Raw genomic sequence first — 72,089 nt, 5'->3', positions numbered from 1 at the left:
GGCTAGCTTCTAGGGTTTAGCCTCCTTGATCTCGTGGTAGATCTACTCTTGTACTACCCATATCATCAATATTAATCAAGCAGGACGTAGGGTTTTACCTCCATCAAGAGGGCCCGAACCTAGGTAAAACATTGTGTCCCCTGCCTCCTGTTACCATCCGCCTAGACGCACAGTTCGGGACCCCCTACCCGAGATCCGTCGGTTTTGACACCGACATTGGTGCTTTCATTGGGAGTTCCTCTGTGCCGTCGCCATCAGGAAGGATGCCTCATCCCATCTTTAAAGATGGCACTGTTGCTAAGGGAGCTTTGGCTGTCGGCCGGACTCTCAGGCTAGGTGGTTTCCTTATGACCGCCCGTTCGGCTGCTGCGCCGACAATGACCTCTCGCGTCATCGAAAGCAATCTTCACGTCAGCTCGGAATTCGCCGAGCAGCTAGATCCAATGGAGCTCTCTTCCCTAAACAAGCTCTTGGATCGCTTCGCCGCCCTGGGAGTCGCTACGGATTACGACCAGATTGGGCCTAAACCCGATCTGAGAGAGATTAACTCTCCCCAGGTCACCCATCACATTGTCGTGGTAGAGGGACAGTGCGGCAACCCTTCATCTATCTTAAGGACTAGCTATGTCCGGATTCCCGATCCCTCCAAGCCGAATACCCGCGGAGGGGAGGACATCACTCAAGACCTGAACTTAAATCAGGCGACGGGCTAGATTCATTGGACAACATCCAAGAATCCAAACTTCCGAGTTCGGAAACTCCTTGGCCCCTGGGTCTCAGATTGGGTGAGGTTTCGGATTTGATTCCACCCACCCACCCGTACATAAGCGATCTATCCCAAATTAGGCTAGAGCGCGAAGAAACAATACATCATTACTGGGCCAGATTCCTCCTGGTTATGAACAGGATAAAGGACTGCCGCGAGGAAGACGCAATTTCATTCTTCTGCAATAATTGCACGGACAAGGGAATCCTCAACGCCATAAGTCGCCATGATATTACACGCTTCGCTGACTTGGCGTCCATAGTACGAAAGTACTGTGCGATGGAAAGCGCCTGGAAAACCGAAATAAAATTTTGGGACAATCCGGCCTTGAATACAAACCCAGTCCGAAATAAAAGGGTGCATCATCGCCACACACCCGGGTTCAATACCAAAAAGCAAAAGCCCTCTACAGGGCACGGAACCGTGCTGGAAGGATGGCTTAACAGACCCTGTAAAATTCACAACGCAGAGGGCGCCACACCAACTCATAGCCTTAGAGCATGTTGGATACTCCGGCAGGTGGAAAAATTGGCGAAGATCTTCTAATTCCAGAAGCCACAGAAAGCCACCCCAGAGACACCAGTACGGTATTAACAGTCTTTGAGACTTTCGCATCAAATAATATGCGAAAAAGAACACTCCGCAGCCTTGCCGAAGTCTAGCAAGTAGCAACAATAAACCCATGGAGTGACACGGCTATTACTTTTAACGCCAGTGATGAACCTAAATTCCGAACAGCCCGAGCACCAGCCGCATTGGTCCTCAGTCCAATAGTGGACGGCTTTCATCTTACCAAGGTACTCATGGATGGCGGCAGCGGATTGAACCTCATTTATGAGGAAACCCTTCAAAAAATGGAAATAGACTTGTCCTGTAAAATTTATGAGAAAACCGTGCTGGAAGGATGGCTTAACAGACCCTGTGAAATTCACAACGCAAAGGGCGCCACACCGGAAGCACAATCGCAGTAGTTCTCCCTTTACTACCCTAGCCGATAGAGCGGAACGTAGGATAGCAATCATATGAGCCGGGGAACCCAACTATTGACCCAAGACATGATTCAGAGCTGATGCATATAAGGCCGAACTCGCGACGCCGAAGTACGCTATAGAGCTGCCCCGACTTGTCAGCAATTCGTTTGTTCCCATACCGAGCCCCTCGCAAGTTATGCCTAGGTGTATGTTTGAAACAACCGTAGGGGCAAAACTTGGTTCTTTAGAAAAGAATCAATTATTTTTACTGGGATCTAAGTGATGTGCCAATCATGTATATAGATAACAAAGCCGCAACCCCTGCTATTTGATATGCCAGGGGTCGAAGGCGGAGGAAAAAGGCACTTTACAGGCTCGAAATAGAGAGTGCGGTCTGCGCCGCCTGTCCTCGGTGAAGGGGCTCCTTGACGGAAATAACCCTTGGGTGAGTGTACGAACCCAAACTCTGATAGAGTCCGAGGCCAGCCATTGAGCCACCTGTGGAGGGAAACAAGAAGAAGGAAGAAGAAGAAATAGTTAAAAAAGGAAGGTTATGGGAGTACTTTCAGGTCCGTCCGTATTGTGCTTCCGCCGGTGCCCGGGGTATTTTACGTGCGTAGTTATGTATGCGCGGTACAGATTTTCTAGGTATATGCGGCGAACGGCGGAAGCCGAACTGCTAGTCATGTATGGGATTTGAACGGTCATGTTGAATGGAGACCGGTGGCCTAATGGCCGAAGAGGTATGCAGTGTAATGCCCCCGTTGTGTAGTTCGGCTGAGATAGCCGTCGTGTGATCTTCTGCATGGAGAGAGCGCTCCATGCGTTCCCCTATAGAGGCCGGTGCCATGTGCACCATGTTCACTATCTTTACTTCGGGGGAAACTGCTTCTGATCCCCGGTGTTTGGTTGGCGAGTTTCATCGTCGTCGCCATCGCTGGGCGGCTTCTCCCCCTTGTATTCGGCGTTTAACTTGCTGGCCTGTTTGAAGACCCAATAGCTTTTGTTGGTGTGCTTAGCTGGTTTATTGGGGTGGCCATGAATCTGGCAGGGCCTATCCAATATCTTATCCAAATTGGATAGTCTGTCTCTGTTTGCCTTGAATGGCTTCTTTCGTTGACCGGGTTTGGGGCCACTGAATCTGGCGTTGGCCGCTGTGTCGTGCGCTCCCTCATTACTATTTCCACGTTTGTGCTTATTGCGTGGTGGTTTCCCGTTGCCGTCTCGAACTCCGGAAGTGCCCGGCTCGCTGGCACTGTTTCTTCTACGAGCGAGCCAGCTGTCTTCTCCCGTGCAAAAGCGGGTCATCAGAGCGGTAAGGGCTGACATGGATTTTTGTTTTTCCTGACCGAGGTGGCGGGCGAGCCACTCGTCCCAGACACTGTGTGTAAAGGCCGCTAGGGCTTCCGCGTCCGGATAGTCTACGATTTGGTTCTTTTTAACTAAGAACCTAGTCCAGAGCTTTCTGGCTAACCCTCCGGGCTGTTGGATGATGTGACTTAAGTCATCGGCGTCTGGTGGCCGGACATATGTACCTTGGAAGTCGTCGCGGAAAGCGTCTTCCAGATCCTCCCAGCTGCCGATAGAGTTTTCAGGCAGACTATTTAACTAGTACCTTGCTGGTCCTCTGAGTTCTAGTGGGAGGTATTTGATGGCATGAAGGTCGTCTCCGCGAGCCATGTGAATATGGAGAAGAAAATCCTCGATCCATACCACGGGATCGGTTGTTCCATCATATGATTCGATATTCACGGGTCTAAACCCCTCTGGGAATTCATGCTTCATTACTTCGTCAGTGAAGTAGAGTGGGTGTGCGGTGCCTCTATATTGGGCCACATCGCGACGTAGCTTAGATGGAGTCTGTCTGCAGTTTTCGGCCCGGACATAACTAGACTTGTCCCGTACGAATAGGTAGCCGACGTTGCGTGTCGAGGAACGTCCTCGCGATCCGTAGATCGACCTGTTGTGTCGTGCTCTACTGTCCAGGTTCTGCCGAGGGTCGTATGTATGACCCCAAGCTGTTTTGTCTCTATTTTTTCTTTGGGGTGAGGCGGGCTGCTGTTCGGCTTGAGCTGCCGCTTTATCCCGACTGCATAGTGGTCGGTTAGCCGCATTGTCCTAACCGCATGCTACAAGTGCCGGCGCCTCCTCATCGAACTGAGGTAGCAATCTGTGCTTTGGGTAACCCTTGGTTGTCTGCTTGGGGCCGTATTCTTCGGCCACTAGGATGTTTATCCATCTATCCTTGAGCAGGTCTTGGTCAGCTTGAAGCTGCTGCTATTTCTTTTTCAGGCTCCTTGTTGTAGCTAATAGCCGACGTTTAAAGCGCTCCTGCTCAAGAGGTTCCTCAGTCATGATGAAATCCTCATCGCCGAGGCTCTCCTCATCCTCAGAGAGCGGACGATAATTACTGTCCTCCGAGTCTTTGTGGATGGACTGTTCATGCGGGCTATTGTGCCCGTCTTCCAGTTCGTCCTATTCGGATGTTGCCCCAACAGGGGCTTCATTGTTGTCGGCATTGTCCGGGGTGTTGTTTTCTCCCGTGCCAATATTACTGTCTTTTGCGCGATGTGACTTAGAGTGGCACCGCTGACGCCGGCATCTGGGCTGTGTCTCAGGAGGTTTATCCTCAACTGGATCTTCTTTGTCATCGTCGTTAGTTTCTTTAGGTGTATCCACCATGTATACATTGTATGAAGAAGTGACCGTCCCGCGTCCGGTGAGTGGCGGGTTTTGGCCCTGCTCTTCTTCAGCATCGTCGTCTATACCGTCGAAGTCTTCGGAGTCGTAATCGAGCATGTCGGTTAAGTCCTCAGCAGTGGCTATCGAGTGGGTGGCAGGTGGTAAGCAAGATTCTCCATCATCAGCCCCTAGTTCGAACCGAACATAGTTCGACTATGAGTCCCCCGCCAAGGACAGGTTATTCAATGAGTTTCGCATATCACCCAAAGGCGAGTGCTGGAAGATGCCTGCGGCGCTGAATTCCAAGATCGATAAACGATCAAGTTCGGCATCCGCGGGCTCACATGGTTCAGAACTTACGACCAGAGACGAGTCCGGAGTTCCGGTGGCACAGGTATCGTGTGAGATCAAGTCTATGTGCGGCTCCAACGCCGGGGAATCCATGGTCTCTGTGGCGGGGTTGAGCTTCCCGTCCTTGGATGGCGCAGTCTGCTCCGGATCTAAGGCCAGAGCGGTTATGGGACCTGTCTCCTGGATGCAGTCCAATGACAGATTTAGGTCACGTCCCTCGGGGTGGCCAAGAGTAACAGCCGCGGCCTCGAATCCGGCAAAGATCAAGTCCCAACAGATGTCCGCAACGTAGTTCAAGCTCCCAAATCTGACCTGATGGCCAGGGGCGTAGCTTTCGATCTGCTCCAGATGGCCAAGCGAGTGGGCCCGCAGAGCGAAGCCGCCGAACACGAAGATCTGTCCGGGGAGGAAAATTCCCCATTGGGTAGCATCATTGTAGATGGTTGAAGGATCCATCGAACCTCTTGATGATAGCATAGTGTAACTCTCAATGAAAGCACCAATGTCGATGTCAAAACCGGCAGATCTCGGGTAGGGTGTCCCGAACTGTGCATCTAAGGTTGATGGTAACAGGAGACAGGGGACACAATGTTTTACCCAGGTTAGGGCCCTCTCTATGGAGGTAATACCCTATGTCATGCTTGATTGATCTTGATAAATATGAGTATTACAAGAGTGGATCTACCACGAGATCGTAATGGCTAAACCCTAGAGGTCTAGCTTGTATGGCTATGATAATGAGTATCCCTCCGGACTAAGTCCTCCAGTTTATATAGACACCGGGAGGATCTAGGGTTACACCAGGTCGGTTACAAAGAAACGAATCCACATATTTGGTCACCAAGCCTGCCTTCCACGCCAAGGAGAGTCCTATCCGGATATGGGTGCAGTCTTCGGTCTTTGTACCTTCACGGTCCATCAGTCCGGCCCATGGCTAATAGGCCAGACGCCTGAGGACCCCTTAGTCCACGACTCCCTCAATAGGCTCTCCTGGGACCCAGGCTGGGGCCGTGTGTGATCAAGAAAGGCATGGAAATCCAATCATTTCTGTAGGTATGTACATCCCACACGGTGAAGCCCAAAAATCATTTCCATAGGTATGTACATCCCACACGGTGAATCCCAGAAATCATTTCCGTAGGTATGTACATCCCACATGGTGAATCCCAGAAAATCATTTCCATAGGTATGTACATCCCACACAGTTCTTTGTGTGGAAACATTTGTGCAAGGTGGCCTAACGCAAACAGTTCACTGCCAGAAGCCCTGTGTGATTGTTAGTTGATCGAACATGCCTACTTTCTAGAAACCGTCCGGGTTGTTTGAGTTCATCACCCACGGTGCTGTCTGAGTAACCATTTGCAATAGAAAACCCCAATAAGCAGTATAATTAGCCTATTATTGATAATCCATGTACTAATCACACTGATATTTCTTATAAAACATGCCAGATATTTCATATCCATATAAAAGCAACCAGGAATTCATAATCGAATTACATGAGACAGCTTCAGCAATCACTTACGCCATTACACAAGAGCACCAAGTTTCACATGCAGCATCAAAAACCTTTGGAAAGTAACATCATACATGGTAAATAGACAGATGAATCTCATCTGGGAAACCTTTGGAAAGAAGCCTTCAATGATGTTGAATGTCCTTGCAACTTTAGGCTAGTGGCTATGGATAATTGCCCGCCCAACCTTTGTCCTGTTCAACAAGACTTCAATATTGTACCGTGGATGTTGAATGAATACCTTCCTTGCCTCTTGACCATGCAGGTGGTTTGAGAGGTAATCATCGGTGAACTGCTTTGAAAAGTACTGAAAACAAAGCTATGCATAAATCGTTGTTGTAAATTTTGAAATGGCGCAAGGGGTAAAAACAAGGTAAAAGAGTTGGTACCATCCTATAGTAGACTAATGTCTTCTTCATTGTGCAAACAAAGATCTTGTTGTTATTCGTCGCAAGTTCCTTCATCCTAACAATCTTTCCGAGTTTCTTGACTTGACTGATATTCATGGACATCTCATTTCCCCATATGCAAAATGGGTCGAACAGTGGGTCTAAACCTCTGACAGCAAGACCTACATGTTTAAGAAACCTAAATGTAAGAATGATTCATGCAACTACACAATAATGTGCTATTAGCCAAAGGACCCTGCTTGAACAAACCCTGATGGCAAATCACAGTGTCTCCCATTGTTTCCCTACAACACACATAAGGAAGATCTTGATCAGGTTAACTGAGAGTTGCCATACTATCAGTAGAATATGTATTGAGTACAACCAAATTCGATTGGTGTCACATGCATAACAATACAAAATTGTACCCACAGCAAATGAAAATCAAATTGCAGAACTGAACCAAACAGTTAAATGGACAGCAGACCAAATGAACCAAAATTGTTAACTCAGCACGACATTGCAGAATAGAAACATGTACTAGAAGATAAGACAGTTAACAAAACAAAAAATGCTTGAGAATAGTACTATGAAATATAGCAATTGTTGGACCAAAGTGTTAACTGAACATTACATTTCAGAGGATCAAACTGTTAACTGAACATGAAATTGCATATTAACATTACAGAGGACAAATCACTAGAAGGCACTGGCGGTGGCCTCGAGAAAACATCACGAATTGTATTTTAAAGTAGAAAACCGCGCGGTGGTGTTGACGGTGGCCTTGAAGACGAGGTGATCCTCCAAGATCTGGCGGTCGACACGCATGGCAGCCATAGCGACCTCGTTCGCGTGTGTGGCCGCATGCTACTCAGCTCCACATTATACTGCGTGTAAAATGGCTGTGGGTGATACATCCCCAACGTATCTATAATTTTTGATTGCTCCATGCTACTATATTATCTGTTTTGGATGTTTATGGGCTTTATTTTACAATTTTATATTATTTTTGGGACTAACCTATTAACCGGAGGCCCATCCCAAATTGCTGTCTTCCTGCCTATTTCAGTGTTTCGAAGAAAAGAAATATCAAACGGAGTCCAAATGGAATGAAACCTTCAAGAGAGTTATTTTTGGAACAGAAGCAATCCAGAAGACTTGGAGTGGACGTCAGGGAAGCTTCGAGGTGGCCACGAGGCAGGGAGGCGCGCCCCCACCCTCGTGGGCCCCTCATGGCTCCCCTGACCGACTTTTGCTTATATATATCCATATACCCTAAAATCATCGGGGAGCAGAAGAGATCGGGAGTTCCGCCGCCAGAAGCCTCCATAGCCACCGAAAACAAATCTAGACCCGTTCCGGCACCCTGCCGGAGCGGGGGAATCCCTCTCCGGTGGCCATCTTCATCGTCCCGGTGCTCCCCATGACGAGGAGGGAGTAGTTCACCCTCGGGCTGAGGGTATGTAGCAGTGGCTATGCGTTTGATCTCTCTCTCTCATGTTCTTGAGGTGGTACGATCTTGATGTACCGCGAACTTTGCTATTATAGTTGGATCTTATGATGTTCTCCCCCTCTAATCTCTTGTGATGGATTGAGTTTTCCCTTTGAAGTTATCTTATCGAATTGAGTCTTTAAGGATTTGAGAACACTTGATGTATGTCTTTCACGTGCTTATCTATGGTGACAATGGGATATCATGTGATCCACTTGATGTATATTTTGGTGATCAACTTGCGAGTTTCGTGACCTCGTGAACTTATGCATAGGGGTTGGCACACGTTTTCGTCTTGACTCTCCGGTACAAACTTTCGGGCACTCTTTGAAGTTCTTTGTGTTGGTTGAATAGATGAATCTGAGATTGTGTGATGCATATCATATAATCATACCCACAGATACTTGAGGTGACATTGGAGTATCTAGGTGACATTAGGGTTTTGGTTGATTTGTGTCTTAAGGTGTTATTCTAGTATGAACTCTATGATAGATTGAACAGAAAGAATAGCTTCGTGTTATTTTACTACAGACTCTTGAATAGATCGATCAGAAAGGATAACTTTGAGGTGGTTTCGTACCCTACCATAATCTCTTCGTTTGTTCTCCACTATTAGTGACTTTGGAGTGACTCTTTATTGAATGTTGAGGGATAGTTATATGATCCAATTATGTTACTATTGTTGAGAGAACTTGCACTAGTGAAAGTATGAACCCTAGGCCTTGTTTCAACACATTGCAATACCGTTTGTGCTCACTTTTATCATTAGTTACCTTGCTGTTTTTATATTTTCAGATTACAAAAGCCTATATCTTCTATCCATATTGCACTTGTATCACCATCTCTTCGCCGAACTAGTGCACCTGTACAATTTACCGTTGTATTGGTTGTGTTGGGGACACAAGAGACTCTTTGTTATTTGGTTGCAGGGTTGCTTGAGAGAGACCATCTTCATCCTACGCCTCCCACGGATTGATAAACCTTAGGTCATCGACTTGAGGGAAATTTCTACTTTCCTACAAACCTCTGCACTTTGAGGCCCAACAATGTCTGCAAGAAGAAGGTTGTGTAGTAGACATCAAGCTCTTTTCTGGCGCCGTTGCCAGGGAGGTTAGCGCTTGAAGGTATATCTTTAGATCTTGCAATCGAATCTTTTTGTTTCTTGTTTTAGCACTAGTTTAGTTTATAAAAGAAAACTACAAAAAATGGAATTGAGTTTGCCTCATACCCTTCATTTTAAATATCTTTCATGAGAATGATGGAAAGGAAAATTGTGCTCAAATGCTAGAAGAAGAAGTCTCTAAAATGTTTGGCACTAAATCTTTGAATGATGAGCATGATTGCAATGTTGTTAGTATGAACTCCTTGAAAATCCATAGTACTAATGATGATTGCACTAGTCATGATGAAAATGTCTCTTATAAGCATGTCAACTTTTGTGGAGTGCATAGAGTTTGCAAGTACACACCGATTAGGGAAAATAGATTTTGCAAGAGGCACAAGTATTTGGAAACTAAGTGGTTGCAAGAGAGGCTAGATGTTTGTGCTAAAAATTTAATATTTCTTCACCATACTTGTGAACTTTACAATGAACATGGTCATTTAATTCTCCGATGCAAATTGTTCCATGACCATATCGTGTCCAAAAATTGTGATGATTTGATTTCCCTTCCACATCATAATGAACTTAGTTTGCTTTTGGGTTATTAAGAAATGAAACGTATAACTAAGCATATTCCAGAATATAACCTTGAGAAATTCCTCGATATTGATCTAGAAGAAATTTTTATGTATTGTGCGGTGAATTGCATTGAAAATCCTTATATTGCCAATTACATAAACAAAAGAAAACAAATAGAGGATGAAGAGAATACTAATGAAAGGGAATAGGCTTCCCAATATCCTCCTATTAGTTCTTATGATGAATCAGGTAACAAGGAGGAGCCTTCTATTCAACCAATCTCATCAATAAGGAGCTCCAAAAATAGGATTGAACCCACACATGATGTGAAGAAGAAAAAGAAAAGACGGAGAAGCACAGGTAAAAATGTATCCCTCCCAAATGATGTTGCTCCTATTACTCATTGTGATGATAAATTGTTATACTATTGGTGATATCCATATTATTAATGATGAGAATGATTATGCTTATGATATGAAAAGGCCCAATCTTGGGGATGCTATGTTTCATGATAATGACATGTTTGAGAATATATTTGCTGCAGTTAATGTTTTCCCAAGGCTGGGGATGCTATGTTTAATTAAGATGTTATTTCTAGCCTCCCAAGTTTTGATAAGCAAATTTGTTATGATGATAGCATGCCCCCTACTTATGATGACTATATTGATGAAAGTGGGTTTGGAAGAGTGTCAACTTTAGGAAGTAATGATCCCACTATTTTGGAGGGTGTTGGATCTTATTATGATAATTATGAAAGTGGATTTGGAGAGGTCATGACTTTATTTAGTAATGATTCCACTATCTTGGAAGAGGTTTCAATCGATTATGATGAGAAGAAAGTTGCTACTTATGATGATTATTGTGATGAAACTTATGCTATAAAAAGTAGTGATGATTATATTTATAAAACTTGTCATGATTATGATTACCCTTTTTCTGAACATTATTCTTTCAATGTGGAAACAATTTATAGTATTCGAGTTTCTTATGATACTCCCACTATTCTAATAAGAAGAATTTTGCTTATGTGGAGAGTAGTAAATTTTCTATGCTTGTAGATCATGAAAAGAATGCTTTATGCGATGGTTATGTTGTTGAATTCATTCATGATGCTACTGAAAATTATTATGAGGGAGGAACATATTCTTGTAGGAACTGCAATAATATCAAGTTTCCTCTCTATGTGCTTAAAATCCGGAAGTTATGCTTGTTTTACCTTCCTATGCAAGTTGATTCTTGTTCCCATAAGTTGTTTGCTCACAAAATCCCTATGCATAGGAAGTGTGTTAGACTTAAATGTGCTAGTCATATTCTTCATGATGCTCTCTTTATGTCACAATTCTTATCTTTTATGTGAGCATCATTGAAATCATCATGCCTAGCTAGTGGCGTTAAACGATAGCGCTTGTTGGGAGGCAACCCAACTTTATTTTTATTCCTTGCTTTTTGCTCCTGTTTAGTAATAAATATTTATCTATCCTATGTTATGATAGAGTTTTTATGTTTTAATTAGTGTTTGTGCCAAGTACAACCGTTGGGAAGACTTGGGGAAAGTCTTGTTGATCTTGCTGTAAAAAACAGAAACTTTAGCGCTCATGATAATTGCTGCCATTTTTTATTGGAGAGTGCTATTTAGTTAATTCTTTTTGCAGATGATTAATAGATAAATTCCTCACGTCCAGAAATTTATTTTATAATTTTGGGGGTTCCATAAGTTTGCTTTAGTTACATATTACTACAGACTGTTCTGTTTTTCACAGATTTGGTTTTTCATGTGTCGTATACTTATTTTGATGAATCTATGGCCAGTAAAAGAGTTTATAAACCATAGAGAAGTTGGAATACAGTAGGTTTAACACCAATATAAATAAATAATGAGTTCATTACAGTACCTTGAAGTGGTGATTTATTTTCTTATACTAACGGAGCTTACGAGTTTTCTTTTAAGTTTGTGTTGTGAAGTTTTCAAGTTCTGGGTAAAGATTCGATGGACTATGGAATAAGGAGTCGCAAGAGTCTAAGCTTGGGGATTACCAAGGCACCCCAAGGTAATATTCAAGGACAACCAAGAGCCTAAGCCTGGGGCATCCCCTCTTTCGTCTTCGTTCATCGGTAACTTTACATGGAGCTATATTTTTATTCACCACAAGATATGTGTTTTGCTTGGAGCATCATTATATTTTATTTAGTTTTGCTTTATGTTTTAATAAAATAACAATATCTTAAATTCTTAAATGTTAGAGAGTCTTCACATGGTTGCATAATTCGACTACTCATTGATCTTCACTTATATCTTTCGGAGTAGTTTGTCATTTGCTCTAGTGCTTCACTTGTATCTTTTTAGAGCACGGTGGTGGTTTTATTTTATAAAAATAATTGATCTCTCATGCTTCACTTGTATTATTTTGAGAGTCCTTTAGAACAACATGGCAATTTGCTTTTAGGCGTAATAATTTTTTTGCATATAAGTGCATTGAATACTATGAGAAGTTTGATACTTGATGATTGTTTTGAGATATGAAGATGGTGATATTAGAATCATGCTAGTTGTGTAGTTGTGAATTTGAGAGATACTTGTGTTAAAGTTTGTGATTCCCGTAGCATGCACGTATGGTGAACCGTTATGTGATTAAGTCGGAGCATCATTTATTTATTGATTGTCTTCCTTATAAGTGGTGGTCGGGGACGAGTGATGGTCTTTTCCTACCAATCTATCCCCCCAGGAGCATGCTCGTAGTACTTTGTTTCGATAACTAATAGATTTTTGCAATAAGTATGTGAGTTCTTTATGACTAATGTTGAGTCCATGGATTATACGCACTCTCACCCTTCCACCATTGCTAGCCTCTAGTACCGCACAACTTTCGCCGGTACCATAAACCCACCATTTACCTTCCTCAAAACAGCCACCATACCTACCTATTATGGCATTTCCATAGCCATTCCGAGATATATTGCCATGCAATGTTCCACCGTTCCGTTTATTATGACACGCTCCATCATTGTCATATTGCTTTGCATGATCATGTAGTTGACATCGTATTTGTGGCAAAGCCACCGTTCATAATTTTTTTCATACATGTCACTCATGAGTCATTGCACATCATGGTACACCGCCGGAGGCATTCATATAGAGTCATATTTTGTTCTAAGTATCGAGTTGTAATTCTTGAGTTGTAAGTAAATAGAAGTGTGATGATCATCATTATTAGAGCATTGTCCCATGTGAGGAAAGGATGATGGAGACTATGATTCCCCCACAAGTCGGGATGAGCCTCCGGACAAAAAAGAAAAAAAGAAAAGAAAAAAAGAGGCCATAAAAAAAGAGAAGGCCCAAACAAAAAAAACAAAAAATGAGAGAAAAAGAGAAAAGGGGCAATGCTACTATCCTTTTACCACACTTGTGCTTCAAAGTAGCACCATGATCTTCATGATAGAGAGTCTCCTATGTTGTCACTTTCATATACTAGTGGGAATCTTTCATTATAGAACTTGGCTTGTATATTCCAATGACGGGCTTCCTCAAAATGCCCTAGGTCTTCATGAGCACGAGGCAGGAAGGCGCGCCCTACCCCCTGGGCGTGCCCCCTACCCTTGTGGGACCCTCGTGGCTCCCCTGACCGACTGCTTTCGCCTATATATATCCATATACCCTAAAGACATCGGGGAGCAGAAGAGATCAGGAGTTCCGCCGCCAGAAGCCTTTGTAGCCACCGAAAACCAATCTAGACCCGTTCCGGCACCCTGCCGGAGGGGGAAATCCCTCTCCGGTGGCCATCTTCATCATCCTGGTGCTCCCGATGACGAGGAGGGAGTAGTTCACCCTCGGGGCTGAGGGTATGCACCAGTAGCTATGTGTTTGATCTCTATCTCTCGTGTTCTTAAGGTGGTACGATCTTGATGTATCGCGAGCTTTGCTATTATAGTTGGATCTTATGATGTTTCTCCCCCTCTACTCTCTTGTGATGGATTGAGTTTTCCCTTTGAAGTTATCTTATCGGATTGAGTCTTTAAGGATTCGAGAACACTTGATGTATGTCTTGCACATGCTTATCTATGGTGACAATGGGATATCATGTGATCCACTTGATGTATGTTTTGGTGATCAACTTGCGAGTTCCGTGACCTCGTGAACTTATGCATAGGGGTTGGCACACGTTTTTGTCTTGACTCTCCGGTATAAACTTTGGGCACTCTTTGAAGTTCTTTGTTTTGGTTGAATAGTTGAATCCGAGATTGTGTGATGCATATCGTATAATCATACCCACAGATACTTGAGGTGACATTGGAGTATCTAGGTGACATTAGGGTTTTGGTTGATTTGTGTCTTAAGGTGTTATTCTAGTATGAACTCTATGATAGATTGAACGGAAAGAGTAGCTTCATGTTATTTTACTACGGACTCTTGAATATATCTATTAGAAAGGATAACTTTGAGGTGGTTTCATACCCTACCATAATCTCTTTGTTTGTTCTCCGCTATTAGTTACTTTGGAGTGACTCTTTGTTGCATGTTGAGGGATAGTTATATGATCCAATTATGTTATTATTGTTGAGAGAACTTGCACTAGTGAAAGTATGAACCCTAGGCCTTGTTTCAACACATTGCAATATCGTTTGTGCTCACTTTTATCATTAGTTACCTTGCTGTTTTTATATTTTCAGATTACAAAAACCTATATCTACTATCCATATTACACTTGTATCACCATCTCTTCGCCGAACTAGTGCACCTATACAATTTACCGTTGTATTGGGTGTATTGGGGACACACGAGACTCTTTGTTATTTGGTTGCAGGGTTGCTTGAGAGAGACCATCTTCATCCTACGCCTCCCACGGATTGATAAACCTTAGGTCATCGACTTGAGGGAAATTTCTACTATCCTACAAACCTCTGCGCTTTGAGGTCCAACAATGTCTACAAGAAGAAGGTTGTGTAGTAGACATCAGTGGGCGGCGCTTAATTGGAGGAGGGGGGCCGTGATTTTGGTGGAAGGTGTCGCTCCGTCAGTCGGGGCATGTGGGACGGGAAAGGAGGAGGATGGTGTGGGTGGGGTGTGGATTACCTTACCATATCGATGAGGCCGCGCAGCAAGAAGAAGGGTCGCCGGCGAGGAGGCGGTGCTGCAAGAAGAAGGGTCGCCGGCGAGGAGGCGACGCTGCAAGAAGGAGGTTCACCGGCGAGGAGGCGGCGCTTCAAGAAGAAAGGTAGCTGGCAAGGAGGCGGTGCTGTAAGAAGAAGTGTCACCGGCGAGGAGGCTGAGCTGCCAGTAAGCAGCAGTGAAGGTTTGAACGTGGAAAGTAAGGAGGAACAATGGAAGTGTGGCTTTTGGTAGGAGGGAGGGGGCGGGGAGATAGATATTTCCATGGTGGCAAAAACATTTCGCTCGATGCCGCGAGAAACTGGTGCACAACTGTGGTTCAAGCGGGGGCGGTGGACTGTAGAGTCAAAGCTTCCTGCATAAGCCGGACAAGACGGCACGCCAAGATATTCTATATTACATCCCACACGATTCTTTCTAGTAAACTATTTGAGGTATACCTGATTTTTTTCATTTTGTTTTAAAAGACAAAATGGTGTTACGGAGGGAAAGGATGGTGTTTGAATTGCTAGAACATTTACGTACAGTGAACGTGCAACTAGTACATGAGTGACGTGTTTAAATTTGGAATTATTCCGGGTTCGTTTGGCATTTTTATGCATTAATTGAGTTTCTGGGCATTTAATGTGCATAATTAAAATTTGAACTACAAGCACATGCTCCAATGCACCAAAGTTTGCTGAAAAATCACAGGTGTGTCTTTGGTGAATTTATAGGTCTCATGCAAGAAGTGGGAATAAAATTCAAACATCTGGGTGTCGTGGCTCGGCCGGAATGATTGAGAAACTTGGTTTTTTAATTCCTGTAAATCCTCAACATGTATGAAAATCATGAAACTTGTTATGGTGTCATGACATGGCACCAACATGTTGCAGTAAATTTTTTGGCCGAATTGGGACAAGCTTTGGTGTAAGATTCTTTCAAACCGGAGCTTCCCTCAAGAAGGCTCCTGGTTCCGAGAGGGAACGTGTCACCTCCGTGTGTGAAACGACATACGTACACTGCCTTCTCCCGCCTTATTTTTTGTACACTGGCAGATTAGACCAAATAGAAGTATCGTGCTAAATTTTGGAATTATTCCGTGTTCGTTTGGCCTTTTTTATACATTAATTGAGATTTTGGGCATTTAATGTGCATAATTCAAATTTGAACTACAAGCACATGTGTGTCCTTGGGTTAATTTCTAGGTCCCATGCAAGAGATGGGAGTGAAATTCAAAAATCTGGGCATCGTGGCTCAGCCGGAAAGATTGAGAAACTTTGTTTTTTAAATCATGTAATTCCAAAACACGCCTGAAAACCATGAAACTTGGCATGGTGTCATGACATGGCACCAACATGTTGTGGTAATTTCTTTGGCCGAATTGGGACAAGCGTTGGAGTAGGCTTATTGCAAACCAGAGCTTCCTTCAAGAAGGCTCCTCGTTCCGAGAGGGAACGTGTCACCTCCGTGTGCGAAACGACATACGTACACTGCCTTCTCCCGCCTTAATTTTTTTACACATGCATATTAGACCAAATAGAAGTATCATGTTAAATTTTGGAATTATTCTGTGTTCATTTGGTCTTTTTTATATATTAATTGAGTTTCTGCGCATTTAATGTGTTTGGTACAAATTTGAACTACAAGCACGTGCCCCAGTGAACCAAAGTTGTTTGGAAAATCACATGTGTGTCCTTGGGTGAATTTATAGGTCCATGCAAGAGATGGGAGTGAAATTCAAACATCTGGGCGTCATGGCTCGGCCAAAAAGATTGAGAAACTTGGTTTTTTAATTCCTGTAATTCCAAAACACACCTGAAAATCATGAAACTTGGCATGGTCTCATGACATGGCACCAACATGCTGCGGTATTTTTTGGACAAATTGGGACAAGCTTTGGTGTAAGCTTCTTGCAAACATGAGCTTCCCTCAAGATGGCGTGTGGTTCCGAGAGGGAACATGTCACCTCCGTGTGCGAAACGACATACGTACACTTCCTTCTCCTGCCTTAATTTTTTTTACACAGCCAGATTAGACCAAATAGAAGTACCGTGCTAAATTTTGGAATTATTCCGAGTTAGTTTCGCCTTCTTATACATTAATTGAGTTTGTGTGCATTTAATGTGCATAATTCCAATTTGAACTACAAGCACAGACTCCAGTGCACGAAAGTTGTTTGAAAAGTCACATGTGTGTCCTTGGGTGAATTTCTAGGTCCCATGCAAGAGATTGGAGTGAAATTCAAACATCTGGGCGTCGTGGATCGGCCAAAAAGATTGAGAAACTTGGTTTTTTAATTCATGTAATTCCAAAACACGCCTGAAAATCATGAAACTTGGCATGGTGTCATGACATGGCACCAACATGCTGCGATAATTTTTTTAGCCGAATTGGGCCAAGCATTGGTCTAAGATTCTTACAAATAGGAGCTTCCCTCAAGAAGGCTCATGGTTCCGAGAGGGAACATGTCACCTCCGTGTGTGAAACGACATACGTACACTGCCTTCTCACGCCTTTTTTTACACAGCCAGATTAGACCAAATAGAAGTACCGTGCTAAATTTTGGAATTATTCCGGGTTCGTTTGGCCTTTTTTATACATTAATTGAGTTTCTAGGCATTTAATGTGCATAATTCAAATTTGAATTAAAAGCACATGCTCCAGTGCAGCAAAGTTGTTTGAAAAATCACATGTGTGTCCTTAGGTGAATTTCTAGGTCCCATGCAAGAGATGGGAGTGAAATTCAAACATCTGGGCGTCGTGGCTCGGCCGGAAAGATTGAGAAACTTGGTTTTTTAATTCATGTAATTCCAAAACATGCCTGAAAATCATGAAACTTGGCATGGTCTCATGACATGGCACCAACATGCTGTGGTAATTTTTCTGTCCGATTTGCGATGGCGCACACATTAACAATCAACAAAGTCATTTTCGAACAAGTGCTGTCACGGTACAAATCGGAAGCACAAGTATTATTGAAACCGTGGGCATTCGACTTACCAATTACGTGCGGCCACGCGTCCCCTTTTTTTATTGCCTAGGAGGTGCCGTGGAGGGTAGCTATTTGAGTACGGGAGGCGTGCGATCAGACCCCTGCGCGTGCTCATCGGGAGGAGAGCCCTTTGACAGCTACCCGCCGCGCACCTCCGTCCCAACGTCTCCATTAATGGCGCTCGAGCACATGTTCTACGGCGTGAATATATGTCTCACTAGACTGAGATTTAAGAGACAAAATGAAAATCTGAAATGAAAATCCGACGGACCTATATAGCATCGACTGTGACTTATAGCAATCATGATAAATATAAGGACGATGATAGTGGACAATAATTGTCTTACATATTTAGAAACATAATTAAAAAAGCCACATGCGGCTATGCCCGAAATACACAAGGGCAAAAGAAGAAGGAAGACAACGATCTGGCTTGCTGATCTCTACTTTCTTGATGCGTTGCTGCAGGCCGCGGGAACTTGTCTCCGTGGCAAGCGGCGACAAGCTCTTTCTTGACCTCAAGATGCTAGTTGAGAGCATCCACGGATTCCTCCACCAGCCTTATGTGCTCGATGAGCAGCATGCCATTCTCGTGCATAATTTTCTCGATGATGACACCGGTCCTCTTCAACAAGGCAGTGGTCTACTCCTGCTGCTCCAAACTTCCGACGATCTTCACCCTCAGCAGGTCGTGCTCGGCCCGGAGCTTCGCATTTCTCTCATTTAGTTGCCGGATGATGTCAGTAGACTGTTCAAACGAGGCTTTCAGGTCATCCTTCAACCTCGCCCACCTGGAGATCTGATCCATCTGCCTAAGGATGAGGGCATGCATGCGCCTGTAAGAGTCCTCGCCTACCCGCCACGGCGCGAGAGGACATCTTTGCTGCATTCACGGCACGGCGGGACATCTCTTTAGCTTCCGCGGTGCGGCCGGACCAGTCTGCTACATTGACGATGCGGCGGGTCCTCCGTGCTGCTTCGTCGACACGGCAGGACCTCTCTGCTGCTACGGCCATGTAGCGGGACATGTAGGCTGCTTTCGCGGCGAGGCGGGACATCTCTCATGCTCCTGCTTCCACGCTCGCCTCTCCCTGGTAGCAATCTCTCAACCCAGAACTCACGCTGGCCATGGCGGATGCAAGGGAACGATGATGAATGACTTGTTTGTTTTTCACTTTTTGTGGATGAGGAGTTGAGGAGGAATGTGCAGTCATCTTGGACTAGTAGTATTTATAACCGCGTAGTAATATGCTCCTAAGTGGGAAACTGTTTAGGTTTTGATCAGTGTGAACAGGTTTGCAATTTGGAATGTGACGGGACGCGGCCCCCCTGTTCTTCTAAAAGAAAATTGTGATGGGACGCATGCTCAAAATTTACTGACGGTTATAAGTGCGGCACTATTCCCGGACGGCGTAACGTGGGCACGTACGCCTTCTCGGCCGCGTGCGTGGCCTTTGCACCATAGGGTGCACCGCAGTAGGCAATGTCAGCACATGTCTTGTTCCAACAACCGTGCACGCTCGTTATTACCATCGCACACACTTCTTTTAATTAGAATGGGTGTGCCCGTCTAGCGCACACACGTTGATCTATCTAACTATTTCAGTTTATTATGGCTAATCGCAAACAGTTCATCCATGTGAAGTGTATGCCATCAATCGCAGACACTTTGATCTGGTTTACCCATTTCTGTTCTGTTGCCTAATCGCAAACAGATAATCCTTCTGAAGCGTATGCCCTCAATCACACACACCTTGATCTGGTTGACCATTTCTTTTGTGTTGCCTAATCACAAACAGTGCATCCGAGTGGACCGTATGCTCTATATCGCAGACACCTTCATCCGGCTGCCCGTTTCTTTTGTGTTGCCTAGTCACAAACAGTTCATCTGAGTGAACTGTATGCTGTATATCGCACACACCTTCATCTAGCTACCCGTTTGTTTTGTGTTGCCCAATCACAAACGGTTCATCCGAGTGAACCGTATGCTCTATATCACACACGCCTTCATCATGTTGCCCGTTTCTTTTTTTCGGCCTCATCGCAAACAGTTCATTGGACTGAACCGTATGCCCTGGATCGCCCATGCAACTAAAATCTGAACCGTGTTTGATGCATCCTCCATTGCAAACGTTTTGCACCTTATTTGATGGTTTTTTTACATCCCCGTTTGTGATTAATGCATCACACACATTTTCGTGAAAGTGTCTCTGATCGTAGTGTCGTGTTAGCAGCATCCTACAGTAGTGCAAGTCATTACGACACACACGGTTGGTAAAACACAAATGTTTGCGATATAGACCATAATCCGAGACGGTTCACAGAGAGGAAACGTGTGCAAGCATGCACACAGTTGCCATTTGCAAAGCGTGTGTGATGTCAGACACTATCACATACGGTGCGGGAAAACTGAATGTGTGTGATTGTCTACCTATCGTACATGGTTTATAATCATGAACTGTTTGTGATGTGCCAGGCATCGTAAAACTCCCGTTCCTAGAATCTGCCTGGAAAACTCTCGTGCCTAGAATCTGCCTGGTTTTAGGCAGAACCACAAAACTCTGACTGCGATGGCAATGCAAGCACAAACGAGTAGCAAGTATGAAGCGTTTGGGATATTCGAGATATCCAAAATGGTTATATAGGGACAATCAAGGCTCCCTATCCCCGACGGTTTCTGGGTCGTGTGGGAAGGACCCCCCCTATCGCCCACACTCATTTGGCGACGGTTCCAAATGTTGTCGTGAAAAGGGCTTAAAAACCATTTGTTTAGGACCGATGCGCACCAGTGGTAATTCCTAACAACATATAGCTGATTGAACTATTGCTCTTTCAAGATGATCATTTCAGAAAGTTCAATGATTGGCATGACATGGACTAGGAATGTGGACCCCTCAAAATGCTAAGGACACATGTTGGCAAAAACTCAAGACTCTACATTTTCATTTTAGTGATCCAAGATCACATTGAGTCCATAGGAAAAACCAATACTATTAAAATGCTTAGTGATATGCTTGAAAATCCCTCAACCACTTTCTCATATCCACATATGTCCCAAAACAAAAGTCAAACTTGGCCCCACCGATTTGATCTATTCGGCACCACCGAGTTCATTCGACATAGCCATAGCCAGAAACCCTAATCAGTTTGGTCTCACCGATAGGGATCACAATCTCACTGAGATGGGATTGCAAACTCTTTGTTTCCCTTCGTAACGTTTCGGTCTAACCGAGATGAGCGATCAGTCCCACCAAGTTCGCAATGCAACCTCTCTGTTTCCTTTTTGTAATGTTTCGGTCTCACCAAAATGAGCGATCGGTCCCACCGAGTTCGTCTGACCAACTCTTTGTTTGCCTATTACAGAAATCGGTCTCACCGAGTTCATGTGATCGGTCTCACCGAGATTACGTTATGCCCTAACCCTAATGAAATCGGTCCCACCGAGTTGATATGTTGGTCCCACCGAAAAGCTTAACGTTCACATTTTGAACTGAATCGTTCTGACCAAGTTTGAGTATTCGGTCTCACCGAGTTTGGTAAATTGTGTGTAACAGTTAGATTTTGTGTGAAGGCTATATATACCCCTCCACCCTTCCTTCATTCATGGAGAGAGATATCAGAACATGCCTACACTTCTACCATTCATTTTCTGAGTGAGAACCACCTAGTTATGTGTTGAGACCAAGATATTCCCATCCAACCAAAAGAATCTTGATCTGTAGCCTTCTCCAAGTTGCTTTCCACTCAAATCATCTTTCCACCAAATCCAAATCTATGAGAGAGAGAGAGAGAGTTGAGTATTGAGGAGACTATCATTTGAAGCACAAGAGCAAGGAGTTCATCATCAACTCACCTTCTATTACCTTCTGGAGAGTGGTGTCTCCTAGATTGGTTAGGTGTCACTTGGGAGCCTCCGTCTAGATTGTGGAGTTGAACCAAGGAGTTTGTTGGGGGCAAGGAGATCGCCTACTTCGTGAAGATCTACCCAAGTGAGGCAAGTCCTTCATGGGCGATGGCCATGGTGGGATAGACGAGGTTGCTTCTTCGTGGACCCTTCATTGGTGGAGCCCTCCGTGGACTTGCGCAACCGTTACCCTTCATGGGTTGAAGTCTCCATCAACGTGGATGTACGATAGCACCACCTATCGGAACCATGCCAAAAATCCCCGTGTCTACATTGTGTTTGGTCCCTCCAAACTCCTCCCTTTACCTTCATATGCAATGATTTACATTCCGTTGCTATACTCTTAGAATTGCATGTGTAGGTTGATTGCTTGAATTGTGCTAAGTTGCTAAAATCTGCCAAGACTTAAAATTGGGAAAAGGCTAGATTTTTATTTGGTCAAGTAGTCTAATCCCCCCTCTAGACATACTTTCGATCCTATAACCCCCAAGGCGCTTATCCGGCCCATTGGATGTCTTCTGGTCCAAAAGAAATCCATAAAAAGTTTCGCTGCGTTTGGACTCCGTTTGATATTGATTTCCTGCGATGTAAAAACATGAAAAAAAACAGCAACTGGCACTTGGCACTGTGTGAATAGGTTAGTAGCAAAAAATGATATAAAATGATTATAAAACATCCAAGAATGATAATATCACAGCATGGAACAATCAAAAATTATAGATACGTTGGAGACGTATCAGCATCCCCAAGCTTAATTCCTGCTCGTCCTTGAGTAGGTAAATGATAAAAAACAGAATTTTTGATGTGTAATGTTTCCTAACATGTCTTCTCATATTCTTTTCTTTATAGCATGGACATTTGGACTTTTATATGGTTCAAAGCTATAGTCTACTTTTGACATGAGACTTAAATACTCAAGCATGTCAACAAGCAACCATGTCTTTCAAAATATCAACGCTAAAATAAGTTATCCCTAGCCCATCATGCTCAATTATTGATCCATTCATGAAAGACACTCGCATATTAGCTACACCCAATGCTCAAGTACGATCGTAGTGCCCCCTAGTTGGTGCTTTATAAGATAATATGGAGACGGAAATTAAAAATAAAAATTGCATAAAGTAAAAGAAAGGCCCTTCGCAGAGGGAAGTAGGGATTTGTATAGGTGCTAGAGCTCAAAGCGGAAAACATAGAGATAAAGACATTTTGGGAGGCATGCTTTTCCTGTCAAGGAGAATGATCGAGAAGTTCCCAATACTTCCCACGCTAGATATATCATAGGCGGTTCCCAAACAGAAATTAAAGTTTATTCCTTTTTCATCCATACTTTCATTTTCCATGTCTAGCCGTATCCACGGGTGCCTTCCATACCAACACTTTTCGAGGAATTTATTATTTGTCAACATAAAGTAAATTCATTTTTCATTTTGAGACTGGGCATCCCTAATACCTTTGCCTTACTCTCGTGCAATGAAAAGTGAATAAATACTCATCGTGAGAATAACACATCTAGCATGGAAATATATCAGCCACCCCTACCGTTTTATGACTGGTACGAGCACACAAAAGTGAAGTTTATTTTGAAAATTAGAGATGGCACATAAAAATTTGCTTAGATCGGCAAAAGAATGCCGCATATAGGTAGGTACAATGGACTCATGTGGGAAAAACTGGTTTAAAGGATTTTGATGCACAAGTACTGATCATGCAAATGAAGGCTAGCACAAGATTGAGAAGCAACCAACCAAGAAATGAAAAATCTCATAAGCGAGCATTAAGCATAACTAACACCGAATAATGCACCACAAGTAGGATGTAATTTCATTTCATAACTATTGACATTCGTGCTTGCATAGGGAATCACAAACCTTAACACCAATATTCTTACTAAAGCATATTTACTCATCAACATGACTCACATATCACATCATCATATCTCAAAACTACTACAAGGAATCAAGTTTATTCTGTCCAATGATCTTCATGAAAGTTTTTATTATATCCTTCTTGGATATCTACCACTTTGGGACTAATTTTCATGTGTTGCTTTTGATAAGCTCAAACAAATATAAGTGAAGATCATGAGCATAATATTTCTTTCTCTCAAATTAATTTAAGTGAAGTAAGAGAGAATTTATTAAAAAAATTACTAACTCTAAAATAAATCTAAGTGAAACATGAGAGCATTTCTTCAAAAATAACAAAGCACACCGTGCTAAAAAAGATACAAGTGAAGCACTAGAGCAATTCCATAGCTCATAAAAATTAAGTGAAGCATAGTGAGCAATTCTAACAAGTCATGGCATAATTTTGGCTCTCTCAAATAGGTGTGTCCAGCAAGGATTCAAGACTTAAAACACAAAGAAAAACAAGCAAAGACTCATATCATACAAAACGCTCCAAGCAAAACTTATAGCATGTGACGAATAAAAATATAGCTTCAAATAAAATACACATGGTCGTTAGAAGAAAGAGGGGATGCCACTCGGGGCATCCCCAAGCTTAGTTGCTTGCTTCTCTCTGGATAATAGCTTGGGATGCCATGGGCATCCCCAAGCTTAGGCTCTTCTTACTCTGTATTCCTTGATCCATCGTAACATCACCCAAAACTTTCAATCGCACAAAACTCAACAAAACCTTTATGAGATCCGTTAGTATAAGAAAACAAATCACTACTATAAGTGCTGTTGCAAACCAATTCATATTTTATTCTTGCATTATATCTACTGTATTCCAACTTTTATATGGAAACAACTCTTCAAAGAAAACCATAGAATCATCAAAACAAGCACACAACGCAAAGAAAACAAAATCTGTCAAAAACAGAACAGTCTGTAGCAATCTGGGTATTTCGAATACTTCTATAACTCCAAAATTCTAAAAAATTAGGAAGGGCTGAGCAATTTATATATTAATCTTTGCAAAAATAATTGGTATTTTATTACACTTCTATTAAAAATTAAAATTATTTTCATGAGCGCGAAAGTTTCTGTTTTTCAGCAAGATCAAGTCAACTATCACCCAAGAAGATTCTAAAGGCTTTACTTCGCACAAACACTAATTAAAACACTAAAAACACAATCATAACAGTAACATGATTGTGCAAACACTCAAGAATAGGAAGCAAAAGACAAAAATAAATTTTATTCATTGGGTTACCTCCCAACAATCTCTTTCTTTATAGCCATTAAGATAGGCTTAAGATTTCAATGATGCTCACATGAAAGATAAGAATTGAAACACAAGGAGAACATCATGAAACATATGACAAACGTATTTAAGTGTAACATACTTCCTATGCATAGGAATTTTATAGGAAAACAAATTATCAAGACAAGAAACATCTAACATATGTAAAGAAGAGGAATAAAACATTGACGATCTCAAAATAACGAGAGGTAATTTACTAACATGAAAATTTCTACAACCATATTTTCCTCTCTCATAATAATTATATGTAGGGTCATATTCAAATTCAAATTCAACAATATATTTATCACATAACATTTTCTCTTCATGATCCACATACATGCAAAGTTGACACTCTCCAAGCCACTTTTATCAAAAAATTCACAAGAGTGAACACTTACCAAATACGTGGGATTATTTTTACCTAGAGTTGGCACTCTTACGAACCCACTTTCAATATTATTGCAACATATTCATCATGAAGCTTAAATAAACTATCAAGATCATAAGAAACATTATCACCCCAATCATGATCATTGCAATAAGTAGTGGACATAGCAATATTAGCATCCCCAAGCTTGGGGTTTTGCATATTATTATCACAATTGAAATTAATAGAATTTATAATAACATCATTGCAATCATGCTTTTCAAACAAGGAGCTATCATGAATCACTTCATAAATTCCTTCTTTTAACACTTAATCACAATTTTCAGATTCATGAATATTAAGCAAAACTTCATAAAGGTAATCTAGCGCACTCAACTTATTAGCAATATGTTCATCATAATTTGGTCTTTTAAAAAGATTAGCAAGTGGATGAGGATCCATATCAATAGATTTTTAGCAAGGGAAGATGCAAGCAAATAATAGACACATGACAGCACAAGCAAACAAGAGAACTGACATGAAAAAGGCAAACAGAAAGAAGGCGAATAAAACGGCAAATTTTTGTCAAGTGGGGGGAGAGGAAAATGAGAGAAAAATGGAAAATGATGTAAATTGCAAGGGGATGAGATTTGTGATTAGGAACCTAGTAGATGTTGATGATGCCTCCCCGGCAACGCTGCTAGAAATTCCTTTTGATGTCTGCTAGAACTACGTCGGTATTTTCCCAAAGAGGTAGGGATGATGCAGCACAGTGACGGTAGGTATTTCCCTCAGTGATGAGACCATGGTTATCGAACTAGTAGGAGAACCAACCAACACTACATAAACAGCACCTGCACACAAACAACAAATACTCGCAACCTAACGTATTGAAGGGGTTGCCAATACCTTTCGGGTAACGGCGCCAGAAATTGGCAAACGGGCGTGAGAGAGTTGTAATAAGTTAATCGATCAAACGCCAAATAAAATAAATTGCAGCAAGGTATTTTTATATTTTTGGTTTAATAGATCTAAAAATAAAAGCAAAGGAAAATAGATTGCAAAGGCAAATATAATAAAGAAGAGACCCGGGGGCCGTAGTTTTCACTAGTGGCTTCTCTCGAGAAAAAATAGCAAACGGTGGGTAAACGAATTACTGTTGGGCAATTGATAGAACTTCAAATAATCATGATGATATCTAGGCAATGATCATTATATAGGCATCACGTCCAGGACCGACTCCTGCCTGCATCTACTACTATTACTCCACACATCGACCGCTATCCAGTATGCATCTAGTGTATTAAGTTCATGGGGAAACAGAGTAATGCAATAAGAATGATGACATGATGTAGACAAGATCTATTTATGTAGAAATAGACCCCATCTTGTTATCCTTAATGGCAACGATACATACATTTTGGTTCCAATTATGTCACTGTGATCAAGCACCGTAAGATCGAACCCATCACAAAGCACATCTTCCCATTGCAAGATAAATAGATCAAGTTGGCCAAACAAAACCCAAATATCGGACAAGAAATACGAGGCTATAGGCAATCATGCATATAAGAGATCAAATAAGACTCAAATAACTTTCATGGATAAAAAGATAGATCTGATCGTAAACTCAAAGTTCATCGGATCACAACAAACACACCGCAAAAAGAGTTACATCATATGGATCTCCAAGAGACCATTGTATTGAGAATCAAATGAGAGAGAGGAAGTCATCTAGCTACTAACTACGGACCCGTAGGTCTACAAAGAACTACTCACGCATCATCGAAGAAGCACCAATGGACATGATGCACCCCTCTGTGATGGTGTTTGGATTGGATCTGGTGTTTCTGGAACTTGTGGCGGCTGGAATTGATTTTCGTCGACTCCCCTAGGGTTTCTGGAATATTGGGGGTATTTATAGAGTAAAGAGGCGGTCCGGGGTGCACCCGAGGTGGGCACAATCCACCTGGGCGCCCCTGGAGTGCTCCACTCGGAGCACCCCTGAGGCGCTTCTCCGGCCCATTGGATGTCTTCTGGTCCAAAAAAATCCACAAAAAGTTTCGCTGCATTTGGACTCCTTTTGATATTGATTTCCTCGATGTAAAAAACATGCAGAAAACAGCAACTGGCACTTGGCACTATGTCAATAGGTTAGTACCAAAAAATGATATAAAATTACTATAGAATGATTATAAAACATCCAAGAATGATAATATAACAGCATGGAACAATGAAAAATTATAGATACGTTGGAGACGTATCCAGAACTGAAATATTAAAGCATCTGGAAGCAGGTGATGACCCACAAGTATAGGGGATCTATCACAGTCCTTTTGATAAGTAAGAGTGTCGAACCCAACGAGGAGCAGCAGGAAATGACAGGCGGTTTTCAGCAAGATGTTCTCTGCAAGCACTGAAATTATCGGTAACAGATAGTTGTGTGATAAGAGAATGCGTAACGGGTAACAAGTAGGAAAAGTAACTAAGGTGCAGCAAGGTGGCCCAATCCTTTTTGTAGAAAAGGACAAGCCTAGATGAACTCTTATATAAAGCAAAGCGCTCCCGAGGACACCTGGGAATTACTGTTAAGCTAGTTTACATCATGCTCATATGATTCGCGTTCGTTACTTTGATAATTTGATATGTGGGTGGACCGGTGCTTGGGTGTTGTCCTTAGTTGGAAATGCCTCCCACTTATGATTAAGCCCTCTCGCAAGCATCCGCAACTACGAAAGAAGAATTAAGATACATCTAACCATAGCATGAAACATGTGGATCCAAATCAGCCCCTTACGAAGCAACACATAAAGTAGGGTTTAAGCTTCTGTCACTCTAGCAACCCATCATCTACTTATTACTTCCCAATGCCTTCCCCTAGGCCCAAATCATGGTGAAGTGTCATGTAGTTGACTTTCACATAACACCACTAGAGGAGAGACAACATACATCTCATCAAAATATCGAAGGAATACCAAATTCACATGATTACTTATAACAGGACTTCTCCCATGTCCTCAGGAACAAACGTAACTAATCATAAAGCATATTCATGTTCATGATCATAGGATTATTAATTATCATTAAGGATATGAACATATGATATTCCACTGAATAAACCAACTAGTAGCAACTACAAGGAATAATCAACACTACTAGCAACCCACAGGTACCAATCTGAGGTTTTGAGACAAAGATCGGATACAGGGGACGAACTAGGGTTTGAGAGGAGATGGTGCTGGTGAAGATGTTGATGGAGATTGACCCTCTCTCGATGAGAGGATCGTTGATAACCCACAAGTATAGGGGATCACAACAGTTTTCGAGGGTAGAGTATTCAACCCAAATTAATAGATTCGACAGAAGGGGAGCCAAAGAATATTTGAAGGTATTAGCAGCTGAGTTGTCAACTCAACCACACCTGGAGAATAATTATCTGTAGCAACGTGGTTAGTAGCAAAGTACTATGATAGTTTTGATAATAGTAGCAGTAGCAACGATAACGGGAACAATGATAGCAGTAATTCTGTAACAAGGGTAACAATAATGATAGTAGTAGTAACTTAGCAAGAACAATATAGTATAAATTCGTAGGAATTGGATCGGTGACTTGTTGGATGATATTCATCATGAGACGGTTATAACCTAGGGCGATACAGCACTAGCTTTAGTTCATTAATATAATGTAGGCATGTATTCCTAAATAGTCATACGTGCTTATGGAAAGAACTTCCTTGACATCTTTTGTCCTACCCTCCCGTGGCAGTGGGGTCCTATTGGAAACTAAGGGATATTAAGGCCTCCTTTTAAGAGAGAACTGGAACAAAGCATTAACACACGATGAATACATGAACTCGTCAAACTACGGTCATCACCAGGAGTGGTTCCGACTATTGTCACTCCGGGGTTGCCGGATCATAACACGTAGTAGGTGACTATAACTTGCAAGATCGGATGTAAAACATGGATATAATGATGATTACATAAACGGTTCAGATCTGAAATCATGGCACCCGGGCCCAAAGTGGCAAGCATTAAGCATGGCAAAGTAATAGGGACATGAATCCTAGAACATAGTGGATACTAGTGATCAAGCCCTAACAAAACTAGCTCGATTACATGATGAATCTCATCCAACTCCTCACTGATCAGCGAGCCTACAGAGGAATTACAAACTCCCGCTGGGGAGCATCATGGAATTGGCGATGGAGAAGGGTTGGTGATGACGAAGAACGAAGATCCCCCTCTCTAGAGCCCCAAGCGGACTCCAGATCTGGCCTCCCGATGAAGAACAGGAGGTGATGGCGGCTCCATCTCATGGATCGTGATAATTCTTTCTCCCTAATTTTTTTCTTGAAAAAATAGGATTTTATAGCGTCGGTTTCAGGGTCTGCGGAGCCACTAGGTGGGGACAACCCACCTGGGCGTGCCAGGAGAAGCGCGCGCCCTGGTGGGTTGTGCCCACCCAGGTGCCCCTCTCAAGTAGATCTTGGCTCTAGAAATTCTTGATTATTGTATAAAAATTCCTCGCAAAGTTTCTTTCCATTCTGAGAACTTTTATTTCTGTACAAAAACAACACCATGGTAGTTCTGCTGAAAACAACGTCAGTCTAGGGTTAGTTTCATTCAAATCATGCAAATTAGAGTCCAAAACAAGAGGAAAAGCATTAGGAAAAGTAGATACATTGGAGACGTATCAACTCCCGCAAGCTTAAACCGTTGCTTGTCCTCAAGCAATTCAGTTGATAAACTGAAAGTGAAAAAGAAAAACTTTTACAAACTCTTTTGCTCTTGTTTGCATAAATAAGCTTAAACAGCACCCAGGTTTTCAGCCAACATTGTAACTAACCATCCCGACAATAACTCTTAAAGATTATATTAACTCATATCAATGACACAATTAGCTAGCGAGCAATAATAAGATATCTCAAACAGCAACACATTGTCAAAACAACCATGATATAATATGACAATAGTGGTATCTCGCTAGCCCTTTCTGAGACCGCAAAACATAAATGCAAAGCACCTCCAAAGTTCAAGCAGCGGCTAAACATTGTAATTCATGGTAGAAAAGATCAAGTCATGATGCACCCAACATTAGCTACACACAATGCATAAGTCATTACAGTGGTGCTCTCAGGTTCCGGCGCTTGTTTTAGAAGGTGATGACACAACATAAAAGTAAGTAGATAGTCCCTTCACGGAGGGAAGCAGTGATTTGTAGAGGTGCTAGAGCTCAATCTTTTTAAAACAGAGGTAAATGATATTTTGAGACATGCACCCTTCTCATTTACTTCACGACCATCAGTTATCAATATCTTCCATGCTAAGCACGCTAGTGGCGGTTCCCAAGCGATAAAAGTAAAGGTTTTCACTCCATTGGCAGTTTTTGTTTGATTATTTAAGAGATTAACTCTTTTTCTGTTTGCAGTTTGGGACTGGGCATCCCTATTTGTAACGCCCCGAGACCGACGCGCTAGGTGTCTTCCAGTTATTCGCTGTGGTTGGCTTGTCTTTTGCTTGCGTGTTGCATCTTTCCGTGTCATCATGTGTATTGCATCATCATGTTTTCAAAACTTGCATCCTTCCCGGTCTCCCCGCTCCTTCCGTTGTCCGTTCTGAGCCCAGACACACTTGCACGCGCCCGCGGGACGTCTGAAATATTATTTCATAAGTGGCCGGAAAATATTCTCGGAATGGGTTGAAAGTTGGCATGCGGTGTTGTTATGTTGTTAGTAGGCCGCCTACCAAGTTTCATCACATTCGGAGTTTGTTTGACGCCCCGGAATGGGTTGAAAGTTGGCATTATAGCCGGTCTAACATCAGATGATTTCAGTCTCCGGAAACAGTCGCCGGGTCTCTCTCTCTCTCTCTTCTCTTCTCTCAGCCCAGCCCGCTCTCCACGGCCCACTTCCACTCACCTACAGCCCACCTACTCCATCCTCCCGACCGGAGCCATTGGATCACGTTCAGAGGGTCCAAAACCCCCCTAAATCCCCAAACCCTAGCTCTTTTGGCTATATATGGACACCCCCATGTCCATTTCAGGTAACCTAGCCTCCCCCTACCCTCAGCTGCCACCTCCTACCTCGTTTTCAGTGCCGGACGCCCCTTCTCCACCACTTGTCACTGCCACAGCTGGCCGTGCCGCCACCAGACCGCGCTCCCCTCCAATCATGCGCCTCCACGTTGCCCCTGGCCTCCTCGAACCAACGCAGCCTGCGCGAGGCCCGCGAAACCCAGATCGGGGCCCGCCGGGGCCAGATATGGGCCCGAGTACGCCGCATGCACCATCCGCTCGCCTCGCTCCTCTCGAGTTTCCCCACTCGACCCTGCCGCCGCAGCTCCGAGGAGCTTCTCCGCCGACTAGTCGCCGCCAGTGAGCGTAGCCGCCGGAGCCCCCAGGCCAGATCTGCCCCGCAACCTCTCCTCCTTCAGTTTTCCCTCTCCATGTCTCTCATGGTGGCTCCTCTCTCCCTGCTTAGGAATGCCAGGGTTGCCTGAAGCTTCGCGCCCGCGCCGCTAGAGCTCCACCGTGCCGGAGTCGCCTCCCACCGCCGGGAAAGGATCTGCCCCACTCCGATCTGTTCGGATCCGGCCAACCTCGCTGCCTCTCGCCGTCCACCTTCCCCACCTCTCGCGCCGGCTCCGCCATGGCCTCCCTGTTCATGCAGGCACACGAGGAGGACGACCAGATCCGCGTTTGTTCGGGTGGGCCCTGCGTCGGTCGGCCCATCTGCAGCTTGTTGCGGCCCAGCACCACCCCTGCTTTGGTCCAGCCGTCCTGAAGGCCCAAAGTGAGAAGCTCCCTCCAGCCACTCTCCTGAACTTTGTTGGCACAGTCAGTTTCGGCCCATTACATTTTTTTCAGTTCTGGAGGTTTTTCCTATTTATCCAGCGATGTCAGTTTTACAGAAAAGACCCTCATGTTCATACATTTAATATCTCACAAACTATGCATCACATGTAAAAACTTCATATATGAAATATGACTAGAATTTCATCTAGTTTAATAATATCCAACTTTCAATCATCTTTGACATGTTTAAAATGACGTTTGCTTTAATTTTCTTAAATAACATGCTAAAATGATTTAATTCATAACATAATACCCGTAGCTCCATTTTAAATAAACTTTATATGTAAATGGGGTAGAAAAATGCCTAGTTTAACATGGTGGAATTTCTTTGCATGTTTAACAACTCTAAAATATGATTTAGGGCAGAACAGGACCAAATCTAATATATGCTCATGAGGATTTCTCCGGACTTGTTGTTTGTTGTTCCGGCCTCATTTAAACTTGCCAGGATAGGAAGTTTTCATTTGCTTTCCCCTTGCCATGTTTAAGAACATTTAATATTGATGGTTACATAAATGAGAGAGAACTAAATAAGACATGTGGTGTTCCGTCAATATGCAACTCGTTGCATATTGAGCTCCACTTAATTTGTAGGATTGCTTGTGCACTTTGCCATGCCATGCTTCATTAAACATGACATTCATCATACTTGGTTGTGCATCATGCCATGTTGATTATGTGATAGTTGTTTACTATGTTGTTTTCTTCTTTCCGGTGTTTCTTCTTCGGGTTAGTTCCAGTAACGTCGCGTTTGTGAGGATCCGTTCGACTAACTTCGTTTGTCTTCTTCGTGTACTCGTTCTTCTTCCTTGTGGGATTTCAGGCAAGATGACTTTACCCTTGAAATCACTTCTATCTTTGCTTGCTAGTTGTTCGCTCTATTGCTATGCCGTGATACCTACCACTTGCTATATCATGTCTCCCATATTTCCATGTCAAGCCTCTAATCCACCTCTCCTAGCAAACTGTTGTTTGGCCATGTTACCGCTTTGCTCAGCCCCTCTTATAGCGTTGCTAGTTGTAGGTGAAGATTGAAGTTTGTCTTGTTGGAACATGGGCTTTGTTGGGATATCATTATTATATCTTGTTTACTTTAATGCATCTATATACTTGGTAAAGGGTGGAAGGCTCGGCCTTATACCTTGTGTTTTCTTCCACTCTTGCTGCCCTAGTTCCCTTCATACCGGTGTTATGTTCCTTGATTTTGCGTTCCTTACGCGGTTGGGGGAATGGGACCCCTTGACAGTTCTCTTTGAATAAAACTCCTCCAGCAAGGCCCAACCTTGGTTTTACCATTTGCCACCTAAGCCTTTTTCCCTCGGGTTTCCGGAGCCCGAGGGTCATCTTTATTTTAAACCCCCGGGCCAGTGCTCCTCTAAGTGTTGGTCCAACCTGTCAGCAGCCGGTGGCCACCAGGGGCAACTCTGGGTTGGCCTACCGGAATCTTGGACAATCTGGTGTGCCTTGAGAACGAGATATGTGCACCTCCTATCAGGATTTGTCGGCACATTCTGGTGGCTTTGCTGGTCTTGTTTTACCGTTGTCGAAATATCTTGTAACCAGGATTCCGAGTCTGATCGGGTCTTCCTGGGAGAAGGAATATCCTTCGTTGACCATGAGAGCTTGTGATGGGCTAAGTTGGGACACCCCTGCGGGGTTTGAACTTTCCAAAGCCGTGCCTGCGGTTATGGGCAGATGGGAATTTGTTAATATCTGGTTGTAGAGAACTTGACACTTAACTTAATTAAAATGAATCAACTGCGTGTGTAGCCATGATGGTCTCTTTTCGGTGGAATCCGGGAAGAGAACACGGTCTCGTGTTATGCTTGAATGTAAGTAGCTTTAGGATCACTTCTTGATCACTTCTAGTTTACGACCGTGCGTTGCTTCTCTTCTTGCTGTTATTTGCGTATGTTAGCCACCATTTATGCTTAGTGCTTGCTGCAGCTCCACCTCACTACCCTTTCCTACCCATAAGCTTAAATAGTCTTGATCGCGAGGGTGTGAGATTGCTGAGTCCCCGTGACTCACAGATTACGTCAAAACAGTTGCAGGTGCCGATGATACCAGTGCAGGTGACGCAACCCAGCTCAAGTGGGAGCTCCATGAAGATCTTCACTAGTAGAAAAAGGGCCTGTTGTCCCGGTTCGTAAGGGCCTTTAGTCCCGGTTCCTGAACCGGGACTAAAGGGTCGGTACTAATGCCCTGACCCTTTAGTCCCGGTTCAAACCAGAACCGGGACTAAAGGCCCTCCACGTGGCCGGTCCACCTTTAGTCCCGGTTGGTAACACCAACCGGTACTAAAGGAAATTTTCTGATTTGTTTTTTGAAAACTTTTTTTTTTGAAATTTTTTTGAATTTTTTTTATTTTCAAATTTTTGAATTATTTTAACCTCTAATCTCTAATCACCCCTCATCACTGCTCAATTTAATCTCTAATCACCCCTCATCATTCCAAATCATCTAACTTCCCGGACGGTCACCCATCCTCCCACTCCCCCAGCCTGAGCATGCTTAACTTCCGGGTTCTATTCTCCCTCGTTTCCAAGTCTGCACTCGTTGTTTTCCTGACAATAGTAAGATGTCAATCCTATTAACCCTCAGGAGTTTAGCTTGAGCATGAAGTCACACATTTCACTGTTTGAGTTTGAAACTATTGTTCTAAAAAACAATAATTTTTTAGTAACACTAATATTTCTTGAATAAGTAGTTTGACCATTGTTTGACCACAGTTTGACCATAGTTTGACCATATTTGACCAAAATTCAAAAAAACTGAAATAATTATTTAATAACACAAATATTCTTGAATAATTATTTAGTAACACTAATACTTCTTGAATAAGTAGTTTGACCATAGTTTGACCAGATTTAATGAAAATTTAAAAGAACTGAAATTTGAGCATAATTTTTTTTCCTTTTGGAATTTGAGGATTCTACAAATTTGCAAACAGGCCGTAGGCAGTCTCCATCGGATGTAACTTTTTGAGTAGATGATTTTTCATATAAAAAACTTTTTAATCCAAGTTCGTATGCAAAAGTTATGCCCATTTTACAAATTCCAGAGAGATTTTGTAAATAAAGTCGAAATTCATATTTGTAAATTTTCCCAACAACTAGACCACATATCAGATGGGAAACTTATTTTATTTTATTTTTTTGACATTTCCATCATTTTCTTTTGTTTTTTCTAAAACTAAAAAGGCGGTCCACGGGGGGGTGGGGGGGGAGTTTGAAAATGGGACCTTTAGTACCGGTTCGTGCCATGAACCGGTACTAATGCCTCAAAGCCCATCAGTCCCGGTTGGTGGAACCAACCGGGACTAAAGGTCTAACCTTTAGTACCGGTTTGTAAGCCAACTCTATATCCCATTCTTATTCAGTACATGGGATTGTATGAAGATTACCCCTGTTGCGACAAACCAACTATGCGGCTATGCCTCTAAGTCATGCCCCGACACGTGGGAGATATAGACGCATCATGGGTGTTACAAGTTGGTAATCAGAGCCATCCCCGACTTAGGAGCCCCTTGCTTGATCGAATCGCTGACGTTGTTGAGTCTAGAAAAAAAAAGTTTTGAGTCTTATAGGATTATATATATCGGAGATTAGGATTCTTTTTACTCCTCAGTCCCTTCGTCGCTCTGGTGAGGCCTCCTGACGTAGAGTTTTGACTCTTCTCTCCAAAAATTTCACGATTTTTTTTATTTAGGATCACGCGGGTATCTTGGAATCGTTTCGCTGGTTTTGTGACGAGAACATTGTTCTTGGTGCCTCTTGACATTTAGGGGTTGTGGCAGTGTCCCGGGGAGTTGAGCTCCGAGGTGTTGTCGTCACAATATTATCGTTGCAGTTCTGGAATACCTGAGTTGGCCGACATCGAAAATCTCTTTTATGCAGTTGTTGGTGAGATAACCTCAACGCCACCCAGTACTGGGGCAGGAGTTTGGGAGTATTGCATAACTTGTATATAGGATGCTTTTCGAAGGTTGAGGTAAACGATTTCCGAAGTTTTCTTGGTTATGTGTTGACGGATGGATACAGCTGGATGTAGGGATTGTTAGTTTGGGTGAGATATATTGCTTCCCCTATATCCCCAACACGTGATTGCATAACCAGAAAGTTTTGGGAGTTTATAAGTGGGAATTCAAGTAGCACCTAGGATATCTTTCCGACAGATGCATGATAAGAGATTGGGGTTCGACGTCTAGTGGTCCGCCCATCCACGGTTGGTTTTACAGTGGTCTCATTGTGTCTTAAAGAGTCCTTGGCTATGCTGACTCAGGGACGCTTCGGATGTCATGTGCACTGCCTTGTACATGATGGTACTATACGACCGAGCCCGTGTGGGCCCCACCACGAAAACTTCGGACAAAATCTCTATCATATGTTTGTTCCGGCTTATTCTGCAAGCCAATCCTTTTGTTTTTTTGTTTTGATTGTGGTATTCGAGTTGTTTCGAAGTCAAATGTGGATTCCAAACCTTTTTCCTAAATGGTGTTCTCATATTTCTATGGGAGTACTAATCCTTCATGATAATCGAGATTGTCATGTCAATCCTTTTCAACCGACGTGTTCCTCTTCAAGTGGATCCGATCATTATCGATAGCCGCAAGATCAACTCTAAGTCTTCTCAACGGTGTTTGCTTCATCCGTCCCAAGTTGCATTTGTTTTCCCGCCCTCCCGCCCTTGTTTCTTCAAGGACTTGGATTTCTTTGTCAAGTATCTATTTTATGGATGTGAAGTCTCTCCACTCTTTTCCATCAATGTTCTTATCGGGTGATTCTCAGGAAGATACTAAGGAAGCTATGAGTTCATCATTCTTCATTCGTTTCTTCTCCGGTGGATTCAATTCAAGCTTTCAGTGTTGATTATATTCCTTTTCCTCGTGTCAAATGCTTTTCCATGCCGGTGCACCTCTTACCATTCCACTTCTCGCTATTTAAATGTTCCGGAGTGCTGAAGATATCTCAAAGATTCGTGTTTCCACTCTGCTTTCGTTCAAGTTCTTTCAAGGATGTTATCTCATTCAAGCCATTTAATTCAACCGGTGCAATCTCCTTTCCAAGTAATCATTTCAACGGTGTTTCTCTTGAGTGGGCCATATCCCACAGGTCTTTTCCCAGGATCTTACCTGACTCTTCTAATTTTACCGGAGTTATTCTCAAATCTTTCAAAGTTTCACATAAGAATGTTTTGTCATCAGTCAAATGTCCTTCTCTAAGATCTTTGTAATTCTTTTTACTATTGGCCCAACCTTTCTATTCGTCATCCCGGAGTATCTCAACAATTCATGGTGGTGTTTCTCGTCGTCATTCTTGGATTTGAAGACCGAAGAAGTGTTTTCCTCCATATCTTGCTCCATTCTCTTCAAGATTCATGGTGCTAGCCTTATGCAATCCTCTCATAATTGTTTTCGATTGTGAGAATTCTTTTCACCCATCCGGAGCAATTCAGGAGTCTTTTCAGTTCGATTCACCGAAGGCCATCATTTCGGGTTTATCCATTCTCAGCTTTCAGCTCTCATTCTCCAAATCATACCGGTGCATCGCTCAAATATCCTCTAATCAACTCGGGATCTCTTCGTTCACTTGCATCTAAATCCTCTCAAGTATCTTCGTTCATTTTCTAATTCTTCCCGGTGTTTCCTTATCTTTTCTTCGTTCATTTTCGATTCTTACGGTCGTTCGTTCAAGACTTCTCTTCCTTCGTTATCGTATCAATTCATTCGTTCTTTCAAATCCTAACGATGTTTCGTTGAAGTCCTTCTCAAGTTTGCGCAATATCTATCTTAATCCTTCCCACGAGAATAAGTAGTATGCCAAATCCGTTGCTTGTCATCAATTTAAATTGGTGAAGGATACGCATAACATAATTCTTATTCTTGCTTCATCCAAATGATGGATTCTTTCTTCCGGAGTTTGTTCACGATGATTAAATTCTCGGTTAAAGTGCTTCATACTTTTCTGGAGTTCCAAGCTCTCTCAATTATATCATCACGAAGATTCATCTAAATCATTGCAAGGCTTCACCTTGTGTTTTCAATTTCTCTTCCTTCCCACCATTTCTTTTATTACCGGAGTTCTTCATGGAGGTTCTACATGGTGGTTCATCAAGGATTTAATCCCTTCTAGGAGTGTTCATCGAGATTCTTTTCAGAGTAGCTCAAGTATTTTTCATCTTGCATTTTAAGTGCAATTCTTTCTACCATATCTTTTGAGGTGGTGTTATGCCATTTTTGACAATTTCTTTGTGTTTCATGATTCACAAGTTGTCAGGAATGAGATGTTGTAAAACCATCATTTTCTTTTGATTATGAGTTGTTTCAACCCATAATAATTCTTTGTTGGAGTATCTTGGTATAGATTTCACCTAAAGCCTTCCATTGGGAATGTTGCCATTATGGTGTGTATCTATGATCCAATTTCCGCGTATCATCTCAATGAAGGAGTTTCATCTCCTTATTGATCTCAACCCAATTGATTTGATTTCGTTAGTGGCTGGTACTCACCTCATAATTTGGGGATGTTTACCTTAAGAGCATTGGAAATCATATCTTTTGTTGTTGATTTCTAGCAACTCCGTTGAACCCTTCATAAGAGTCCTCTCTCAAGTTCAGTTGTGGGAGATGTTGGTTCTCTCATCTCCGTTGTTTTCATTCCATTCTTACATTTGTTCCAGAGGCATTGTGATGTAGCTCTCTTCGACCCATCATCTTGTTTTGTCAAGATCATGTTCAATTCCTTCAATTTACAGTCTGAGTGCTGCCCAAATTATATCATTCTTGTTCCTTCTCTATCTTATTTTAATCAGAGTATTGTGTCATCTCTTCAATTTCTTTTCGTCTTATCAAGTTTTCTTCTCTTTTCTACCGGAGTGCTGCCCAAATTCTGTCGTTCTTGTTCTTTGGCTATCTCATTATACCGGTGTGGTCTCAATTCCTTCTTGTCCATTGTGCTCATAATTCATAGTTGTGCAATCTCCAAGGTTCACATGGTGTTCCTTGTTTCTCTTTTCTACCGGAGCGCTCTCAATTGACTTCAACTCTGTTGTGTTCCTTCTTTCAACTTTTCAACCTCTCAAGGTTCGTGGTTTCACTCGTTTGTCAAAGAAGCAACTTAGTTTTACCTCTTCTCTTCTGCTTTTGTTTTCCCTCCGGTGCTATCCTAGATCTCGGGACGAGATCCTCTTGTAGTGGTGGAGTGTTGTAACACCCCGAGACAGACGCGCCAGGTGTCTTCCAGTTATTCGCTGTGGTTGCCTTGTCTTTGGCCTGCGTGTTGCATCTTGCCATGTCATCATGTGCATTGCATCATCATGTTTTCAAAACTTGCATTCGTCCCGGTCTCCCCGTTCCTTCCGTTTTCCGTTCTGAGCCCAGACACACTTGCACGCGCCCGCGGCACGTCTGAAATATTATTTTATAAGTAGCCGGAAAATGTTCTCCGAATGGGTTGAAAGTTGGCACGCAGTGTTGTTATGTTGTTAGTAGGTCGCCTGCCAAGTTGCATCACATTCGGAGTTCGTTTGACGCCCCAACGATTAACTATAGTGGCATTATAGCCGGTCTAACGTTGGACGTTTTCAGTCTCCGGAAACAGTCGCCCGGTCTCTCTCTCTTCTCTTCTCTCAGCCCAACCCGCTCTCCACAGCCCACTTCCACTCACCTGCAGCCCACCTACTCCATCCTCATGACCGGAGCCATCGGATCACGATCGGAGGGTCCGAAAACCCCCCTAAATCCTCTAACCCTAGATCTTTTGGCTATATATGGACACCCCCTTGTCCATTTCAGGCAACCTAGCCTCCCCTACCCTCAGCTGCCACCTCCTACCTCGTTTTCAGTGCCGGACGCCCCTTCGCCACCACTTGTCACCGCCACAGCTGGCTACGCCGCCACTAGACCGCGCTCCCCTCCAATCATGCGCCTCCACGTCGCCCTTGGCCTCCCAGAGCCGTCACAGCCCGCGCAAGGCCGGTGAAACCCAGATCGGGGCGCGCCTGGGCCGGATCTGGGCCCGAGTGCCCCGCACGCACCATCCGCTCGCCCCACTCCTCCAGAGTTTCCCCCACTCGACCCCGCCGCCGCAGCTCCGAGGAGCTCCTCCGCCGACCAGTCACCGCCGGTGAGCGTAGCCGCCGGTGCCCCCAGGCCAGATCCGCCCCGCGACCTCTCCTCCTTCAGTTTTCCCTCTTCGTGTCTCTCATGGTGGCTCCTCTCTCCCTGCATAGGAATGCCAGGATTGCATGAAGCTTCGCGCCCGCGCCGTTGGAGCTCCACCGCGCCGGAGTCGCCTCCCACCGTCGGGAATGGATCCGCCCCGCTCAGATCTGTTCGGATCCGGCCAACCTCGCTGCCTCCCGCCGTCCACCTTCCCCGCCTCTCTCGCCAGTGCCACCATGGCTTCCCTGTTCATGTGGGCACACGAGGAGGAGGACCAGATCCGCGTTCGTTCGGGTGGGCCCTGCGTCGATCGACCCATCTGTAGCTTGTCGCGGCCCAGCACCATCCCTGCTTTGGTCCAGCCGGCCTGAAGGCCCAAAGTGAGCAGCTCCCTCCAGCCAATCTCCTGAACTCTGTTGGCCCAGTCAGTTTCGGCCCATTACGTTTTTTTCAGTTCTGGAGGTTTTTCTTATTTATCCAGAGATGTCAGTTTTACAGAAAAGACCCTGAGTTCATACATTTAATATCTCACAAACTATGCATCACATGTAAAAACTTTATATATGAAATATGACTAGAATTTCATCTAGGTTAATTATATCCAACTTTTAATCATGTTTGACATGTTTAAAATGATGTTTGCTTTAATTTGCTTAAATAACATGCTAAAATGATTTAATTCATAACTTAATAACCGTAGCTCCATTTTAGATAAACTTTATATGTAAATGGGGTAGAAAAATACCTTGTTTAACATGGTGGCATTGATTTGCATGTTTAACAATTAAAAAATATGCTTTAGGGCAGAACAGGACCAAATCTAATATATGCTCATGGGGATTTTTCCAGACTTGTTGTTTGTTGTTCGGGCCTCATTTAAACTTGCCTAGATAGGTAGTTTTCATTTGCTTTCCCCTTGCCATGTTTAAGAACATTTAATATTGATCGGTACATAAACGAGAGAGAACTAAATAAGACATGTGGTGTTCCGTCAATATGCAACTCGTTGCATATTGAGCTCCACTTAATTTGTAGGATTGCTTGTGCACTTTGCCATGCCATGCTTCATTAAACCAGACATGCATCATACTTGGTTGTGCATCATGCCATGTTGATTATGTGATGGTTGTTTACTATGTTTTTTGATTCTTTCCGGTGTTGCTTCTTCGGGTTTGTTCTGATAACTTCACATTTGTGAAGATCCGTTCGACTATGTTTGTTTGTCTTCTTCATGTACTCGTTCTTCTTCCTTGCGGGATTTCGGGCAACATGACCTTACCCTCAAAATCACTTATATCTTTGCTTGCTAGTTGTTCTCCCTATTGCTATTCCGCGATACCTACCACTGGCTATATCATGCCTCCCATATTGCCATGTTAAGCCTCTAATCCACCTCTCCTATAAAACTGTTGTTTGGCTATGTTACCGCTTTGCTCAGCCCCTCTTATAGCGTTGCTAGTTGCAGGTGAAGGTTGAAGTTTGTTCCTTGTTGGAACATGGGCTTTGTTGGGATATCATTATTATATCTTGTTTACTTTAATGCATCTATATACTTGGTAAAGGGTGGAAGGCTCGGCCTTATGCCTGGGGTTTTGTTCCACTCTTGCCGCCCTAGTTTTCATACCGATGTTATGTTCCTTGATTTTTCGTTCCTTATGCGGTTGGGGTAATGGGACCCCCTTGACAGTTCGCTTTGAATAAAACTCCTCCAGCAAGGCCCAACCTTGCTTTTACCATTTGCCACCTAAGCCTTTTTCCCTCGGGTTTCCGGAGCCCGAGGGTCATCTTTATTTTAAACCCCCCGGCCAGTGCTCCTCTGAGTGTTGGTCCAACCTGTCAGCAGCCGATGGCCACCAGGGGCAACTCTGGGTTGGCCTACCGGAATCTTGGACAATCCGGTGTGCCCTGAGAACGAGATATGTGCAGCTCCTATCGGGATTTGTCGGCACATTCGGGCGGCTTTGCTGGTCTTGTTTTACCATTGTCGAAATGTCTTGTAACCGGGATTCCGAGTCTGATCGGGTCTTCCTGGGAGAAGGAATATACTTCATTGACTATGATAGCTTGTGATGGGCTAAGTTGGGACACCCCTGTAGGGTTTAAACTTTCGTAATCCGTGCCCGCGGTTATGGGCAGATGGGAATTTGTTAATATCCGGTTGTAGAGAACTTGACACTTAACTTAATTAAAATGAATCAACTGCGTGTGTAGCCATGATGGTCTCTTTTCGGCGGAGTCCGGGAAGAGAACACGGTCTCGTGTTATGTTTGAACGTAAGTAGCTTCAGAATCACTTCTTGTTCACTTCTAGTTCATGACCGTGTGTTGCTTCTCTTCTTGCTCTTATTTGCGTATGTTAGCCACCATATATGCTTAGTGCTTGCTGCAGCTCCACCTCACTACCCTTTCCTACCCATAAGCTTAAATAGTCTTGATCGCGAGGGTGTGAGATTGCTGAGTCCCCATGACTCACAGATTACTTCCAAACAGTTGCAGGTGCCGATGATACCAGTGCAGGTGACGCAACCCAGCTCAAGTGGGAGCTCGATGAAGATCTTGTTCATTGTGATATGTCTTTTCCGGTTGGTCAGTAGTGGAGCCCAGTTGGGGCGATCGGGGATCTAGCATTTCGGGTTGTCTTCTTTTATTTTGGTTCCATAGTCGGACCTTGATTGTATTATGGATGATGTATGTTTAACTTGTATTTGTGTGAAGTTGCAATTGTAAGCCAACTCTGTATCCCATTCTTATTCAGTACATGGGATTGTGTGAAGATTACCCCTCTTGCGACAAACCTACTATGCCGCTATGCCTCTAAGTCGTGCCCCAACACGTGGGAGATATAGCCGCATCGTGGGTGTTACACTATTACCACCCTATTCTTGTGCGATGGCGAGTGAATAAACACTCGACCTGAGAATAACCCGCTTAGCATCAAAGATACCGATCACCTCCTGTTGTTCCATGAATGATCCAGGAACACAAAAGGGATATTTATTTGAAGTTTTTAGAGGTGGCACATGCAAATTTACTTAGGACGGCAGGGTAATACCGTATATAAGTAGGTATGGCGGACTCATCTGAATAACTTTGGGTTCAATGTTTTTGATGTGCAAGCAGAATTCCCACTTAGTACAGGCGAAGGGTAGCAATTAGATTGAGAAGCGGCCAGCTACAGAACAACAACAGTCATGAACATGCATTATGCGTAAGTAACATTGGACAATAGCATGAGTAGAATATGAACACCATGAACATAAATATCATAGAGGCTATGTTGGCTTTGATTCAACTACATGCATGAACATGTGCCAAGTCAAGCCACTCGAACATTCAGAGGAGGATACCATATCATCATACTACATCACTGTTGGGGATATTATTGCTGGACATAAACCGGCCAGGAGTAGCCGGATTAACTCCAAGAAGATCAGAAGCCCATGAAGACGTAAGGATGGTGGCGCTTTACGAAGGCCCGAGGCCCAAAGGTGAATTAAGGCCCGTAGATGTAAACCGACTTTCTCATGTAACTTTCATTGTAAGATAGGAAGGATGGAGACCGAGCCGGACACGTTTATGATCCGGTCTCGAGACTCTGTAAACCGGCGGGCGTCAACCTATGTATATAAAGGGACGACCCGGCAGCGGTTCAGGGACAACAGACAACAACTCAAGAACCAGGCAAACCAGATTCGCTCCCTGGTCATCGAAACCCTAGCAATACCAACACAACTAGACGTAGGATTTTACCTTCATCGAAGGGGCGGAACTAGTATAAAAACCCCTCGTGTCCCTTGTCTGGTTTAACCCCTTTAAGCTAACCCGTAGCGATGGCTCCACGACTAAGTCCTTTCACGAGGACATCTGCCGTGACAACTCCACGACAGTTGGCCCCCACCGTGGTGCTATCGCATGATGGTTTTGAGTTCTTGAAGGGCAGGTTCGAAGGACTCAAGTGATACACTGTGGGCCGGATGACAAAGAGTCATCGCGGTAAGATCTTCATCGATGACGCAGGGTGGGGTCCCGAGGCCGGTTCGATCGAATACGGGTACCGGGTCCCCTTTGGTGGAATTCACATCTTCATCGGCAAAATCGGCGGACCGGGCCCTGAGCTGGACACCTGCACCGACATCATCAAGACGGCTCAGCGTGCAAGCCCTGCCCCGGTTTAGCCCGCAGCAAGGCATGTTTTCATAGGTGTCATCCATGGAGCGGAGTATGAGGATGGACCGGCATCTGATGGAGAACCCCTCATCCGTTCCGATGACGAGTCTTCAACCAGAGAAACCGAGTCCCTGTACCAGCTGTAGGATGGCCGGATTAGCGGAGGATCCGATGGTAACAGTATTCTGGACCTCCGCGATCTGCCAAGCCAGGTCGCGATCTTCATGGCCGGTACACAACCAGCGCAGCATTCTTCTACCGCCACGGCGATGTTCTCCGGTTCAGCAACAGCAACGCCAGCAGGAGCAGGGGGCTCCGCACCACCTCCCGCTCAGGTTTTATCTGATTTTTTCGACGCCTTGGCAACATTGATGGCTACAGAGGTGGACGCTGCAGCCCGAGATCAGCACAACATGGAGATTGCAAAGGTGAAGGATCAAATAACTCAGGCTAAAGCGGACCTGGTAGCAGAAAACGCCAAGATGGCTACAGAACGGGCCGAGTTGGAAGCTCAGGCCTACCGGCTTAGGTTGGACAAGAATGCCTCAGATGAGGTCATGAGGAGGAGATACCGGTCGCACCTCCCACTGGGTTATGAGCCAAGAAATCTCTTCAACACGCCAGGAGCCGGAACCAGTAACCAGCCAGTGGTAAACTGGACGGAGGAACCGGGAACAGGAGCGCCAGTTCAGCCGCGCGCGATGAACCCGCCTCATCAGAACAACGTTGTGCCGCAGTATGTTCTGACGCCCCCGGGACATTACTCCAACCCGTTGGATAACATTGTTGCTGCCGGTTCATGATTGGCAGACCTCCCAACTGACGGCGAGTCACCAGTGGCGATTGAGGCATGACGGGCCAGAGAGCTCCTTCAAACAGCTTTAAACCAGCAGCAGGCTTATTCGCATAGTCGCGAGAGGATTCATTCCACCCCCCGTCCAAGTCGGAGCTATAGCAGGCACATTGAGGATGAACCGGCCGTGTCAAGCAGCGCATGTCACCGTAACTCGCCGCGAGGACACAACCCGGCAGGTGGTGGTGCTAATGCGCAGGATGTGGTGGATCATGGCCGTGCGCGTCGAGAAACCAAGTTAGCCACTCTGAACGCCGCTCGTCAACCTACTCCGGTTCGCCCTACCACCTCGGTGGAGCCCGGCGTAGTCTTCAGTTCTTTAGGGGTGCCGTGTCTTACCCCCGCTTTGCGTAATGTACGACTACCCAAGGATTTTAAAGGCCCCCGTAAGGTGCCCAATTACACCGCCGATTTACAACCGGAGTCATGGGTGGAGAGTTATGAGATGGAAATGGAGATGCTGGACGTGGATGAAGCGGTGTGTGCTAAATACTTCACCATGATATTGGAGGGGATAGCTCGAACCTGGTTAAAGAGCTTACCAGCTAACTCTGTCGGGTCATGGGCTGAGCTAAAGCACCGGTTTATCCAGAATTTCAAAGATACATGTAAGCAGCCTATGTCAAATGTGGAGGGGGAGTCTACTATGCATTGGGTGAAGCGAGTCTCAGCTATTTTGCATTCATCTGACCGCATTAATGCAGATACAACAGTTTTGACGCTGGAGGGCAACTGCCGGTTTATGCCATTAAAATTGAAACTAGGGAGGCTCAAGCGTCACTGCAATGACATGTTAACTCTTATGGCTTCTTTGGTGAAATATGCTGATTCAGATAGTACCGAAGACCCTGAGTCTGAGGATGACAAACCGGGGAAAGGGAAAAAGAACGGCAATACCAAGGGGCAGTAGCACAATCTGGCAGGTCATGGGAATAATGGCAAGCGCAAGGCAGACAATAGTTTGGACTTTGTGGCTAACACCAACGCTCAGGACAATGGTCAGCGTCGTAAGGGTAAACAACCTTAGAGGGACGGAGGGTTAGGCCCCAATCTGGAGCACCTGTTAAATCATCCTTGTCCGAAGCATGAATCTAAGGAAAGACCAACTTCACATCTTTGGAAGGATTGTTTCATTATGCGGGAGTTTAAGAATTCCAATATGTTTCAATATGACAACGGCCCGCCCGACGGTTCAGGAGGCGGTTTTCATGGGCCGGGTTACGGAGGTGGCAGCTCTGGTTCAGGATTCCAAGGCAATCAAACCGGACATGGCCATCAAGGGAACCAGGGTAATCAAGGAGGTTATAACCATCAGGGGAATCAGCAGTAGCAGCAGTCGGGTTATCAGAGCAATCCGAAGCAGTTGAATAGTGGGCAGCATCATGTATTTACCACTAGCTTGTGTAAACGCGATCAGAAGCTTCACAGGAGGGCAGTAAACTCTGTTGAACCGGCGGTGCCTCAGTATCTGCGCTGGTCTGAGCAGCCCATTGTATGGAGTAGAGAGGATCACCCACCCCGGGTTGATAAGCCGGGTCATCTAGCCTTAGTGGTGGCACCTCAAGTTGGGGGGTATAAGTTCACCAAGGTGCTAATGGATGGGGGAAGCAGTATCAATATTCTTTACTATGATACGTTCCGTCGTATGGGGTTGATAGATAAGAATCTTAAACCGTCGAACACCGTTTTCCATGGTGTGGTGTCGGGTAAGTCTGCGTATCCAGTGGGCAAGATAGCTCTAGAGGTGGCCTTTGGAGATGATCATAATTCAAGGTCAGAAACATTGACCTTTGAGGTGGTGAAAATCAAGAGTCTGTATCACGCCCTGTTTGGGCGACCGACTTATGCCAAGTTCATGGCGAGGCCGTGTTATGTTTATCTACAGCTTAGGATGCCAGGTCATAAGGGGACCATTATAGTACATGGGAGAAGGAAGATTGCTTTGGAATGTGAGGAAGGTGATGCAGCTTACGCTGAGTCGGTTTGTGCCACAGAAGAGCTGAAGTTTTATAAAGACAAGGTTGATCCGGCAGACATGATTTCTTTGAAAAAGCCAACTATGGACCACGATCCGGCGTTGAAGTTTAAATCGGCCACAGAAACTAAGATGGTTGATTTTGTTCCTGGTGATTCATCCAAGCAGTTCAGCATTAGCGCTAACCTGGATCCCAAATAGGAAAGCACGCTCATCGAGTTCATCTGTGAGAACCGGGACATCTTTGCATGGAAGCCTTCTGACATGCCAGGTGTATCGAGGGAACTCGCTGAGCACACAATTAATATAGATCCTAAGTTTAAACCAGTCAGGCAGTTTCTATGCCGCTTCAACAAAGAAAGGCGTAAGGCTATTGGTGAGGAGGTAGCTCGGCTGTTGGCTGCAGGGTTTATCGTGGAGGTTTTTCACCCTGAATGGTTAGCTAATCCATTGCTGGTTCTTAAGAAAAACGACACTTGGCGTATGTGTGTGGACTACACAGATTTAAACAAAGCTTGTCCTCGCATTGATCAGATTATTGATGCTACGACGGGTTGTGACCGTTTGTGTTTTCTGGATGCTTACTCTGGTTATCATCAGATCAAAATGGCAGTTAATGACCAGGAGAAGATAGCTTTTATAACTCCCTTTGGAGCCTTCTACTATGTCTCCATGCCCTTTGGGCTCAAAAGTGCCCAGGCGACTTATCAGCGCTGTGTTCAGAATTGTCTTCATAAACAGATTAGGCGCAATGTTCATGCATATGTGGATGATATTGTGGTGAAATCCAGGAAGGAGGAAACATTGATAGATGACTTGAGTGAGACTTTTGACAACCTCCAGGTTTATAAGATGATGCTTAATCCGGAAAAATGTGTCTTTGGTGTTCCAGTAGGCAAGCTCCTGGGTTTTCTGGTGTCAAACAGGGGCATTGAGGCTAATCCGGAAAAAAATTCAGCAATCACGTCCCTGGCTAAACCGGCGTGTATCAATGACGTTCAACATTTAGCCAGCCGGATTGCGGCTTCGAGCTGGTTTACCAGTCATCTTGGGGAGAAAGCTATCCCTTTATATCAGATGCTAAAGAAAACAGATGACTTTGTTTGGAGTGATACGGCTGATAAAGCGTTTGAGGATTTGAAGAGGCGGTTAGCTGAACCGCCTGTCCTTGCGGCTCCGGTCGATAAAGAGCCTTTACTGCTATATGTGGCTGCTAATGCCCGGGCTGTCAGTGTGGCTATTGTTGTGGAACGCAAGGAGGCTGGAAAGGAGTATCCGGTTCAACGACCAGTTTATTATATCAGTGAGGTGCTTATCGAATCAATGCAGAGGTATCCGCATTGGTAGAAGCTGGTGTATGGGGTGTTTATGGCAAGCCGGAAGCTCAAGCATTATTTTCAGGGTCATCCTATCACAGTGGTGAGTTCGGCCCCTCTAGGAGATATCATTCAAAATAGAGAAGCAACTGGCCAGATTGGCAAGTGGGCTATTGAGCATGGACCTCACGGTCTCAAGTATACACCTCGTACAACGATCAAATCTCAAGCACTCGTGGACTTCATCAATGATTGGACAGAGTTGCAGGCACCGGTGGAAAAGCCAGATAACACTTATTGGACTATTCACTTTGATGGGTCCAGGCAATTGGAGGGCTCGGGGGCTGGAGTCATATTAACTTCCCCACGAGGTGACAAGTTTTGTTATGTTCTTCACTTAATGTTCCCTTGTAATAACAATGCAGCTGAGTACGAGGCCTTACTCCACGGTCTTCAGATGGCTAAGGAGATGAACTTAAGCCGGGTTAAGTGCTTCGGTGACTCGGACCTAGTGGCTCAACAGGTATCTGGCACTTGGGACTCTAAGGACCCACTCATGGCTGCATATCGACGAGAGATGGACATAGTGGCTGGTCATTTCAAGGGTTATCAAGTTGACCATATAGCCCAGTGTAAGAATGAAGCGGCGGATGCTTTAAGTCGCCTAGGCTCTCAGCATAAACCGGTGCCACCTAATGTCTTCCTCGATGTACTGCATAATCCGTCGGTGAAGATACCCACAGAGGAGGAGTTGGCTATTCCTGACCCGGAGGCCCAATTGGTGGCAGCTTTGCATGTTATACCGGATTGGACAGCCCCGTACTTGGCTTACATGAACCGGGGTGAGTTACCCGAGGATGAAACCTTGGCCCGGGAGTTAATCAGGCGATCCAAGTCAACGACCATTATCAATGGGGAGTTACATCGTTACAACGTTACAGGAGCAATTCAGCGTTGTGTGTCTCCTCAAGAGGGTTGTGAGATTTTGCGAGAAATCCACGAAGGAGATTGTGGTCATCGCGCCGGCTCAAAATCCTTGGTGGCTAAGGCTTTTCGTCACGGCTCATGCTGATGCTAAGGATTTAGTCAAAAGGTGTGAAAGTTGTCAAAAATTTGCACGCCGCGCTCATGTTGTGGCTTAGAAGTTGATAATGATTCCAATCACTCGGCCGTTTGCAACTTGGGGGCTCGATATGGTTGGACCCTTTAAGAGAACCAAGGACAAAAAGACCCACCTGTTAGTGGCAGTTGACAAGTTTACCAAATGGGTAGAAGCAGAGCCAATCAGTAAGTGTGATGCAGCCACGGCGGTTCAAGTCATCAAAAAGGTGATATTCCGGTTTGGTTTCCCACACAGTATTATAGCTGATAATGGTACTAATGTGTCAAAGGGTGAGATGGAGGAATTTTGCCAACGTGAGCACATCCGTCTTGACGTAGCATCAGTGGCTCACCCCCAATCTAATGGTCAAGCAGAGAGGGAAAATCAAGAAATTTTGAGAGGTATTAAACCCCGGCTTATGGTTCCTTTAAAGAGGACACCGGGTTGTTGGGTGGAGGAGTTAGCTTCTGTGTTATGGATTATCAACACCACACCTAATAGATCTACGGGTTACACGCCTTTCTTCATGGTTTACGGAGCGGAGGCGGTTCTCCCTAGTGACATCCGTCATGACTCACCCCATGTGATGGCTTATGTTGAAGCTGAGAATGAGAAAGCACGTCAGGACTCACTAGACCTGTTAGATGACGAGCGCGATTTAGCGGCAGCATGTTCGGCGATTTATCAACAAGATCTCCGACATTAGCACAGCCGCCGGGTTAAGACCAAAACTTTTCAAGAAGGTGATCTGGTGCTCCGTCTCATCCAGGATCAGACTGATATGCACAAGTTATCCCCACCTTTGGAACGACCTTTTGTGGTCAGCAAAAATCTGACAACGGGTCATACTACCTCATTGATGTTCGAGAGCACAAAGACTCACGTAAATCGGAGGAGGAGACCAAGCGGCCGTGGAATATAGCCCTTCTTCGGCCTTACTATACTTGAGCCACAGGCTCTTCTTATGTACATACTTGTGACAATGTATATATTATATAATAAACCGGAGCCTCGGCTAAAGCGGGGTCTCTATTCTTTTTTACATCATGTGTGGTTCCATAGGAGCTTCTACTGACAAAGCGGAGTTTTATTAACCCGGCCCATAAGGCCACACAGATATAAAGGAAGTCACTAGGGGGCTTGGTTGTCTTCACACCATAGCTACACCTCTTGATCGGTTTAAAACTAAAAAGGGATATCACTAGGGGGCTTGGTTGTCTTCACACCATAGCTACACCTCTTGATAGGCTTAAAGCCAAAAGGAAATTATGTGGAACCAAAGAGAGTCTATTGCATCAAGCACAACTCAAACATAGGTAACCACTGAGCACATCTCAAATATTACCTGGGGGATCCTTGCTTCTCAAGGAAGAACGAGCTTGCACCCTTGTAATAGGCTATCAAGCTGGGCTTGGAAGCCAGGTGTATTCACCTAAAACCCCGGGTTACCCTGGCTCTTTAAGTAAGCCACTCCGTCCAAGTAAACCTGGTATGACCCATCGAACGTTTGACAAGTCAATCCCATGGACCTTGAACTTGTCAAAGTTAAAACGGTGATTAGTTAAAGATTGAGGTCCGTCTTAAAAGGCTTTGCAAAATGGTTTAACTGAGCGGCCTGGCAGCCCATTAAAAGCCTTGATTTAGGGCCTGCCAGCCCATGAAAAGCCTTGTATATTTCTTTTTGATTGGCTGTTTTTATATCTTTTGATAAGGGATTTATGAATATTTTCTGATAAACCGGTGTTCATTACAACCCGGCGTGACTTTCAATGCTTAGTTGTCAGTACATGATCAGTTTTAAACCGGTAGTACATTGCTCCGGTCTGGTTTTGACTAGATGTCACCAGCATTATACGAACAAATCAGCAGCTATTATAGCCCGGTATGGTTTTTATATGAACCGGTAAGAGGGCAAGGAGTCATCAACACTCCGGATTGGTGTTTTTCACTCTTACTATACAAGCAGTTGGTCAGCCAATGAGGTATGTCACACATATCATCTATTTTATCTGGATAATACAAATCTTGGTTATCCATCCAAGTTATGTATATATTTTTGGGCATCATGACAAAGGCGAAACAAGTTCTTATATGCAGGAACAAAAATCATAATCGACTATGCATAAATAGATCCCAAAGGCGAAACAAGTTTTCAGGTATCAAGTGAAACAAACATGCTCGATGGCATGACAGATAAAGGTGTTCATGCTATCCTATTACAAGGCGCTTTAAACAGCCCAGATTGATTAATTGTTTTCAAAGAGTGGAAGACTGCAACTGGTAAACCGACCACCGGTTTAGGATTCTTCATCGAGAAGGCTTGATGATTGAGGGTCATCTTGCACGGTCACATTCTCTTCATCCCTCCCCAGACGCTGGAAATCAACCGTTGACCAATCGATTCCGGTTAAGGCTTGAAAAACGGCCTCTTCATGGATAAGATTGGAGGGGTAAATGTCAGGAGAATAAGTATGCTTACGGATTGGTGGCACAAGATCTTCAACATTATGGATCAATGCGGGTTGTCTTTTTCCCTCAGCATCATAAACCGGTTGGAAATGAGATAAATCTGTGTCCTCCACCAGTTTGCTTGCTATTGGTCGCATCTCCTTTGTCAGCCTTCAAAGATCGTCGTTATTGAAGTCTGAGCCGTCTTCTTTCACGCCAGGATACCCTTTGATGATATCTGCCGGTTCAAGATCCGGAATCCATGCCTTGCCCCGGCTAATCTCTTTAGTTCGTTGATCCGGGCAGGTAGCATGGCCAGCTTTTCAATAGTTTCCTTTATCAGCGATGGCAGAGGCTTGTTATAAGTTGCAGTGCAAATGGCTCGCTGGGATCCAAAGAACAGTTGTTCAATCAAGGTGTAGGCCGCTTTAAGTTTCATCCTCATGTCAGAGCCCAGATGAGCAATGCGGGTCCCTGTCATGATTCAGCGTCAGTAACCGGTCATTGCTAAGATCTTATGAATTAGACAAACTGCACGAGAAGGTACTTGCCAAACACAGTGGAAGTCATGGCGTTAATCTGTTGCTTCAAGCCGGTCAGTTCGTCAACCACCAGCTTCAGGGCTGCCTCTGCGTCCTCGGCCTTCTTGGTTAAAACGGCCCTTTCCGTCTCCCAGTCTGCACGCTATTTGTCAAAGGTTTCTTTCAGCTTCTCCATAGCTGCTAAGGCATTGGTCAGCTCTTCTTTGGCTTTGGAAGCCTCTTCTTTTTGAGATTTAACATTCTCTTGAAGGTCCGCGGTTTGAGCATCCTTCTTATTCAGCTCAGCCTACAAACGTGAGATATATCATAAAGACAGTTTATGAAGTACCAAGCGTATAACAAGTTATGCATTTTGTACTTGGGGGCTAATGCCTATTTACTCTACCATCCATATATTTTTCACAAGTCTCAAGTACAGTGCAAGCATTATCCTTAACACTTGGGGGCTAATGTACATCTGTTCAAAGTTGACGCATTAATTCAAGACCCGGTTGACTGCAAAGATAAACCGGCCCTTGCGGGGTACACCGATGAAATCTACATGAATACAATGATAAAATACCGGTTTATTTCCAAAGATCAATTGACATATGGAGGATCAGTATGCAAGGATTAAAATATTACAAAGTCCCGGTTTATGATTGCCATCATAAACCGGCCCTTGGGGGCTACTTGGGAAGATACTTGTACTTTGGATTTAAGAAAGGAAAAGTGACGAAAATACCTCAGAGCATTCCTTCATCAGGTTCACCACACCGGCTTCATAATCACGGTTTGAGTGCAGACGGTTTAGAAAACCGGAGTGGAGTTCTTAAGCACTGAGATGGGCCTAGCTTGACAAGTCAGTGGTCCATTTTCCTTTTTCCATGGCGGCACGCTCTTCCTTGGCACTATGTTTCGCCAATATAATAGGATGGCCAGGAGAGCTGTGGCTCATACTGGTAATGATAACATCGCCTTCTTTGTCTCCAGCAGTCTTTGCTGGAGTTGATGGAGTGTCAGTAGCTCTCACCGGATTAGAAGACCTGTCATCAGCCCGGATTGGATCTGCCGGTTCATCATCAGGCACAACAGTGTCAACTTTTGGTTGGTCATCAATATTGTGATCTTGAGCGGGTGGTTCATCAATAGTAGCCTCAGGATTTGGACCCTCTGGTTTAACCGTTTGCTCCGGTTCAAGAACCACCTGGTCCTCGGGCGGATTGTTCACCCAAGCCTTTTTGCTGGGTCTGGCTTTTGCTCTTAAACAGAAAAAGATGCGAAAGTTAAGCATAGAATATAAAGTATGAAAGCATCGAAAGAAGGGGTTGAAGTACTTACCCAGCTACAGTTTTGAGAGGAGGAAGTTGGGTCGCTGTTGACTAGCCAGAGGATAAGGGAGGTGTCACCTGATAATTCGAATTGGACGGATTTAGAGGTTGTCAGAAATAACCTGCCTTGGGATAAGAATTGTCAGAAGTGGGTGAGACCCCAGATCGGCACTTTCGAACCAGGGTGTCAGGTAAACTGGCCGAAGTGACCTTTTGGCCGCTGTGTCGAGTTGTGCGGCGAGCCTCTTGCTGCTGCGTCTTCAAAATAAATGTTGGATCCAAGTGAGCAAGAGGATGAGAAAAGCTTACTTTCCGGACTGCTTGACGGATTTTTTGTGTTGGCATAGAGTCTGAACCGGAGGAAAGGATAATTACCTCTACATCGTCAGCTTGGCTGCCCTCCACGTCCTCCTGATAAGTACCATTGTCCATGAGATGCATGAAAAGGGAACCAAGTGAGTCAAGTTCTACCTCAACTTCTGGTTCATCCGGGTCATCATCCAGTTCTATACTAATGCGTTCAGGTGCTTTCCGCTTTGTGGTTTTCCTGACGGCTTTGGTTTTAGGGCGGGCAGTTTTTGCCGCTTTCTCTTGAGGTTTCTTCTTCCAAAACGGATCATCACCCTGTTTAAAGGTAAAAAGAAGGGTATTCAAGGATTGTATAGTTTAAGGATATCAAGTGTAAAGCGGAGGAATAGTACTTACAGCAGGCGGTTTGTTTTTCATGTAAAAAGGGTCTAAACCAGTTTGGCGACAGACAGCTTCCGATTCATTCAATATCTTCTTGACGGCCTCAGTGACCTCCTCATCTGTTAGCTGAATATTGATATGACGTTGGGGGTCTTCTACTTCACCAGTATACTCGCACATTAAGCCGGAGCGGCGACTTAACGGCAAGATGCTCCACGATATCCAACAACGGACAAAGTCTACACATGTTAAACTGTTGGCCAACAAGGCTCTCAGCTTGGCGAGTTGAGGTGCATACAGGGCCCGTTCCTGGGCACTTAGGCGTTGTAGAAGCGGATGAGTATTGGGAAGCCGGTGGGCACGGTAACCCGGCAGAGGATTCTCGTCTTCAGGGGAGGTGTCTTTAAAGTAGAACCAAGTTTGATTACACTCTTTGGGGTGATTGTGTAGCTTGGCATGAGGAAATTCAACCTCTTTTCTTTTTTGAATGGAGACGCCGCCGAGTTCAGTATTGGGTCCGTCTACAAATTCAGTGTGCCGGTTCAGATGGAAGAAATCCCGGAACAGCTCCGCAGTTGGCTCTTCTTGTAGGTACACTTCACAAAACACTTGAAAGTTGCATATATTGGATACCGAGTTGGGTCCAATATCTTGAGCATGGAGTTGGAAGCTGGCAAGCACATCCCAGAAAAACTTTGAGCTGGGAGGTTTGAATCCACGGCCTCTGTGATCAACAAACACCACTACATCCCCTTGCTTAGGAGTGGGAGGATTTTCCAGCCTAGGAACTTGCCAACTGATCTCATTCTTCTTTGGTAAGGTGTCGATTTTAACCATACCATTCAGTTGCTCCTCGGTAACCCGGGAGGAAGCCCAGTTGCAGGAATAAAACAGCTTGGCCATTGCAAGTGAGAAGCTGAAAAGAAATACTTGTTTACGATTCATTCATGGTAGTGTATAAGGTGCAACGGGGTAAATAAATCCAGGTATGTAAATTTTGTAAACCGGAGGATGATACAATGATGAATGCCAAAGCAATAAATGGAACAAAGATATATACATACTGCTAAACCGTAGTATGGTAACGGAGATAAAGGGATTGCCAGTTTACAAGGGGACTAATGGTATGTGATAGATTGTTTTCTATAAAGGTAAACCACCTATGTAATGAAGAGGATACAGATCTAAGGCAGGAACGACTAAGTAAGGTAAAAAAAGGTTTCACAAGATTACATAGAAATTTTAGATCTACTGTAAGACAGGAAAAGCAAAAAGATTTTGACCTAAAAAGGTTGACCCCAAAGCAGTTCACAAAGGTCCATATCGGTTTTTATGCACATAAGGATTTGTTGTGATAGCAAAGGATAAGGAATACATCAAGCTTGAGGGTTTTTCCATGGACTAAGGAGGAACAGGGAAGAATAGTGTCGGAGCTTCGATGAACTCCAATGAACAATCAAACCCTAGATAGATCTACAGAGGAGGAAAGTGAAAGACTTACAGCGGCTGTGGCAGCAGCGGAGGTACGCCGCAACTCTCTGGTGCAACCAGGTCGATGCAGCGGCCAACGGAGATGCAAAAGCAAAGCTCGGCGGCGGCGGTGGCGCTCGGGTGCAGAGGCATCGCAAGGAGGAAGAATAAGCGAAGAGACGGAGGGGAAAAAAGGAAATGACCCGTGGCCCTATTTATAAGGTAAAGGGGGGAGGTAACTGGTGCGAGAATCAAGGGGTCGGCATGTTGAATAGCTAACAGGAGCGGTCGCCTTGATTGTCGGAGGTTCATTAACTGAGGGTGAGATGTACCATTTTTTAATAACAAGATGACGTCATGGTGAATAAACATGATCTTGGAGTATGACGTCATGGCGTTTTACAAGACCAAGGTGAAGGTGCAAGAGAAGAATTTTTCTAAGTGTTGAAGATTGACATGAATAAGTTCAAATCAATCTGGGGCCTAATGTTGGGCATATTACTACTGGAAGTAAACCAGCCAGGAGTAACCGGATTAACTCCAAGAAGATCAGAAGCCCATGAAGACGTAAGGATGGTGGCGCTTTACGAAGGCACGAGGCCCAAAGGGGAATTAAAGCCCATTGATGTAAACCGACTTTCTCATGTAACTTGAATTGTAAGATAGGAAGGATAGAGACCGAGCCAGACACGTTTATGATCCGGCCTCGGGACTCTGTAAACCGGCGGGCGTCAACCTATGTATATAAAGGGACGACCCAGCAGTGGTTTAGGGACAACAGACAACAACTCGAGAACCAGGCAAAGAGGATTCGCTCCCTGGTCATCGAAACCCTAGCAATACCAACACAACTAGATGTAGGCTTTTACCTTCATCGAAGGGGCCGAACTAGTATAAAAAACCCTCGTGTCCCTTGTTCGGTTTTACCCCTTTAAGCTAACCCGAAGCGATGGCTCCACGACTAAGTCCTTTCACGAGGACATCTGCCGTGACAACTCCATGACAATCACCATCATTTTAACGCAATGTTGATATCCAAGATAAATCATTATCCACTCTCAGCTACTTATGCATGGCATGAGAAACTGTAATGTCTAATTTTCATTGCAAACATGTTTAATCATAATGGGCTGAATCATGGATACTAGGTTAAACATATTTACACAAACAGAACAAGTCGAGTTCATACCAGTTTCTCTCTGCCACGGCAAGTTCATCGAATATCGTCATTATTTCCTTTCACTTGCACGACTGAACAATGTGAAAATAATAATAATAATAATAGTGCAAGAGTGCCGTGGACTAAGCTGGAATCTTCAAACATTTTATTCAACAGGAGAAGACAAGGTAAAATGGGCTCTTTATTCAACTGGAGAAGACAAGGTAAAATGGGCTCTTTATTCAACTCGAACAAAAGGAAAAGAAATTCAGAGAAACACACTGAAATATTATTGGAGTTTTGGTTTTATTGGACAAGCTAGAGTGGCAAAAACAAAGTTTTCCCCAAATAAAAGGGAAAAGCAAAAACGAGAAAAACTATTTACACGGGAAAGCTCCCAACAAGCAAAAGAAGAAGAAGGAAATATTTTTGGGTGTTCCTTTTGTAATACTACAACTAAGCATGCATAGAAAGTAAACTAACTACAACTAATAATGTTTTTTGGTTTTTCTAAGGTTTTCCAACACACAAGAAGAAAGCAAGAAAATAAATCTAAACATGGATGATACAATGAAAAAGTGTGAACACCGACAGATTAAATAAGTGAACATGAATGTAATGTCGGTGGGAAACACGTACTCCCCAGTGTTAGGCTTTTGGCCTAGCTTGGTATCAATCAGAAGCCTGGATAGTAGTTGGGGTACTAAGGAGCGGGCATCCACTGATCCCAATGTTGAGGATCTTCCTCCTCTGCAGTAGCCTGATTGTTCCGCTAGGCGATGATGTCCGCAGGCACAATCCTATATCCGCCCCTGGCAACAAGATCCAACAAAGCAGGAGAAGGAAATGGAATGACATCATGAGTGATGACACTGAAAACCAGGTTATATGGAACAAGAATGTTAGGAGACTCGATATCAGTAAAATGATGGTGATCCATGGCTACGCGGTCTAGGTAAACCTTGGTCAGAGGGTAGTCATGAAGGCGTATCTCAATCTCGAAGTGAGCCGCCAAACGAGTAGCGAAAATCCCACCATGTATTTCACCCTTGGACCTATTAATGTGGAGGCGACGTGCCACAATAGCTCCCAAGCTATAAGTGGTGTCGCCCTCTAGTGCACGACATAAAACAACAAAGTCTAGTGTGCTGAGTGCACCCACCTTTTCCATAGCAAGCAAACACTTAGCGATAAATAAAGTAAAATAATGCACTACATGAAAGTGTATGCTAGTGGTAGTGATGGCCAACACCCCTCTCTCATCTCCCACAACCAACGTACGATAAAAGGCCTCAAACTCCGCCAGCCTAGGATCAACTAAACTCCCATAAGAAGGGATCATGCATATGTTACAAAATTCAGTAAGTGGTATCTGATGGGTTTCTACACATAAATCAAACCGTACTTCAAGAGGATTATTCCTAGGAAGGAAAGTAAAACTTTGAACAAAGGAGTTTATGAGGAGATGATACTGCTCGCATTCAGCTGCGATGAAGTTGGTGAGGCCGGCATTAGCAGCATATTGTGTGAACTCCTGAAGGATTCCAACCTCTTCCATGAACGGAATGTGCGGCCATTCGCACGGCCGTACTTCCGCCAACCTCCGAGGATGGAGATCACTATCAGATGACTCCCCAATAACACCCTTGAAGTTCTTCTTACAAGCAAACTTCCTAAAGATGTTCATCTTTTTCTTATGAACAAAAATTCTGAAATTTATTAGCCCACAAAATTTTCTCAACAAAACTTCACAAAAAAAATACCAACTACTCATAGGGATATATAGAGGCCATAGCAAGCATTCAGACTACTTAGACCTCTAAGAATTCAACATGCAAGCTCATCTACAACAGCACCAAGAGTAGCTAATTATTCAAAATATAAACCACTAAAACAAAAACTAATTGGACAAACGGTGGAGTCACATACCAAGCAACAATCCCTCGAAATAGTTTTGGAAAAGGAGGTTCGAGCAAAGAGATCGAAATCCGTGGTTTTGAGAGCAAGAACACGGGAGAGAGAGCAATGGAGATTTTTTTGGAGGTACGTTATGATGTGGTGTAAAGAGGTAAGTGAGGGGGCCCACGTGGGGACCACAACCCACCAGGGCATGCCTGGGGGGTCCTGGCGCGCCAAGGTGGGTTGTGCCCACCTGGTGCACCTCCATCTGATGTTATTTGCATCAAAAATTCAGAAAAAATCATATTAAATTTTCAGGGCATTATGAGAACTTCCATTTTTGGGTCATTTTTTTATTGCACGGGAAAATCAGAAAATAGACAAAACATGGCATTTTATTTAATTAATAAAAACAAAAAACAAAAAGTGGGGACAGAAGGTAGTGCTTACTAAATTCATCAGCTTCATACCTCTAAAAAATGATCCATTAATAAGGTTGATCAGGTCTTATTAACAACCACTTTCGATTAGCATGAAACCTAAGAACTTTCGTAAATCACTAAGTTACCTCAATGGGGATATGAATGTCTCCAACAATAAGCATTTCATATTTCTTTTTTATAGTAGGTAGAGGTATTTTAAAACTTCCAGTAGTAATTGTCGGAGATTTTTCAATAACATTAATACCATTCACTTGGAATTGTTTCTTCGGAAAGTGCAGTGTATGCTCATTACCATTGATATGAAAAGTGACCTTGCTTTTATTGCAATCAATAACAGCCCCCGCAGTATTCAAGAAGGTTCTTCCAAGTATAATCGACATGTTGTCATCCTCGGGCATCTCAAGTATAACAAAGTCAGTCAAAATAGTAACATTAGCAACAACAACAGGCACATCCTCATAGATACCGATAGGTATGGCAGCTGATTTATCAACCATTTGCAAAGATATTTTAGTAGTTTATTCAAATAAAGTCTTTTACATAAATAGAAAGGCATAACACTAACACCAGCTCCTAAATCACATAAAGCAGTTTTCACATAATTCTTTTTCATGGAGCAAGGTATAGTTGGTATTCCCGGATCTCCATGTTTTTTAGGTACTCCATCTTTAAAAGTATAATTAGCAAGCATAGTGGAGATTTCATCTTCCGGTATTTTTCTTTTGTTAGCGATGATGTCTTTCATATACTTTGCATAAGGAGGCATTTTCAAGATATCAGTCAAATGAGTACGCAAAAAAGATTGGCCTCAGCATTTCAGCAAAGCGTTCAAATTGTTCATCATCATTCTTTTTAGTTGACTTGGGTGGAAAAGGCATAGGTTTTTGAATCCAGGGTTCTCTTTCTTTACCGTGTTTTCTAGCAATGAAGTCTCTTATGTCATATCTATTATTCTTAGGTTGTGGGTTATCAAGATCAACAGGTGGATCTATCTCAACATTGTTGTCTAGTTCTTTATTATTTGTTTGAGAGTTGTCGGTGTCAAAACCGGCGGATCTCGGGTAGGGGGTCCCAAACTGTGCGTCTAAGGCGAATGGTAACAGGAGGCAGGGAACACGATGTTTTTCCCAGGTTCGGGCCCTCTTGATGGAGGTAAAACCCTACGTCCTGCTTGATTAATATTGATGATATGGGCAGTACAAGAGTAGATCTACCACAAGATTAGAGAGGCTAAACCCTAGAAGCTAGCCTATTGTATGATTGTATGTTGTCATACGGACTAAAACCCTTCGGTTTATATAGACACTGGAGGGGGCTAGGGTTACACAAGGTCGGTTACAAAGGAGAAGATATACATATCCGTATTGCCTAAGCTTGCCTTCCACGCCAAGTAGAGTCCCATCCGGACATGAGACGAAGTCTTCAATCTTGTATCTTCATAGTCCAACAGTCCGGCCAAAGGATATAATCCGGCTGTCTGGAGACCCCCTAATCCAGGACTCCCTTAGTAGCCCCCGAACCAGGCTTCAATGATGATGAGTCCGGCGCACAGTGTTGTCTTCGCCATTGCAAGGCGGGTTCTTCTCCAATTTCAAGTGTTCGTAAGCAGTGTCTGGCTCCATAAATGTTGAACCTCTTGGCTTCTGTGCCCAATAAGGGCTTTCTCCCACGCGTCGAATGAATACGAGGCACCAGGGTGTTTTTACAATCGCCCCCTAGCCAGATGAATAAATTGTCTATTAAAGGGATGGGGATTCTTAGATCCGATCCATACCATCCTCCCCCAGCGAGAATCCATAAAAGCGCGTTTCGGAAAGATCCATTCCAGCATGGCCGACCTCCGCAGCTCCTCCTCCCACCCCCGTAGCCCTAAGCCCGGTGATTGGGAGAGGTGTTCAGTCCCGCATAGTCGATTAGTCGAACTGCAGATTAAGGGATTTCTCCCTCCGGCGTATATGGTGCCCGTTCGAGCCGGGCATGCCACCTACAATGGCGGGGAGCAAGCGGAGAGTTTTCCCTGTCCCTCCATGGGGGAACGGGTTTGCCTTGTTCCTTATTTACTAAGGGGACTCGGATTTCCAATTCATCCGTTTCTCCGCTGGCTCCTGGAGTTCTACGACCTCCAATTACACAATCTCACCCCTGCCTCCATTCTACACATCGCCGGCTATGTTGCTCTCTGCGAGTTGTTCCTGGGCTGCGAGGCTCACTTCGAGCTGTGGAAAAGGCTATTTTGCCTTGTCCCTCGGATACAGAGGAGATCACTTTATCAAGTGGGCGGAGGCGAAATATGGCACATCGCCGATACCGGATACCTGTCCGGTACCCCGAAGAAGTCGTCCGAAGACTGGCCTTCAGAATGGTTTTATATGGAGGATGTTCCCCTTCCGGACCCTGTTCGGCGGGGTCTTCCGAAGTTCAATAATGCTCCTTTGAAGAAGCGCCGAAGTTGGTGCCCACGGAGCCCCCAGGCGGAAGACAACAGAGAAGCCTCTATCTGATGAACCGGATCAAAGCACTGGCTCAATCAGGATTGACAATAATCGAAGTTATGTCGATTTGCATAATGCGGGGAGTGCAACCACTTCAATATCGTGGGCACCCCTTGTGGTGCTATAACGGGGCGGATGACGCCACCCGCTGCGGGCGTAAGGGTCCGGACAATGCTGCCGCTCTAGCGAAAATTCTGTCCGAACTGTTCAAGGGTGAGGAAGAGGAGTTCACCCGCATCAAGCCACGGGATGGATTCTCCGTGTACAATCCTCCAAGATGGGTAAGTTATATCTCCCTGCTCCCATTTGTCCCGCATTCGTTGTCGTAAGTATTCAGCTTGCCACTTTGCGGCAGGAACTGCGAAAAGCCATAAAGGAGGTCAGCAGCCCTTCTCCATAACCAGAGGACCCTGACCGGGCCCTCGACTCCGGACTTGAAGAAGATTCGGTTATATTCGTGGAGCTGATAGACCGGCAGTTCTATCAGTTAAGCTGCGATGATGCCATGGTGGCCATTATGGCCGACTATCCCGGACTGCTCCCTGCATCGCATGTAAGAAAAACCAAAAATCCGAACTCCAAAACTAGGATCCCCTTTTAGGCACTTCACCCACCATATACACATGGCATCTTTTACAGGGAAGGCATTCGGGACGCCCTGCCGAACCCGCAGCAACTCGCCAACAAGAGGCACCAAGGCCGGGTAGGCCAAAAAGGAAGGCAGTTAGGACGGAGACGCCGGCGCAAAGGTATAAGAAAAACCCCGCTCCGTGGTTGTCGTCTTTCTTGAAATGTAATGACGCCCGTGTTTCTTTAACAGAAAAAATGCTCGTCGGAATATGTCCGACGATGTTGCCAATCACGCTTCCACCAGTCGGGCGCCAGGACCGGACATGGAGGCAGAAGCCGATATGGGGCAGGCGCCGGATAATCCCCCTACAGAAGATGTGGATAGATTATCCGCTACAAACTCAGAAGTGGAAAGCGCCATGAATCATAGGCGCCGTCGGGCCGTACTCCGTGACGCTTGTTTCTCACCAGAGGCATTTGACGCCTTCAATTCTGGAGAGGCGTACCTCCGTGCTGCTCAAGATGGTCTAGCCAGAGCCACGGATCAGTATGTAAAGGATGTACGGGTGAGTTAATCTGAGACTTGAAACAGTTAGCAGAACTGATTTAAGGATCATCTTTATTGTGCAGGTTCTTACATAGAAGAATACTAGGCTGTCATAGGAGCTAGAGGAATGCAAGACCCAACTACGGGCTGCTGTGGCCGCCTTGCAGGAACCGAAAAAGTCACCTGGTGGTAACATTTACTTTAAAGAATGATGCTTACCATATAACATGCGGCATGGCTGTAGATCTAACAACAGATGTTACAGATGAATCCGGAGAGAATCCAGGGGACCAGCATGTTATGCGACAGCTAGAGGCTGGCAAACGCGTGCTAACTGAGGTTAGGTGGGTGAAAAACAATCTCCAAGACGCCAATATTAAGCTGAGCGTGGAACTAAAAGATGTTCAGGGCCAGCTTGCAGACTTCGAGAAGGAGAATAAGCTGCTTCGGCGCGGCATTTTCTGTAAGTGCTTGAACGAATCCTTTTAAAGGAGTTCGACGAAGAAGCCGACTAACAGCGTTATGTCTGTAGGTATGCTGGCGGGTCGTCCCGCGGAGGAAATGCCTGGGTCTGAGGGTGATCTTCTGTCTGAGCTGTCACATCTGCACGAACAAGTTCGGCAGGTGATGCATGGTGTTGCCCAGGCCTTGTTGGCCGTCCGTCTCCCTGCCAGAGGGCGTTGCCGAGCTTGCGGAGAAGCTCAAGGGAGCACGGCGGTGCTTCCGATTATGGAAGATATCAGCCTGCCGACAGGGTGCCAGAGAAGCCTGGGCCATGGTGAATACGGCGGTATACCAAGGCATACCCAAATCACATGGCTGAGGTCGGACCTGTGGGGCCCGACGGGAAAGAGATCCCCGTTAGCTTAGTTTATGGGCAAGTAGAATTAGCCGCAAAGTATTCTCAACAGGATTGTAAGCTAGACCACCTGTTGGATGGTATAGAAGAGGAATTTGGTCAGTCTGCATGACTATGTAATTGAAGTGACATGTATAATGCCTTCTAGCCAGATTGTAGATCATTTGTTGTTGCGGACCTTTTCGCTTCAACCTCCGGGCCCAATAGTCCGGAGTGTATCCGAATACCCGCTCAGTTATATAAGAACCGGGGTATGCGTGGAGACCAGGCGTAGGGGTCATTAGTGCTTTATCAGACAAGTGCCCAACTAGTTATGTTATATTACATGGGTAGTAAGAAACATCTTCCAGGGAGAATAGTTCCGTTAAGGGTTCCTTTCCCTGGGTAAGCATGCCCTAAAGTGCATGTCCGGACTGCGATAGGAAACGCAGGAAAAACATCTGGGGGAATATATGGACAATAAATAAAGATCGTCTTTTGTTCACCGACCGAATATTCCCTTAATAACGCTAGCTTTCGGCTTCACCCAGTCTGAGGTACACATCCGGCTGACTCGGCAGTAACAATCGCAGAGGTGCTCCCCTTATGCCCTAGCCGAATTAACGGGAACGTAGGTCATCAATACAAGAGCCAGGCAACCCAGCTTGGCCAAAACTTAAGTCATATCGATGCATATAATGGTGAAAAAAGGTATATGCGGAAGTATAACACATGTGTGGGACATGAGGCCCAGATAAATAATTTAAGCTTCTGTGAAAGAAGCCCCCAGGTATGAAGAGTGCGGCTAGCGCATCTGTAATGTGCAGGCGAGGCACAAGGTGACCCTTGAAGGCCTAGAGAAATAATAAAAGAAAGAAAGAAAGAGAAACAAGACAGATAATGTATATGCAGAAAATGGACAAAGGGAGGGCACTAACATAGAGTCCGGTGCTAGGCGTAGAATCTTCGGAGCCTGGCCGCGTTCCATGGGTTCGGCTCGAGTCGACTAGTCGATGCATCCTGCAGTCGGTACGCTCCACCGGTCAGAACTTGGTCAATAATGAAGGGACCATCCCATTTGGGCTCGAGCTTGTTCTTTTTCTTAACCGGCAGGCGTAGAACTAGTTCGCCAACATTATAAGTTTTGGCCCGTACTTCTCTTCTTTGGTATCTGCGAGCCTGTTGTGGATAAAATGCGGAACAGGCTTTGGCTATGTCGCGCTCCTCTTCCAGGGTGTCCAAACAGTCCTGCCGATCGAGCTCGGCTTCTCTTTCTTCGTACATGCGCACTCGAGGTGAGTCATAAAAAAGGGTGTATATCCGGTACTACGATTCGGCGTGGTCCGCAGCCCCCAGAGTACGGAGTCGAGCTCCTCTACCCAGTGCGTGTTAGACTCCATTAAGGAGCGCACTAATCTGGGTTTAATGCCGCTCGTTATAATACCATTTGCTCGCTCGACTTGACTGTTGGTTTATGGGTGATAGACTGAAGCATAATCAAGCTTGATGCCCATTTTGCTGCACCAGAGTTTTACCTCGTCGGCCGTGAAGTTCGTGCCATTATCAGTGATGATGCTGTGGGGGATGCCATAACGGTGTACAACCCCGGATATGAAGTCTATCACCGGTCTGAATTCAGCTATTTTAACAGGCTTGGCCTCCATCCATTTGGTGAATTTATCCACCATGACTAATAAGTATTTTTTCTTGTGGGTTCCCCCTTTAAGGGGTCCAACCATGTCAAGCCCTCAGACCGCAAAAGGCCATGTAATGGGGATTGTTTGGAGGGCGGTGGGTGGCATGTGGCTTTGATTTGCAAAGAGCTGGCAACCGGCGCAGCGTTTAACCAAGTCCTCTGCATCTGCCCGGGTCGTTGGCCAATAGAATCCTGTACAAAAGGCCTTGCTTACAAGAGCCCGGGCTGCGGCATGATGACCGCCGAGTCCGGCATGAATTTGTGCCAAAAGATTCCGCCCTTCCTCTTCGGAGATGCACCTTTGAAGGACTCTGGTAGTGCTTTTTTTGTACAATTCTCCCTCATGGACCCTGTAGGCCTTGCATCGCCGCACTATGCAGCGTTCCTCATTTTGGTCCTCCGGAAGTTCCTGTCTAGTTAGGTAGGCCAGGAATGGTTCTGTCCACGAGGCAATAATGGCCATTATTTCGTGGGTTGAAGGTGTTATTTCGGTGGCGGAGCCTCCGATTGTGCCAGAGAGTTCGGTATCGGGTATTTTGGCCGGGTCCGGACTATTGTTACCGGTGTCCCCTTCCCATACTACGGATGGCCTGAACGGCCTTTCCCAAAATATGTTGGGGGGACCGCATCATGTTTTGCGCCGATGCGGGCGAGGATATCCGCCGCCTGATTGTTTTCCCGAGCCACATGGTGAAATTCGAGCCCCTCGAACCGAGCTGACATTTTTAGGACGGCGTTTCGATGGGCCGCCATTTTTGGATCCTTGGCGTTAAAGTCTCCATTTATTTGGGATATTGCGAGGTTTGAATCCCCACACACCTCCAGGCGTTGAATGCCCATGGAGACTGCCATCGGAAGACCATGCAACGGAGCTTCGTATTCGGCTGCATTGTTGGAGTCTGTATACAATATTTGCAATACGTACTGAACGGTATCTCTGGTTGGGGACGTCAGGATGACGCCAGCCCCTAGACCAGCCAGCATTTTAGAACCGTCGAAGTGCATGATCCAATTGGAGTATGCGCTGTACTCTTTAGGGAGTTCGGCCCCCGTCCATTCGGCAACGAAGTCGGCTAATACGTGCGACTTAATGGCTCATCGAGGTTTGTATGTTATGTCGAACGGGAGGAGCTCAATGGCCCATTTGGCAATCCGGCCCGTAGCGTCGCGGTTGTTTATAATATCATTAAGTGGCACTTCTGAGGCTACTGTAATCGAACACTCTTGAAATTAGTGTCGCAGCTTCCGCGATGCCATGAATACCGCATATGCTATCTTTTGGTAATGCGGGTACCGTGATTTGCGTGGAGTGAGGACAGTGGTTACATAGTATACCGGCTTTTGAAGAGGGAATTTATGTCCATCCGCTTTCCATTCGACAACGAGCACCACGCTTACAACTTGATGAGTTGCCGCAATGTACAATAGCATTGGTTCGCCGATGTTTGGCGCGGCCAGGATTGGGTTGGTTGCCAAGATGGCCTTTATTTCTTCCAATTCGGCTGTGGCCGCGTCTGTCCACTCGAAGTGTTCGGTGCGCCGAAGGAGGCGATAAAGGGGTAAAGCCTTTTCTCCTAAGCGGGAGATAAAGCGGCTTAGAGCCGCCACGCATCTAGTTAACTTCTGGATTTGTTTGAGGTCTGTTGGGGTAGCCAACTGTGACAAAGCTCGGATTTTGGCCGGATTAGCTTCAATACCTCTACTGGAGACAATGAAACCCAGGAGCTTTCCGGCTGGTACGCCGAAAACGCATTTTTCCGGATTGAGCTTGATGTCGTATGTTCGGAGGTTGTCGAATGTGAGCCTCAAGTCGTCTATCAAAGAGTCGACGTGTTTAGTTTTGACGACCACATCGTCTACGTATGCCTCTAAAGTTTTGCTAATTTGTTTCTCCAGACATGTCTGAATCATGCGCTGATATGTTGCGCCGGCGTTTTTGAGCCCAAAAGGCATTGTGTTAAAACAGAAGGGACCGTATGGTGTGATGAATGCCGTTGCGGCTTGATCGGACTCCGCCATCTTGATTTGGTGGTAACCGGAGTATGCGTCGAGGAGACACAATGACTCGTGTCCTGCGGTAGCATCAATGATTTGATGGATGAGTGGGAGGGGGAAGGGATCCTTTGGGCAAGCTTTATTGAGGTCTTTGAAATCGACACAAAGGCGCCAGGATTTGTCCTTCTTTGGTACCATCACCAGGTTTGCTAGCCAGTCTGGGTGTTTTATTTCTCTAATGAATCCGGCCTCCAATAACCTGGCTAGTTCCTCTCCCATGGCATGTCTCTTAGGTTCGGAGAAATGCCGAAGAGCTTGCTTGACCAGCTTGAATCCCTTTAGGATATTGAGGCTATGCTCGGCCAACCTGCGTGGGATTCCTGGCATGTCTGAGGGATGCGAGGTGAATATGTCCCAGTTCTCGCGCAAGAACTCTCGTAGTGCGGCATCCACAGCGGGGTTTAACTGTGCCTCGATGGAGGCTGTTTTTGTAGGGTCCGTTGGGTGGACTTGGAATTTGACTATTTCATCCACTGGTTTAAAAGAGGTGGACTTGGACCTCTTGTCGAGTATCACGTCGTCCTTTTCCACTATGGAGTGTAGCGTGGTTAATTCTTCGGCCGAGAGGGCTTCGGATAATGCCTCGAGGGCCAGTGCGGCTGTTTTGTTTTCGGCGCAGAGTGCTATGTCCAGATTGCTGGCGAGAGTGATGATTCCGTTGGGCCCGGGCATTTTGAGCTTCATGTACCCGTAATGGGGTATGGCTTGGAAGATTGTGAACGCCTCCCGTCCTAAAAGAGCGTTATAACCACTGCTGAACGGGGCCACTTGGAATGTAATTTCTTCAGACCTGTAATTATCCGGCGTGCCGAATACCACATCTAGTGTGATTTTCCCAGCACAGCGTGCTTCTATACTGGGATGATTCCTCTAAAGCTTGTGCTACTTTGCTCAATGCAGTTACAGTCCATTTCCATCTTTTGAAGAGTTTCCTCATAGATGAGGTTTAATCCGCTGCCTCCGTCCATGAGTACTTTGGTGAGTCGAAAGTCGTCCACGATTGGACTGAGGCAGCGGAGGAATTTCCAGGGGCCGAGGAGTTTCCAATTTTGGAAGTTCCGGTTCCGGGGTGTTACCCGATAATCCTAGCCCGTTGCCTGACTCTAAGTTTAGGGATTGGATGTTGTCCTCCCACGAATGAGTGTCCGGCTCTGAGAGCTCGGGAATCCGGACATAGTTGGTCCTCAAGGTAGAGGAAAGGTCGCCACATTGTTCCTCCACCACTGCAATATGATGGGTGACCGGTGGAGAGTTAATCTCCCTTTGATCGGGTTTAAGCCCAATCCGATCATAGTCCGTAGCGACTCCCAAGGCGGCGATGCGATCCAAGAGCTCGTTTAAGGAGGCAAGCTCCACTGGATCCATCTGTTCGGCTAGTGTCGATTTGACGTGGAGGCTGTTTTCGATGACCCGAGAAGTCATCGTCGGTGCGGCGGCCGAACAGGCGGTCATGATGAAACTGCCTAGCCAGAGAGTTTGGCCGACAGCCAAAGCTCCCCCAATAGTAGTACCATATTTAAAGACGAGGCGAGACATCCTTGCTTATGGCGACGGAACAGAGGAACTCCCAATGAAAGCACCAATCTCGGTGTCAAAACCAGCGGATCTCGGGTAGGGGGTCCCGAACTGTGCGTCTAAGGCGGATGGTAACAGGAGGCAGGGAACACGATGTTTTACCCAGGTTCGGGCCCTCTTGATGGAGGTAAAACCCTACGTCCTGCTTGATTAATATTGATGATATGGGTAGTACAAGAGTAGATCTACCACGAGATCAGAGAGGCTAAGCCCTAGAAGCTAGCCTATGGTATGATTGTATGTTGTCCTACGGCCTAAAACCCTCTGGTTTATATAGACACTTGAGGGGGCTAGGGTTACACAAGGTCGGTTACAAAGGAGAAGATATACATATCCGTATTGCCTAAGCTTGCCTTCCACGCCAAGTAGAGTCCCATCCGGACACGAGACGAAGTCATCAATCTTGTATCTTCATAGTCCAACAGTCCGGCCAAAGGATATAATCCGGCTGTCTGGAGACCCCCTAATCCAGGACTCCCTCAAGAGTCTTCATGAACATTAGCATTATCATTTTCATTATCAATAGGTGAATGTTCATTACCAGACTGAGTTTCAGCATCAGAGATAGAAGTTTCATTATCATTATCAGGAGGTTTTTCTATTTCAGGTTCACTAGGAGCATCCAAAGTCCTATCATTTTTCTTTTTCTTTTTCGTTTTCTTTCTAGAAGGACTAGGTGTAGTGGTGTTGTTCCTTTGTGAATCATGTTCAATTATTTTAGGGTGTCCCTTAGGATAAAGTGGTTCCTGAGTCATTTTACCTCCTCTAATTGCAACTCTAACAGCAAAGTCATGTATATTATTATTCATTTCATCTAGCAACTCTCTTTGATATTTAGAAACTTGTTCTAACTGGGTTTGTACCATAGAAGCATGCTTTCCAACACCTCTAACATCATTTGAGATTCTAAATAACAAGTCACTCAAGCGAGTAATCATATCAGAATTGTATTTCAACGGTTTCATAACATTTGCATTGAAGTGATCTTATTTTCTTATATAGTTTTCAAACTCATAAAGGCATTGGCTAGGATGCATATTGTGAGGATTGTCATTATCATTGAACTTCATTAGAGAATTTACCTCTACCACCTTAGGCAGTGGTGGTGTATTAAGCCCATGTATTTCTTCAATAGGAGGTACATTTTTAACATCCTCAGCTTTAATACCTTTTTCGTTCATAGATTTCTTTGCCTCTTGCATATCTTCAGGACTGAGATATAATATGCCCCTCTTCTTTGGAGTGGGTTTAGGCGGTGGTTCAAGAAGAGTCCAATCATCACAATTTTTCAATATATTATTAAATAATTCTTCACCTTGCCCAATAGTTCATTCCCTGAAAACACAACCAGCACAACTATCTAGGAAATCCCTAGAAGCATCGGTTAGTCCATTATAGAAGATATCAAGTATTTCATTTTTCTTAAGAGAATGATCAGGCAAATCATTAAGTAACTGGCAAAGCCTCCCCCAAGATTGTGGGATACTCTCTTCTTTAATTTGCACAAAGTTAAATATTTCCTGTAAAGCAGCTTGTTTCTTATGAGCATGGAAATATTTTTCAGAGAAGTAATAGATCATATCCTGGGGACTACGCACACAACCAGGAGCAAGAGTATTATACCAAGCTTTAGCATAACCCTTTAATGAGAAAGGAAATAATTTGGGAATAAAGTAATAGCAAGTTTTCTCACCATGATTAAAAAGGGCGGCAATGTCATTCAACTTAGTAAGATGTGCCACAACAGTTTCAGTTTCATAACCATGGAAAAGATCAGATTCAACCAAAGAAATTAACTCTGGGTCGACAGAGAATTCAGAATCCTTATCATCAATAAAGATATGTGAAGTAGCAAACTTTGGATCATATTGCATTCTAGCATTCAGAAATTTTTCTTTATACTTGCATAATAATTTCTCTATATCATCTCTATCCTTACAAGCAAGAATATGTCTAGTTGTCTCCTCATTCATAACATAACCTTCCGGTACCTTAGGCAATTCATATATAGGGAGTCTAGTTCTAGCAAGTGTTATAGGAGATTTAGTTTCAAGCTCATCATCAGATTCAACAACATCATGTTGTATTACTTAGCAATTTGTTTATCAGGAGATTCACCAAGTGGCACATCATCATTATCAAGCAAGGTACAAGCATCATCATAAGCATTATCCATAGCAGAAGCAACATCATCAATAACTTGTGACATATCAGAATTAATAGCATGTGGTTGTGTTGCAAGTTTACTTATAATAGAAGGTGAATCTAAAGCAGAACTAGATGGCAGTTCCTTACCTCCCCTCGTCTTGGAGGGAAAAATCTTAGTATTAGCATTCTTCAGATTCTTCATAGTGATAATATGATAATAATCCCAAGTGACTGAACAAATATAGGTATGCTCCCCGGCAATGGCGCCAGAAAAAGGTCTTGATAACCCACAAGTATAGGGGATCGCAACAGTTGTCGAGGGTAGATTATTCAACCCAAATTTATAGATTCGACAGAAGGGGAGCCAAATAATATTTGAAGGT

The 72,089-nt window shown here is 44.5% G+C and overlaps 1 long non-coding RNA gene across 1 annotated transcript; it reads left to right on the top strand.

The window, feature by feature from the left end:
* Positions 1-40,013: 40,013 nt before the first annotated feature.
* LOC147979192 (uncharacterized) lies at positions 40,014-43,189 on the top strand. Its single transcript, XR_015599689.1, has 2 exons — positions 40,014-40,792; positions 42,902-43,189. It is a non-coding gene; the product is annotated as an uncharacterized LOC147979192 (long non-coding RNA).
* The last annotated feature ends 28,900 nt before the right edge of the window (positions 43,190-72,089 follow it).

The sequence above is a fragment of the Triticum urartu genome, chromosome 3A (assembly GCF_056163025.1).
Source record: "Triticum urartu cultivar PI428250 chromosome 3A, HENAU_Tu73, whole genome shotgun sequence".
Classification (NCBI taxonomy): Eukaryota; Viridiplantae; Streptophyta; class Magnoliopsida; order Poales; family Poaceae; genus Triticum; species Triticum urartu.
This window is presented reverse-complemented; position numbering and strand designations above follow the sequence as displayed.